Source organism: Nicotiana tabacum, chromosome 1 (genome assembly GCF_000715075.1).
Source record: "Nicotiana tabacum cultivar K326 chromosome 1, ASM71507v2, whole genome shotgun sequence".
Lineage (NCBI taxonomy): Eukaryota > Viridiplantae > Streptophyta > Magnoliopsida > Solanales > Solanaceae > Nicotiana > Nicotiana tabacum.
The window spans coordinates 141,792,886-141,864,974 of NC_134080.1; the positions used below are offsets into that span (position 1 = coordinate 141,792,886).

Below are 72,089 nucleotides of genomic sequence, written 5' to 3' on the forward strand. Positions count from 1 at the left end.
GCCATCACGGCTCCCGAGGGTGGGAATTCCGGGTCGTGACAAGTTGGTATCATAACTCTAGGTTACATAGGTCTCACAACTCGCGGACAAGCTCGGTAGAATTTGAGGGATCGGTACAGAGACGTCTATACTTATCCCCCAGAGGCTATAGAGTTAGGAAAGTTTTACACTTGTTTTTTCTTGTTGTACGAATTTGTTCCTCAAATGCTAATTGGATTTCTACTCTGTTCTATCGCAGATGGCGAGAACACACGCTTCCTCATCTACTGCTCAGCAGCCTGAGCCCCCAGCAACTGCTTCCTCTAGAGGCAGAGGGCGAGGCCGAGGCCGTGCTAGAGGTCGAGGTAGGGGCAGAGCTCAGCCCCGAGCAGCAGCACCAGTGGCAGAGCCTCAAGTTGATTTTGAGGAGGTTCCGACCCCAGCAGTTCTGGTGGGCCCAGCTTAGGTCCTAGAGGGGTTCATTGCCACCCTAGTTCTTCAGGATGCTCTGGTTCGATTGGTGGGCCTCATGGAGAGTGTCACCCGAGCGGGTTTTCTTCCCGTAGCATCAGCCACTTGTCAGGCTGGAGGAGGGGCTCAGACTCCTGCTACACGCACTCTAGAATAGGTAACTCCCCAGGTTCAGGTTCTAGTGGTTCAACCAGCTGTGGCAGTTCAGCTGGGTGTAGTAGTTCAGACCGGTGATGGAGCGGCTATGTCCGTAGATGATTTGTGGAGGCTGGATAGGTTCACCAAGCTCTTCACTTCTGCATTCAGCGGTGCATATACTGAGGATCCCCAGGATTATCTAGATAGTTGTCACGAGGTTCTTCGGAACATAGGGATCGTTGAGACCAATGGAGTTGATTTTGCTACCTTTCGTCTGTCTGGATCCGCCAAGACTTGGTGGAGGGATTATTGCTTAGCTAGACCAGCCGGTTTGCTATCTTTGACTTGGGAGCAGTTCACAGCGTTATTTTTGGAGAAGTTTCTCCCCGTGACTCAGAGAGAGGCCTTTTAGAGGCAGTTTGAGCGCCTCCAGCAGGGTTCCATGACGGTCACCTAGTATGAGACCAGGTTTATAGGTCTAGTTCGCCATACTCTTGTCATACTTCCCACCGAGAGAGAGAGGGTGAGGAGGTTTATTGATGGTCTTATTCAGCCGATTCGTCTTCAGATGGACAAGGAGGCCGGGAGTGAGATCATTTTCCAAGAGGCGGCCAATGTGGCTCGCAGAGTTGAGATGGTTCTATCACAGGGAGGTGGTCATGGGTCGGATAAGAGGCCCCGTCATTCAAGAAGATTTAGTGGTACCTCGTCTGGAGGTAGAGATTCATATGGTAGAGGTCATCCTCCTAGGCCCTTTCAGTTAGATCTCCAAGTCTCTCGTGGTACTTCAGGTGGTCATGGTTCTCAGACGCACTATTCTGATCAGCAGCCTTATAGTGCACCACCATCTCCCATCAGTGCACCACCGCTTCAGAGTTTTTGAGGTGGTCATTCAGGTCGACAGGGCCAGCAGTTTCAGAAGCTGAGGGCTTGTTACACTTGTGGTGATCCCGGTCACATTGCCAGGTTTTGCCCTCGAGCACCAGGTAGCTCTCAACATCAGGGTTCTTGTGCTATGGTACAGGCACCAGGCGTTCCACAGCCCGCCCAGCCAGTTAGAGGTGGGGGTAGAGGTGCTAGAGGTGAAGGTAGAGGTCCTAGAGGTGGAGCTCAGGCCGCCAGAGGTGGAGGCCAGCCAGCAGCAGACCGTCCTAGAGAGGTAGTTCAGGGTGGTGGGGCACAGCCCCGATGTTACGCCCTTCCAACTAGGCCTGAGGCTGAGTCTTTATATGCAATCATTACAGGTACCATTCTGGTTTGTGATAGAGATGTTTCAGTGCTATTTGATCCAGGGTATATGTATTCGTATGTGTTATCTTATTTTGCACCGTACTTGGTCATGCCTAGTAATTCATTGAGTATTCCTATTTATGTGTCTACACCGGTGGGTGATTCTACTGTGGTCGATCGAGTTCATCGTTCTTGTATTGTGGTGATTGGGGGTCTTGAGACCCTTGTTGATTTGTTGCTGTTAGACATGGTCGACTTCGATGTTATATTGGGGATGGACTAGTTATCCCCGTACCACGCCATCTTGGACTGTTACGCCAAGACTGTGACCTTACCTTACCGGATTTGCCCCGTTTAGAGTGGAGAGGGACTCCTGGTCATTCTACCCGTAGTGTTATCTCGTACGTGAAGGCTCGGCGTATGGTCGAGAAGGGGTGTTTGGCCTATCTTGCTTATGTTCGCGATTCTAGTGCTGAGGTTCCCTCTATTGATTCAGTGCCCGTGGTTCGTGAGTTTCCTAATGTTTTCCCTTCAGACCTGCCGGGTATGCCACCCGACAGAGATATTGATTTCTGCATCGATTTGGTTCCGGGCACTCAGCCCATTTCTATTCTGCCATATCGCATGGCTCCGCTAGAGTTGAAAGATTTGAAGGAGCAGTTGCAAGACATGCTTGAGAAGGGTTTTATTAGACCTAGTGTTTCGCCTTGGGGTGCGTCAGTGTTATTTGTCAAGAAAAAGGATGGTTCGATGAGAATGTGCATTGATTACCGGCAGTTGAACAAGGTCACCATCAAGAATAAGTATCCACTGTCGAGGATTGATGATTTGTTCGATCAGCTTCAAGGTGCCAAGGTATTTTCAAAGATTGACTTGAGATCTGGCTATCATCAGTTGTGGATTAGCGCATCCGATGTCCCTAAGACAGCTTTTCGCACACGGTACGGGCATTATGAGTTCTTGGTTATGTCATTCGGGTTGACAAATGCCCCAACAGCTTTTATGGATTTGATGAACCAAGTGTTCAGACCCTATTTGGACTCATTCGTGATAGTCTTAATTGATGATATTCTAATATATTCCCGTAGCCGGGAGGAGCACGAGCAGCATCTTAGAGTGGTTCTTCAGACCTTAAGGGATAGTTAGTTATATGCTAAATTCTCGAAGTGTGAGTTCTGCTTGAGTTCAGTTGCATTTCTGGGTCATATTGTGTTGGCAGAGGGTATTCAGGTTGACCCGAAAAAGATTGAAGCAGTCAAGAACTGGCCTAGACCAGCATCAACTACAGAGATTCGGAGTTTCTTGGGATTGGCAGGCTACTATCATCGGTTCGTGGAGGGGTTCTCATCTATCGCAGCCCCGATAACCAGGTTGACCTAGAAGGGTGCCCAGTTCAGATGGTCAGACGAGTGTGAGGAGAGCTTTTAAAGGCTCAAGATAGCTCTAACTACGACACCGGTGTTAGTATTGCCCATGGGTTCAGGGCCTTACACAATCTATTGTGATGCTTCCCGTATTAGGCTTGGTGTAGTGTTGATGCAGGATGGCAAGGTCATTACCTATGCTTCGAGGTAGTTGAAGATTCATGAGAAGAACTATCCGGTTCATGATTTGGAGTTGGCAGCCATTGTTCACGCATTGAAGATCTGGAGGCATTATCGGTATGGCGTGGCATGTGAGGTGTTCACTGATCACAAGAGTCTTCAGTATTTATTCAAGCAAAAGGAGTTGAATTTGAGGCAAAGGAGGTGGTTGGAGTTGTTGAAGGATTATGACATCACTATCTTATATCACCCGGGAAATGCCAATGTGGTGGCCGATGCTTTGAGTTGAAAGTCAGCCAGTATGGGCAGTCTTGTTTATATCCCAGTAGGTGAGAGGCCGCTTGCTTTGGATGTTCAGGCCTTAGCCAATCGATTTGTGAGATTGGATATTTCTGAGCCTAGTCGGGTATTAGCTTGCACGATCGCTCGTTTTTCGTTATTGGAGCGTATCCATGATCGGCAATTTGATGATCCCCATTTGTGTGTCCTTAGAGACACGGTGCAACGTAGAGGTGCCAATCAGGTTACCTTAGATGCTGATGGAGTTTTGAGATTGCAGGGTCGAGTTTGTGTGCCTAATGTGGATGGGCTTCGAGAGTTGATTTTAGAGGAGGCCCATAGTTCCCGGTACTCTATTCATCCGGGCGCCACGAAGATATATTAGGATTTGCGGCAGCATTATTGGTGGCGTAAAATGAAGAAGGATATTATGGCATATGTGGCACGGTGTTTGAATTGTCAGCAGGTTAATTACAAGCATTAGAGGCCTAATGGATTGTTTCAGAGGATTGAGCTTCCCGAGTGGAAGTGGGAGCGGATCACTATGGACTTCGTTACTGGACTTCCGCTGACTCGGAAGAAGTTCGATGCAGTTTGGGTCATTGTTGATAGGCTGACCAAGTTAGCGCATTTCAATCATGTGGCAGTCTCCTATTCATCCGAGAGGTTAGCTGAGATCTATATCCGGGAGATTGTTCGCCTTTATGGTGTGCCGGTATCTATCATTTCGGACCAAGGTACGCAGTTTACTTTGCGTTTCTAGAGAGCAGTTCAGCGAGAGTTGGGCACCCAGGTTGAGTTGAGTACAACATTTTATCCTCAGACGGACGGGCAGTACGAGCAGACTATTTAGATATTGGAGGATATGCTTCAAGCTTGTGTTATTGACTTTGGAGGTTCGTGGGATCAGTTTTTGCCTTTAGCAGAGTTTGCCTACAATAACAGTTACCAGTCGAGTATCCAGATGGCTCCTTATGAGGCTTTATATGGTAGACGGTGTCGATCTCCGGTTGGATGGTTTGAACCAGAAGAGGCTCGGTTGTTGGGTACAGATCTAGTACAGGAGGCCTTGGACAAGGTCAAGATCATTCAGGATAGACTGCGTACAGCCCAGTCCAGGCAAAAACGCTATGTAGATCGCAAGGTTCGAGATATGGCTTTTATGGTTGGTGAGCAGGTATTGCTCCGAGTGTTTCCTATAAAGGGCATGATGAGATTTGGGAAGAAGGGCAAGTTTAGCCCTAGGTTCATTGGTCCGCTTGAGATTCTTGATCGAGTGGGAGAGGTGGCTTATAGACTTGCGTTGCCGCCTAGCTTATCAGCCGTGCATCTAGTTTTTCATGTGTCCATGCTTCGGAGGTATCACGGCGATCCATCCCACGTGTTAGAGTTCAGCACTGTCCAGTTGGACAAGGACTTGTCCTATGAGGAGGAGCCGGTAGCTATTCTAGACCGGCAAGTTCGTCAGTTGAGATCCAAGAGTTTCCCTTCTGTTCGTATTCAGTGGAGAGGTCAGCCTCCTGAGGCATCGACCTGAGAATCCGAGTTCAATATGCGGAGCCGTTATCCTCATTTATTCCCCGGCTCAGGTACTTCCTTCTTCTGTCCGTTCGAGGACGAACGGTTGTTTTAAAGGTGGAGAATGTGACGACCCAAAGTGTCATCACCTGTTTTCTTACCCATTATGTGCTTCCGAGGCCTTGAAAACCTCATTTAGAGTCGCTTCGATTTGCGTACGCAGTCCGGGCGCGTAGCCGGAAAGCTTAAATATGAAATTTTGTGAAAAATGCTAAGTTTTAATGTTAAGATAAATATATTTGACTTCGGTCAATATTTTGGGTAAACGGACCCGAACCCGTGATTTGACGGTCTCGGAGGGTCCGTAGGAAAATATAGGACTCGGGCATATGCCCGGAATCGGAATCTGAGGTCCCTAGCCCGAGAAGTGAATTTTTTTAAGGAAATTGTTTTTCTGAAAATGTCTAAAGAAATTGAAATGAAATTTGATTAGAAGGAGTTGGTATCGAGCCCGTATTTTGGTTCCGGCGCCCGGTACAGGTCTTATATATGACTTGAGTCATTCCTGTGAAATTTGGTTAAAAACTGACGTTGTTTGACGCGATCCGGACCTTAATTGAGAAATGTGATGTTTAAAAGAGTTTTGAGAAATTTCATTGATCTCGAGGTTTAATTCAATGCTCATGATGTTATTTTGGTAATTTGATGACACGAATATGCCCGTAGGATGTTTTTGAGGTTGTGTGTATACTTGGGTTGGAGTTTCGAGGGCTCGGGTGAGTTCGAGTAGGTTCCGGGATGCCTTAGGCTTAGAAAGTCAGATGTTGCAGATTCAGGAAGTTGCAAGCCTCTGAACCCTTTAATGCGGTCCGCGAGAAATCGCGTGCGACCGCGGAAGGGCTAGCGCGGCTGCGGTCGCCTTTGTGTGGGGCCCGGTAGAGGCTGTGCGGCCGCAGTCGCCTTTGTGCGGTCCGCACAGGGTGCTGAACTACAGGTCTTCAGAGAGGCATGTGCGATCACAGTCCGTTTAATGCGGTCCGCGGTGGAGCTCTGCGACCGCAGTCCTTTTTATGCGGTCCGTGGTGAGGGTCTAAGAGGGGTATAAATAGACGGAATGTTTCAGTTATTTTTCACTTTTCAAAACCCCAAAAACATAAGAGGCGATTTTTCAAACAACCTTTCTTCTCCAAAGCAATTGTAAGTCTTTTTAACTAGTTTTCTTCAATCATTAACATCTTTTAATATGGTTTCAGCTTAAAATCAAAGATTTTCATGGGGGAAATTGGGTGTTTTGGGTAGAACCTAGGTTTTCCAAATATTGGGGATTTGGACCTCAATTTGAGGTTTGATTTCAAAACAAATTATACATTTGGATTCGTGGGGGAATGGGTAATCGGGTTTTGGTCCGAACCTCGGGTTTCGACCACGTGGGCCTGGGGGTGATTTTGACTTTTGGGAAAAACTTTGGGAAAACTCATTTTCATGCATTGAGGTTGATTCATTTAGCACTTATTGATGTAATTAAGTAACTTGTGACTAGATTCGAGCGGATTGGTGGTGGAATCAAGGGGTAAAGCTATAATTGAGGCTTGAGTTTTGTTCAAAGCTTCGAGGTAAGTGTTTGGTCTAACCTTAGCTTGAGGGATTATGAGTTGAGTCTTATTTGCTACGTGCTAATTGTCGAGTACGACGTATAGACATGGTGACGAGTGTCTATACCTTGGTGTCTAGCATGACCGCGAGTCTTTATATTGCGGATATTCTGATCTTGTTATACGACGTACGATCCCGTACCATACGACATACCATCCCGTACCGATATTCGTTGACTATATTGTGAGGAAAGAGAATAAAAATACGAAGGGTGATGCCGTGCACATTATTATGATATGATTGATTTGGTGAGAACGAGAGTAAAAGCATGAAGGGTGATGCCGTGCACATTTTTATTATTGATATTGTTTGTGTGAGGACGAGAGTAAAAGCACGAAGGGTGATGCCGTGCAAATTGTTGATTTCTGATTATTGTTGACATTTTGGCTTTGTTACTTCCCCCCTTTTGTTGAGGTTTTCTATTTGGAACTGTTACCTCCCCCAACATGTTTCCCCTTCCCACACTGACTGGTTATTTCCTATATTTCTTTTCCTTTGTACATGTATATATATTTGAACTGCATGAGTTATTTGGTAGTCTGGTCCTAGCCTTGTCACTACTTCGCCGAGGTTAGGCTAGGCACTTACCAGCATATGGGGTCGGTTGTGCTGATACTACACGTTGTGCTCTTTTGCACAGATCCAGGTATTGGACAGCAGCAGTAGCGCGGGAGCCAGCCTTCAACCCGCCGAGATATCGAGGTAGCCTTGCATGCGTCCGCAGGCTCGGCGTCTCCTCTATCTTATATTCCATTCTGTTATCTCATGTATTCGAGACAAACAATGTTATATTTCTTTCAAATGGTTGTATTTAGTACTCTTAGTAGTTCGTGAGTGATGTGACACCAGTTCTTGGGTAGAGGAATATGTTGATTTCCGCATTATTGATCAGCTTATTTAATTTAAATCTTCCGCTTTAATTCCATATTTCCGCTATTATATTAATATTTAACGCTCGATGTTATGATCAATAAAAAGGATTAAAAATAAAAAAGTTAGGGATTTAGGAATTGTGGCTTGCCTAGCTTCTACGAGTAGGCGCCGTCACGGCTCCCGAGGTTGGGAATTCCGGGCCGTGACAATTGATCTCCCTTCCAAGAGCATATACTAAATCTCCATCATCATTTCTTATACACAAACCAATTGAGCTCCTCCCCAGATTCACCCTCGAGGCACCATTAGTATTTACCTTCACCCAACGCACCATAGGCAACTCCCAAATGACCTTGTCATACTTCAGCCTAAGAGTATAGTTTTCCAGCATTGTTAACATATCTTGCCACTTATGATGAACATTAATAAGGCCTGGCTTCCTTACTCTTACAAGAGCTTGAAGAGAAGAGGATACCTGGTAAATAACCATGCTGATTGAGACTACTTCCCCATATTTAAAGCTGTTTCTCCTTTTCCACAGTTCCCATATAATGCAAGAAGGAAGGGCTTGCATTATGGGCTTAATTCTGGGCAGCACCTGAACTGTCCAACAACTAGTGATCGCCTGATGCAATGTCAAACCCTCCAGTCGTATCCCTGCTCTAGATAGGAAATATTTCCATACTATCTTGGCGGCCTGTGATGTGAAGAATAAATGTATCAAAGATTCTTCTTTTGGCTCAATATAACACCAACATTTTGAGGGCATACAATATCCCAATCGCCTCATGAAATCATCAAGAGGAAGTTTATTTTCCACACTTCCACATGAAGAATGCGATCTTGAAAGGTAATCCCTTTACCCATATCATTTTGTATGCAAGTCTTGGATCATTTCTCCTCCTTAAATACTCCCACACAGACTTTACACTAAAAAAAATTACCACGAGTCTCGAGCATCCAGTATGGTACATCCAAAGTGTTCTCCATAACTGGAGGCTTAATTTTCTCCAGATCATGTGCACAGCAAACTCCTCAGGCAGAATCTCCATAATTTCCTCAACATTCCATGCACCTTCCTCCAGAACTTCATACACATTATGAATTGTTTCATCAATAAAAAAATTTGGAGGAACTAGAAAATATAAAGCCCCTAGTCCTGTCCAATTATCAAACCAAAAAAGAGAAGAGCCCATCTTCAGTTGCCATGTAATTTGATGCTCAATAACATCCCTACACTCCAACATTTTCCTCCAAGTATGAGATTCCTTCCTCCAAGGCACAATTATAGCATTTAGCTTTTTGCAATACTTTTGGCACATAAAGGAACTCCATAAACTTGGCTTTGTTTTAAAATTCCACCATAACTTACAAAATAGAGCCCTTGATACGTCATGCAGTGATCTAAACCCAATACCCCCTTCATCACAAGGCATACACAAACTATTCCATGAAGCCCAATGCCTACTATTGCCTCTTATGGTACTACTCCAAAAAAATTGTGCAAATATTTTGTGAATCTTGTTAATGACATAATGTGGAGGATTCACTGCAGAAAGCAAGTGAATTGGCATACTTTGGAGAACATGAGAAATCAAGATTGCCCTGCCACCATTTGATAATAATTTCCCTTTCCATGCTTGCAATTTATCCATAACCTTAGTGATCAAATCTTGATAATAATCCATCTTCCTCCTAGCATAGAAAATAGGACACCCAAGATAAGTGAAAGGAAACTCTTTTCTTCCAATTCCAGTGATTCTTTCAACCTTTGTGACAACCTCCACATCAGCCAAATGGTGCATATAAAGGGCAGATTTGCTCTTGTTCACCAACTGACTAGAAGCTGCCTCATATACAGTCAAAACTTCCATTACTAATCTAAGGGAGGTAGCATCTGATGAAGAGAAAATGATAGTATCATCCGCGTATGCCAAATGGTTGATTTTAGGACTCCACTTAGGCATTCCATAACCACCAAAATAGAGATTCAAATGTAGAGCATTCAAACCTCTAGATAAAGCTTCAGCAGCCAAGATGAAAAGTCTAGGAGATAAGGGATCTCCTTGCTTGACCCCTCGGGATGATTTGATGAAACCATAGGGTTGTCCATTTATTAGCGCTGAATACCAGTTGTTTGACACAATCCCAAACACCAACCCTATGAATCTCTCTCCAAACTCTATCTTCCTTTGCACCTTAGTAAAAAACAACCATGAAAGCCTGTCATATGACTTGGTCATGTCTAGTTTAATAACTACATTAGGGCCTGCCTTTGTTCTCAACCTTATTTCAGTTATAATTTCTTGAGTTAATAAGACATTTTCAACTATGCTCCTCCCCTTAACAAATCCAGCATGTTCCTCCGATATGATATTGGGCAGAAAACCTACTAACCTCTCATGAATCACTCTTGAGATGATTTTGTTGGTGAAGTTGCTAAGACTTATGGGCCTCAAATCTGAAAAAGTTGTCACCTCCTTCTTCTTAGGCAGTAGGACAAGATTGTGTGAGTAACACATTTGGGCAATTCTTGTCCATTGAAGAAATCTTTGACCATATCAAAGATGTCATCTCCAATGATATCCCAGCAAGCATGATAGAAACTGCTCGTAAATCCATCAGGACCTCCTACACTCTCACCATTTAAACCAAATACTACTTGCTTGACCTCCTCTTTATTTGGCTGCTTCAACAGTTCTGCATTTTTCTCCCCATCTATTAGTGTAGGAATATGATCAAGTATACGAAAATCTGAAGGAACAGTATTTTCAGTAAATTGATCCTTGAAAGATTTCACTACCTCCTCTGCAATTTCCTCCTCTTGTTCCAACCATATACCAGTACTGTTTTGAATTCTTTTAAGCTAAAGCCTTTTCTTTAGACCATTGACATGTACATGAAAAAATTTGTGTTCCTATCTCCATCCTTGAACCATTGCATTCCAGATTTTTGCTTCCAAAACTTCTCTTCTATAGCAAAATATTTAATCATGTCTGCCTGCACCTTTTGTAACCTCTCTCTATTGTCTTGAGAAGGGACAACCTCAAATTGAGCTTCATGAACCAAAACAACCTCCTCTAAGCTTACTATCTTTTGGAATATATCCCCATATATTTCTTTGCTCCACACCGACAATGCTTTCTTCAGTTTATTCAATTTATAATTGAAAAGTATAAATAGATTGGCATAAAAATCAGCACGCCAATTTTCTTTCACCACTTCTTTATAGGACTCATGCTTGATCCAAAAGTTTAGAAATCTGAAGGCTTTCCTCACTGGTGATGCTTTAATATCACATTTTAAAAGCAATGGGCAGTGGTCTGATCCTATTTTTGGAAGATGAGTAACCTCCAATCCAGGAAAAGTTTGCTGAAATTCCGTATTAGCCAAACAACGATCAAGTCTCTTAAAAATACATTCTTCATCTACTCTCCCATTCCACCATGTGAATATACTCCCTTTGAAGCCCAAATCTGAGAGATTGCAGGTGTTTATGCAATGCCTAAAGTCATCAATCTCATTCAATGAAACTGGCAGTCCCCCAAATTTCTCCTCTTCATCCCATATTACATTGAAGTCCCCCCCAAAACAAGCCATGGAACTGACATATCTCTTGCCAAATTATACAATGAATCCCACAACTCAATCCTCTCTATAGAGTCACATTTTGCATATACCAATGTTAATATAAATTCCACACGAGATTCAGTGTGAAATAATTTTAATGTTAGCTGATGTACCATGTCATATAGAATATCAACTTCAAATACCTCATCAATGAACACCCATATTGTATTGGAGACATTTGCAATCGCCTGAGCAAATCTAATTCTTCTTCTATACCTCTCCAGTTTCCTAGCTTGTTGTTTAGTTCCATGAGTCCAGTGAACTCAAAGTGATGTTGTTTATGCATTGTAATGAGCTTCTCAAATGCCTGCATGGTTTTCACAGACCTTATATTCCATATCAGACCATCCATTACAGGTTATTTGATTTTGTGAGTGTCCTCCTTATTTGTACTCCAGTTACAGGAACAATAGATGATTCCTTTACTGGATCCTTCACAGTCTTCTTCCTCCCTTTTGTTGCAGATTTTGCTTTGTCCGTGTGCCTAGGAGATAAGTCACCTAGTCTTGCTATGTTTCTGAAGTTTTGAGCAGTGGACTCTTCATCAAAGTCCTTGCCCGCTCTTTCTATGTGTTCATCTGCTCCTTTATCTTGTATGACATATGTGTCAAGTTCTCTGGCCTGCACAGTAGAGAATATAGCTTTTTCCCCAGCTTGTTGCTGCCTAATTTGACTGTTATCCAATGGGACAGAGTTGATCATCTCCACATTGACTTGGTCCTTAACCTTCTGCTTATTTCCAGATCTAGCACTCTCTCTTGTATTCATGTTGGTCACTTAAGGTATTATAGTAGGCTTCCCAGTTCCACCCGGATCTCCCATGTTCACATTAACGTCTTTAGGATTAACTGCAGCAGTACTAGGGTCCCTTGTTGCAGCAATAGGGATTCCTGTCTCATTATTAGCATTATCTGCATCACCCCTTCCTTCTTTGTTCTCATCAGTAGTCTTTGGATCCTCCTGAACTTTGTTGATCAGCTCCTCCTCTTTGTTAATATTTGCCTCGCCATATACACTTTGCTACTCTTCTTCAATGTCAACATCTGAATCTCTTTCAGCTTGCATACCATCTGGAATGTCTCCTTCTTCTGAATCCTCTTCAATTTGATCCTCCCATAATCTACCACCAGTCCACTTGGTCTTTTCTGTTGATGTAAACAAATCATCACTTGCCTCTGATTCTGCATGTGCTTCTTTTTTCTGCTTCTTTGCTAAATTGTTATCAACCCTTGTGTCTTGAGATGAAATCTCCTAATAAGATGTATTAGTAGCTACAACATTGCCAACAAAAGCTCTTTGTACCCATTGTGAGTTAGTCTCCACATTCAATTGTTCACCACTCATTCTTCCAGTTAGAGTATTACATACCCCTTGCTTTGCTGCTTCACTCCCTTTTAAGAATGGATTAAAGTTTGGGCCTGAAGGATTTAATCCTTTCTTATTTCCAGTAGGTGATGCTTTTTTGGGACTTCTACTACCCGAACCTCGATTCTTTTCCTTAGCAGGAGAGATGTTTTCCACTTGAGTCACTTCTTGAGCAGCCTCAACAATAGCCAACTGATTTTGCTCATTCCCTTCCTCAAAAGCCTCCAAAGCTGCAAATTTGTTGGAAACTTGCACCTTCTTTTCATCTTACACATGCTGCACATTGGTATTACCTGTTGGAATAATTTCTTTACCCTTCTGAGCTGAATCATCCATCTTCTTATCACCATTATTCACACGATTATACCTAACCTCCTTCCATTATTCACCAGTTGTATTAACATTCCCAAAAACCTTCCCACTTGAAAGAATCATTAGAGGCTGATTAGTCTGCTCCTTATTGTTCCCTTTCACTGCTGCAACCTGTTTGTTATGTTCATTAACCATCAATTTCGGATGCAAACGCCATCACTCAATCTCCTCAAGGCCTTATAATTTACATTGCTTGCAATACTTAGGCATCATGTCATATTTGATGTTGACCCATTCTGTCCTTATATTACCAGTTTCCTCATTCACAATGTCCATTCTCACCTTCTTTGGAAGGTCAACTAATAAATCAACCAAGACCTTAACTCGAGCACAACTTGGATGAGTCTTATTTATTGTCGCCATATATAAGTATAATGGTTTTCTCACAACTGAAGCAAGTGAGAATGAGCACTCCTTAACAAAGTAGGTAGGCAACAAACCTGGGAATGATATCCATGCCATAACCATATGAGTTCCCTAGCTTTAAACTTAGCATCATATATGAGAGGTCGCAATTGATATTCATTACCTGCTTTGTCAGTAACATAATATGCTCCTTTAGATGAAAAATCAACAAAGTCTTGCCACAAGGTCAATCTAATAAGAACATGCCTATCTCTTAAGAATCCAATACTACACTCTCCCTTAATCCCACATTGCGCAGGAACAATACGTTGGATTTCATTAAGATCTGACCATCCATAAGAAAATTTTCCAACCACTACATATTGAAGTCCCTCAATAACATTCATTCGTTCAACTTCTGTCTCAGTAAACACTACTATAGGTTGCCCATTGAGAATTGCTGCTCGTCTCAATGAAATAGGATCAACATAAACTTTACGTTCTTGCATGGCAACATTTATTGTGCATGGTTTCAGCATTTTGGAGTAATCTAATGGTTGGGTGTTTGTGTTTGGGGCAGTAGAGGGTGTTGCGCTGGAGGGGGGAGGCTGACCAGCCATTGAAACAGGCTGGCCACCGACCGGCATGCTCATAACGAGGTTTCTCTCTCTAGTTTAGGGTTTTTGCATGAGAGAGAAGAAAGCGTCGCATAGTTGGGTTAATTCTTAATTATGCGGGTTGTCTCTCTGGGGTTCAGTCACACCAAAATAAAAAAATTAAAATCCACATTTCCCCCAAAAGTTGAAACTGGGGCGGCATTTATAATGGTTCGGCGACGGTTTGCCTGAAAGGTTCCAAAGTTGTAATTCAATCCAAACTATTTTTACCCCAAATCCTGTTCAAGTCCTTTCGATCAATCGGTAAAGATGTCTAAAATTGGAAGATATAGTTACTTGGATCTGATACAACAAAATAAGAGAAATAAAATGATAGAGTCTTATTGGTGAAAACCCACACGGGTACCGTGAGGCGACAGTAAGCAGAGAAACTAGAAATGAGAGAGTCTTGTTAGTGAAAACTCGTAAAGAGCACTATAAGGCGGTGGAGAGAAGAGAAATGAGAGCGGTCAACTAGTGAAAATCCGCAAAGGGCGCCACTGATTGAAAAGAAGATCCTTACAGCCATCAGCATCGATAGTATCCTGGCAAGATTTCTTGATTTCGAGGCAAAGGTTGTGATACATTTGTGAGAGTTGGACGGTTTGCATAGATCAGGCATCCAGTCCAAAAAGCATGTCATGTTCATTGAAGTCTGCATGTACTCCATATAAGTCCTTCTATTCTTTCCCCGAAAGGGATACCTTTTGTTTAAATTCATTATCCATTCTATTGTTTGTTTTTCTTTGAATCCCTTCCGGTCTAACTCTATCCCAAAACTAAGACAAAGAAAGGATGGTAAGACTGATTTACACGGTTCTCATTTGATATAAGTTGATGTGCAAAAAGGCACCCAGCCTTGTCAAGGGCATCAAGTCGACCTCGATTGGCCATGGTGGCCGATACTTCGAAATCAAAACTTTGGAAGGAAAAAATCAAATTAAAGTGCCTACAAGGGCAAATGAAGTTAAAAAGGTTAAGTCCCACGTGGCTAACTATCTCGGAAAAAATTTGAGAAAAAGCCAAGGCACCGAAATGTTCTGAAATTGAAGTTGGAAGAAAGAATCCAGAAATGAAAGCCCTATGAAGGCGAAACAAAGTTGGAAAAGGTTAAGTCCCACGCGGCTAGCCGTTGCAGCAAAGTTTGAGGAGCCAAGAGTTCCCCAATGCTCCGAAGTTAAAAAAAAGAGAGAGAAAAAAGAAAAATGAAAAAAAGAAGAAAAGAAAAAGAAGTCAGAAAGGAAAGGCCTACAGAGGCAAAAATAAAGTCGAAAAGGCTGAGTCCCACCGACCAACCGTCATGGCAATATCTGGAAAAGCCAAAATTTCTCCAGGGTCAGACATGCAATGGGTATTCAGGAAACAACTAGTTGCAGATGAAAGTCGGGCCGAGATCAAGTGATTGAAACAATCAAGGCCACAAAACCAACCACCGTTTCAAACTAATAATTGTTCTTTGTTTAAAAACATGAAAAAGGTGCAATCCGAAGCAACCTTTCAAGAAGCAGGTGCAACAAAAGAGAAACTGCGCAAGGGCTAGAAACAGCTTTGCAGCAATAATCAATCCAAAAGGGAAGTCTCCTCTGAATTCTTTCCTGCATTTTACTCATTTTTCTAAAAAAAATGAAATGAAAAAGAAGAAGAAAAATTCAAAATCATGGTAGCCTAGGGTCTCCAATCTTTAGCTACGTTTTTCCAATACATGGTCTCATTCCCTAGTCACTGCCAGCATATCCTGGTAGTCTTTTCCAGTATAGGGTTCCACTCCCTAGTTGATCCCCTGCATAACCCGAGGACCTTTTCCGGCGTAACCCGATGACTTTCCTGGCATAACCCGTGGACCTCCCCGGCATCACCCAAGGACCTTTTTTCTTTTCCAGCATAACCTGATGATTCTCCCAGCATAACCCGTGGACCTCCCCGGCATAACACGAGGACCTTTTTCTTTTCTGGCATAACCCGATAACCTTCCCCGGCATAACCCGTGGACCTCCCCGGCATATCCCGAGGACTTTTTCTTTTCCGGCATAACCCTTTGAATTTCCCGGCATAACCCGTGGGCTTCCCCAACATAACCCGATGACCTTTTTCTATTTTGGCATAACCCGATGACTTTCCCGGCATAACCCGTGGACCTCCCCGACATAACCCAAGGACCTTTTTCTTTTTCGGTATAACCTGATGACCTCCTCGGCACAACCCGAGGACCTTTTTCTTTTCCAGCATAACCCGATGACTTCCCCGGCATAACCCGAGGACCTTTTTCTTTTCCGACATAACCCGATGACTTTTCCGGCATAACCCGTGGACATCCCCGGCTTAACCCAAGGACCTTTTCCGTTTCTGGCATAACCCGTTGACTTTTCCGGCATAATCCGAGGACCTTTCTGGCATAACCCGGTCATTTTTCCAGCATAACCTGCTAATCTTCCCAACTTGGGGCCTCCGATCCCCATTTGATTGCATTTTAAATATAGGGTCTCCACTCACTAATCCTTTTCTCAGGGATACACAATCCCTATTTCAATTTCTTTCAATAAAGAAATAGTTTAGATTTTTGTTACAATAACTCACAAAATTTTCCTAGTGAAAATTGGGGCAGAAAATTTCGTTCGTTTGTTTGCTTTGGTGCCTGAACAGGTTTTCACCGTGAGGCACAATGTTTGAGATGACCAAAAGAAGAAGTCTCAACCCAAATAAAAGAAAAGAAGAACAAGAAAAGAAATTGAACTCTAAGTATAGAAGCGGAGAAAAGATGCGGACTGCCCAAGATATGATTGAAGTCACAAGCTTTGCATGTGCCGCCTTGACCCGAAGAGCTGAAGAAAAATGAACCATCGTTCACAGCTAACAAGCATCAAGATTCAGATCAAAATGTGTAGGAAGAACCGGCCAAGACTCAAGATCAAGCTTTAGAAGATTTATAGATAAGAATCTTGTAACTCGTCGCTGATAGGTTTAGTTAGTCTTTTTCATTTTGATTTTAGGTGTAATAAGGAGCTCAGCAAGCGGAAACAGCCGCAACAACAGTGAAATCACAATTTTTCGGTAGTTCCAGCTACAAAAATTTCTAGAACTATACTGACCTGATTCCTGTATAGCCAAGGATATGTAGGCAACTTCCGAAGCAAGGTTCGGTCAGACATTTTCAAAAATGCTTCCTATGGAGTTTCAAACGGGCAGAAAATTGCTCGTAATTGTTCACTTTATCTTTGCCCAAAAACTCTTCTTGTTTCCGAGCAAAGAAGGGCAGCTGTGAGTACCTAATTTTTGCCCTACATGAAAATAACTCCTAAAAATGGACCAAAATAATTTTAATCGATTTTTAGTAGTTTTTCTTTATTTAGTTGCATTTTATGCATTTTTAATATTTTAAAATCATAGAAAAATCATAAAAAATTGTCACGTTTTAATTTCATGCTATCTTAGGTTCAATTCGCATTTAGGAATTAATCATATTAAGCAAAAATCACAAAAATATCATTTTTACATTCGCGTAACTCAATTCTTTAATTATGAATAAATCAAGTGATTAAAAGCGGTAAAAGAAATGTACATAGGTCTTAAAAATGAGTAGTTAAATGATTTAAGTCGAGTATAAATCACTAAGCGACTGTGCTAGAACCACGGAACCCGAGAATGCCTAACACCTTCTCGCGGGTTAACAGAATTTCTTACTTAGAATTTCTGATCGCAGACTTTAAAAAAATAAAACAATCAAAATTTTCTCGATTTGGGATTTTAAAATAAATCGGTGACTTGGGACACCAAATAAACTATTCCAAGTGGCGACTCTGATAAATTAATTAGTCTTATTTCGATTAATGTCACTTTAATTGGAAAAACTTCCATATACCCCTCGAGTGGTAAAATAGGAGGTGTGACAGGGCTAAAAATAATAGTGATTATTTTCTTGCTGCTTTTACTACATAACATAAGTTATCTTTCACCCTTTCTTGTCCAAGATCTTCAATTTCAAGTCGAAATGCCTAGCTCAGTAAATGGAGTTGAAAATGACAATCTTGAAAACCACGGAGAGAATGGTGTGGCTGCTCCAGGTGTTGGTGTGCCACCACGAAACCTTGAGAATGCACCAAGACCAATTCCAGTGGACGTGGGTTCACGCGACTTTCTACAGGTCGATATAAGCTCACATACCAACAAGAGCGTGCACCAAGGAGATCAACAAGACGCTCAGAAAACCCCAACTAGGGAAAAACAAAAGATTAGCCTTCATGTTATTTTTGAAATGTTGCAGGCACAACAGCTGGCTATTACTCAACTGCAAAGTTACTAGAAAACTCCTAGCACGGTAGCACCGAGGACAACTTCCCCGGCCGAACACGTATCAGAGAGATCAAGCAATAACGAGTCGGTGTCCGATCCCGTCATCGTAAAGATGCTCGAGGACCTCACCAAAAGGATCGAATCGGGCAAGAAAATGATCGAAGCCAATGATAAGAAGGTTGAGATTTACAACTCCAGGGTCGACCAAATTCCAGGAGCGCCCCCGATCTTGAAAGGTGTAGACTCAAAGAAGTTCGTACAGGAGCCGTTCCCATAGGAAGCCGGCCCAAAATGCATTCAAGAAAGGTATGTTCCTTTTGAGTTCTTGAAGAAATTTCTTGAAAATGCAAAACCCTCCTTTTGAGTTCTTGAAGAAATTTCTTGAAAATTTAAGTATTTTATGGAGGATTGAGTTAGTTTTAGGGTGGAATTAATGGAATGAAACACTAAATTAGTAGGGATTACTCACCTTGAAGATGGGGGGAGTTGGAGATCTTGAGAGAGTGAAGAAGAACCCCAAGATTTGTCCAAATGGAGTGGGGAAAAATGAACCCCGTATATAACTTAATATTTTAGCGCCACAGGTGGCATTGGGGCGCTACCTGTGGCGCTGGTTCCAGAATCTCAAAAGTTCCCAGTGCCAGGGCTAGCGCCCTACACTACCCTGGACACTGGCAATGGGAAAGACACGAAAACAGGCATAACCTTCTCATAAGATGCCGAATACGACGATTCTTTTTTCTATGGCTCCGAAATTTCATACGAATCTAATGCTTCAATAAAAACTGTATTTGGAGCTGATTTGCTTAATGTGACACCACTTATGCTTGAAGGAACGATGTGTTAACCCCGAATACTGCTCTCGCACTTTAAAATCTTAAATCATTAGGATTTTTTTTGACGGGGCCTTACAATGTAGTCCTCTGATTCTTCTCTTGACGGACGTCGGTTCAAGGGCTCGAGAGCTTGATCTTGAACTTGATAAATTTTGGATTTATAGTACATTACGAGCGATTTGGTGATCGTCACGAACTAGGAGCTGAGATATCAAGAACAGAAGATATGAAGCCGCCCGTCTAGATTTAACTTGATTTTGCCTTTGGAATTCGAGCACGGAGAAGATTGCAGATGTAGAGGGAGACCTTGTTGCAGTTCTTCATATCTTCTCTAGCCTTCCTTCTGCTTGCTTGATTTACTTCTCGCCTTGTGATTTTTTACTTCCCTCAAAGATATGTGCCCCTTTATATAAGTGTGATGTAGAGTAGCTTCCAAGAAAGGTTCATGGATCATTGGGCTTGGGTCCTATAGGTCGACCCATTTGATAGAAATGCCAACTAATGGGCTAGTACAATAGTATTTTAGGATTTTATTTAAATAATTTTACTTAGATTAAAATAATAAACCCAGTTATACTAGCCATTAATATTAGTCTAAATTCTATGGATTTAATTTTTTTTTTGTTTTCTGCAAATGCCTCTTATATTAAGACTTGTCGAGATATAGGCTTGCTGAGATGAATGAGGAGACTTGAAGTACTAGTGAAGATGATATCTTTTTTTAGCACTTGATAATGGCTCAATTTTTAGTCAATTGCATATGTGATGTACTATACCCAAGCTTCGAACTCCGAATTAAAAATTGAATTTCAAAACATTGATTGTAATGCATGACAGTGTGTTTTGCTCTAGAGATAACACTAGCAAACTTTCAATAATGGAAGGTGGAAACTAGAAACTTCACCTTTTTTTTACCAAATATGAACCAAGGCATTCCTTTTTATGACTTTGTAGCTCATCGGTGCGCTTCCTTATTCAATCTCAAAAAGATTTGCTTAATTTGGTCATGGTTCACAGTGAGATTGCATTCACTTGATGACCTCTACTGTTCAACTTAATACTAAATATATGGATTCAGATGCAACAGTTAATTTACCATAAAAAGATAGGAACGGAAATTTTCTACCACTAGCGATCAACGCATCCTTAAGTTCACCCGGGAACACATTGCTCTTTTCTTTTTTGAGAGGCAGAAAACTTTAACCGACCAAGACTTCTTACATAGTTTTCAAGCTTACCAGTTCCTTCTTTTGGCTTTCGCAATTACTTCCTTATGCTTGGAAAAGTTTTATCGCAACAGTCTACATAAGGGGCAATGCCTAACATAATTTTTGCAAGCAACATCAGCATAACTTTCAGCCAATAAGGCTAGTACATTAACCAGCAGCTGCTAGCAACTAGCAATTTGCTCTTCCTATGCTTTATTTGGCATAGCACTAGGTGGTGGTGGAGTTAAGTCGAATGTCTCCAGTTAGTTCGATAGCTTGGCACACTTACAGAAAATAATTCATATCTCATTGAAAGAGTGTCTAAAACAAAAGTTCCTTAGTTCTTCGGAAATTATAAATAAAGAACAACAACATATCCAATAATGGGAGCAAAATACCTTCTGTACCATCTCAAGTAAGATTTTAAATTTTCGTTTTAGAGTCTACTGCGGGACCAATCTAGAATACAAAAAGCAATTAAAAAAAGGAAGAAGATAACAAGAAGTTGCAATGGCAACTTGTTGCAATAACGGCTGAAACAAGAATCAAGTTGCAACAAAGGCTGAAACCAAAACCAAAGCTTGCACGTTGGCAACTTGCAATGAATCAAGCATTTTGATTGGCTGAAAGTTTGGCAAGTTTTCCTATTTAAGTTCTCCTATAAATAGGAGTTCAAATCCTTCCATTTATGTACACCAAAACGAGAGAGAAGCAACTGGAGTTAGAGATTAATCCACGGATTGTAATCTGTAAGATAAATAGTGAGTGTGAGTAATATTATAGTGAGATGTTTAAATAAAGAGTGTTATTTCTTTCGAAGTTGTAATAGTCTCATGACACTACTAAGTTGTAATATTATAATGAAAATATTCACTAATTTGGTCGTTTTTTCGAAATATTTTAATTTTTAATTTTTTTTACGAAACCGAGCAACTTTGATCGGTTTTCTTTGGCGCAAAAATGCGGGAAACTATTTTTGAGTCTCGCAAAATTTATTTTTCAAAAAACCAACCAACTTTGGTCGGTTTTTGCAATTAAAATAAATAAAAATTAATATTAAAAAAACCGACCAACTTTGGTCGGTAATTTTATTTTTTAATAAAACCGACCAACTTTGGTCGGTTATTTTCGTGCGAAAATACAATTAAAGAGTATAAAAAAAAGATAATCTTAAAACAAAATGCACCAATGGTCTAGTGGTAGAATAGTGTCATGTCACAGTACACACCCCGGTTCGATTCCCCGACGGTGAATCTTTTGATTATATAATTAAAAAACTGACCAACTTTGGTCGGTTTTTTTTTTTGGCAATATTTTTTTTGAATTTAATTTACTGACCAACTTTGGTCGGTATATTAAAACGACCATCAAAATACCATCCAAGCGTATTTGACCGTGTTTTGGTCGGTATTTGGCCATAACCCACCAAAGTTGGTCGGTTTTTTGGTCGGTATTTACCGGATTTCTAGTAGTGATTGCTCTACCCCGGGTATTGTATTTTACCCCGTTAAAAGCTTTGGTGTCTTTGTTACTCTCTTGTGTTATTGTTATATATCGTGGATATTATTTCTGGACGAGATATTATTTTATTCCAACATCTACCATGTTAGATTATGCATATTATGTGCCCTCACAAAAAAGAATTATATCTCGGTGTTGGAACGTCTAAATCGCAAGCCACTTAATTCTAATGATGCTAGAAGGACTACAACTTTCACAGTCAAACACCTTCTGGATCGAATGAAATTATTATTTTTATTTGATCAATGCATCTGGCCTACTGATTGTGTACTCTTTGGTTCAAAAATCATATCTCGAGATATATGAGTGTCCAAACCATGAACCGTTTGTGTCATGAAAAGAAGACGCGGAGAGTGATAACATATACAAAGCTCGAAGGTCCATCCTCTTTGATCCAATTATAGTGAATTTTGAATTAAGTTCTAAAATCAGGAGGATTGTTCGGGCAGCAATTTTTTTTTTTTTTTTTTTTTTTTTTGCAGGTTTGGCGAGAGAAAACTTGATTCATCCTCATCCTTGTGGCTTGGGTGACAGAAGTACATGAAGAACTTCTATTTGTAATCTTTGGCAAGAAAGCCCATGGAGCATCTCTCATCGTCAAGCCTGGGCAGGGGACAACCCCTTCTTGCAACTTGGTGAAGAAGTTCATGGAGCGTCTTATCCTTCAAGTTTTGGTGTGGACCAACCCCCTCTTGAAACTTAGTGTAGAAGTTTATGGATATTTCTATCCTTCAAGCTTTGGCGTGGAGTAACTCTTTCTTGCAACTTGATAAAGAAGTACATGGAGCGTTTTATCTTTTATGTTTTGATGGAACAATTTGGGGAGCATTCCATTCTTCAAGATTTGGTAGAGAAGTGTATATCGTAATGTTCACCATCCGTATTTGAAGCGTCGTGTCACTAACACCATGTGTTGCACTTTTATTTTTCTTATCTTGCAGGTTTAAGAAGGAGCACAAATGGTCTCGATATCATATCAAGAAGATGTAAGTGATGTCTTCATGATTGGCGATGAACCACTTGGTGCACCACCTTTCTAGTAATTTTGGCACAGACAAATTAGAACATTCCTTTTTATGGCGTGTGTAGAGAAAGTACATGTGAATATCATCCTTGTGGCATGGCGAGATTGACACATAGAGTAGCTCTCTCCAATCTTGGCTTGCAAGTATGTGGGCATCCCTCTTTTGCATCTTGATGAGAGGGATACTTGGAGTAACTCTTTTCCATCACAGGCAATAAACTACACATAACCCATCTTTCAAGCTTGTGGTGGGGGGAATTGTATGGAGTGCATCAACCTCCAAAGTTCGGCATGGAACAACCTTTTTTTGCACCTTCCAAAAGAAATGCATAGAGCATCCCTTCCTTTTGGCTACGAGACATGACTTGATCGAGAAGATGATTCCCCCCTCCCCCCCCTCCCCCGGCATGGTAAAGGGCATGACTCACCAAGACTCATATACTATGAAGAAGTTGATGTAAGTAGATCGTGATGGCAAATCATTCCATCCTCAAAGTTTGCACAAGCTCATCTTTGTTTTTTTTTCTTTCTCAAGTGCATGAATGGCTGCCTCCGAGAAGTCTTTATCCCTAAGTTTAGACATCCGAACCGATGGGATGTTTCGGCGCCCTATGCTGTTTACGTCACGGTGATGACGTCAAGATAAATCGGGATAAAGATCGAGGACTCAATTCGTTTCTTGTCATTATACTCCAAAAAACGAGGGGACTATCGGTATACGGTTAAAATCAGGCTCATTCGATTTCACTAATTGGCGGGACCAGAGGGATAGCTCGAGGTTCGGTCTCGTAGTATATCAGACTGAGATATGAGGATAAGACATCAAGTCCGGGATTCGAGGTACCTGTCGAGGTTGAGGCCGGTGATGATCGACACCAAACAGGATAGACGTCGAGCAATATCGAAGATAGAATAATAACGGAAATGTGAGATATACGTGAATGGCCGAGAATCTCGACGTAAATCTCGAAACAAATCAAGGACGGTTATTTAGCTAATCATGGGATTTCCTTCTGTAATTAGAATTGTACTGTGAATAGGATTCCTCTACTATATAAAGAGGGTCTTAACCATTTGTAATGATCTTATATTCACGCATATCAAAGCAATACAATAATCTTTTCTCTTATACTCTCTTGTTCATAAGTTGGTTTCATAATTTTACTCTCACTCACTCAGTTCGATGGCGACCTAGCTTGAGGGCTGAATTGCATTTCAATACTGGTTTGCTTTACTTTGCTGTTCATTTCTATTATTAATCACCATATTTATTAATTGGTGCTAGGTGAAATTACATATCCTTAAAATCACTTATAAGTTTAATTGTTATCCGATTTTAAGGGTATACATTAATTACGACCATTTGTCTGCATCTAAGATGTGCATTTGATGACTTCAAGTTCCTATATCATTTAGCTTATGTGGAATGTATCTTTATGCATAAGGCTAGTTTTAGAACTTAAGAAGCCAATTCTTTTTCTTGGAAAAAAAATATATTTCAAACTAGCCTATACCAAATAAAAATCACTATACTCCCTATCTCATCTTATAACATATTGCGGTTAGTAGTACTTTTTGTATGACATGTCTATTGGTAAATTTTCTATTCGAACACCAAGGACTTAATTTCCAAATTCATAAAATTAGATAGGTTAACCCTTGTATTTCGAATCACATCACTAGTTTTTGAATAGAGGGAGTATTTCTTAGGGAGTGGTTTGAATTGAACTGAGCAGTGATCTGGTCTTAGCGTTTCTCTCAGTCCTGCTATTTTATCTTTTGTTATTACGTAATAGGGAAAAACTCCTTGTTCTACTTCAGTGAATATTTCAAAAGGCACACGCTCTTCCTGAACCAGAGGATATGCCTTGAATAAAAGAAGAAAAATATCAGTCAATTTGGATGTTTGTAGAAAGATATTTTCCCTGGGATGGAAACATAAGTGTAGGCTAATAGTTCATTGAGTCAATTCTTATCTCTCCAAGCTTCTTATTTTTGTTCGAAAAGATCTCCTCTCAAAAGCTATTAAAAAGATATAAACAAGAGCGCCAAGTTCTCTGCATAGCAATGGCTTCCATTCCTACCCCATCACATTCTATTCAAACCACTAATACATCAAGAACCAACTTCCCTTGTCTACCAATAAATAAACCAATTCACAAGAAGTTACATATTTGCTTGAATAAATCTTCTCTTAGAGTAGAGTCTTGTAGCACTCCAAATTATAATGACGTTGTGGTGGATGAAGAAATGGATAAGATTAGACGGCTACAAAACGGATCCGACGTTCGTGGGGTTGCTTTGCAAGGTGAAAAAGGTCGAAGTGTGGATCTTACTCCGCCTGCTGTTGAGGCAATAGCAGAAAGTTTTGGTGAATGGGTGATTAGTGGATTGGAGAAGGAGAAAGATGTTAGGGTTTCTCTTGGAAAAGACCCTCGAATTTCGGGTAATATGTTGAGTGTGGCTGTATTTGCAGGGCTTTCTAGGGCAGGTTGCGTGGTGTTTGACATGGGACTTGCAACAACACCAGCTTGTTTCATGAGCACTATTCTTCCTCCATTTGAATATGATGCCTCAATAATGGTATAATATCTCTGCAATTCTGATGGATTGTATTACTGTTTCTCCGTCTTAGGGATTTTTTATTAATTTAATAGATATACACTAAGGGTACAAAAAATTTACCTTAATTGATTGATACCAAAATGAAGATTGCTACAACACCCTTGTTGGTTGATTTGTTGAATTGTTATTTTTATCAATTTCAGCCTTTGACTGAAAACTTCAGCTTTGTTATATTAAACTTAAACTTAGATTAGATTCTTCCAAAATTGAAAAAATAAAAGCTAAAGTATTGTGTTATGCATGCAGATGACTGCATCTCACTTACCCTACACTCGAAACGGTCTTAAATTCTTCACGAAAAAGGGAGGTTTAACGTCACCAGAAGTGGAGGAAATATGCGATAAAGCAGCTCGAAAATACGCAAACAGGTTTGCTAAAGTATCAACGACACTGCCAATAACGCCGACAATGGTGGATTTTATGAGCGCTTACGCGGAGCATCTCCGAGATATTATAAAGGACAGAGTGAACCACCCTTTCCATTATGCCACTCCTCTCACAGGATTTCAGGTTCTTCTCTTCTTCTTTCTCAACTCTTTCAAACTTCCTCTTCATTATAGGCTGTTTTTGTCGTTGTCAACATTTGTTGGAGTACTTTAGTTTGTTTTGTTTTCTTGCCTGCATGAGAGTAAGCCATGCATGCATAGCCACAGCAACCTTATCTAAGTACAGGGCCATATTGACCATAAAAGCTAAGGATTCGTTTTCATTAATTAAAAGCTGGACATGTATTTGGGCCTAGATCCCTTTTTGGGTTTTCTGCGGACCGTCACTCTAAGGCCCGTTTCAACATCAAATACTATTGAGACAAAAATGTGTAAATGGCATGGGGTAGCCACTATTTAAGGTGGTATTTATGTTTTATCCAGCACTTCTAATGTTGAGGAAAAATAGCCACTACTCTATTAAAATTAATATGAAAAGACATTTTTACCCTTTCTTCCATTGCTTTTCTTCTCAAACCCTCTTTTCTCACTCTGCATCGAATACATGGGCTCTGGTTTCTTGATTAAGAACTAAACAAGCTGGGCGTGGCTTTTGCAGAGGAAGTTAGTTCATTTAATCTATAATTTTTAGCTGGAAAATACAAGAAAAGGCAAAGGAAAGCACAAACAAGTGTTTCTCTTTTCTCTGTTTGAGATATTCACAAGCAAAAATTAGTGCAAATGGGGTCTTTGTTGAAAGAGGTTTTGAAGACACTTTGTGGAGTGAATTAATGGTCTTAGGCTGTTTTTTGGAAGCGGAAGATCAGTTGCCAGAATACCAATAGAGTTTTCATATTTAAATGAATCAAATTCTCTTTTGTTTTTTATGTGAGTCCTGAACTTAGAGTTGGAAGTTCTAAAATTAAGGATATTTGGTCCTTAACTTAGAGTTGCAAACATAGAAATTAAGGACATACAATCCTTAACTTAGAGTTACAAGTTCAAAGGTTAAGGACACTTGGTCCTGAAATTAGACTAACAAGCTCAAAAGTTAAGGACTATAGGTCCTGAACTTACAGTTACAAGTTCAAAAGTTAAGGACAATAGGTCCTAAAGTTTGAGTTCCAAGTTCAAAAGTTAAGGATAATAGGTCCTTAACTTTGAATTTCAAGTTCAAAAGTTAAGCACACTTGGTCCTTAACTTTGAGTTACAAGTTAAAAAGTTAAGGACACTTGGTCCTGAACTTCAAGTTTCAAGTTCAAAAATTAAGGACACTTGGTCCTTAACTTTGAGTTCCAAGTTCAAAAGCTAAGGACATTTGGTCCTGAACTTTGAATTCCAAGTTCAAAAGTTAAGGACACTTAGTCCTGAACTTAGACTTACAAGTTCAAAAGTTAAGGACACTTGGTCCTGAACTTAGACTAACAAGTTCAAAAGTTAAGGATTACAGTTACAAGATCAAAAGTTAAGGACAATAGGTTCTTAACTTTGACTTACAAGTTCAAAAGTTAAGGACGTTTGGTCCTGAAGTTTGAGTTCCAAGTTCAAAAGTGAAGGACATGTAGTTGTGAAAGCCTGAAGTTAAGTTCAAAAGTTAAGGACATATAGTCCTGAACTTAGAGTTCCAAGTTCAAAAGTTAAGGACATGTAGTCCTGAAGTCCTGAACTTAGAGTTCTAAGTTCAAAAGTTAAGGACATATAGTCCTGAAGTCCTAAAGTTAAGTTCAAAAGTTAAGGACATGAGTAGAAAGGTATTTTCGTCAGGGCAGTTAAAGTTTATTAAAGCAGTGGCTAAAGACTAAAAACATTTTAAACAGTGGCTTAAAAGTAACATGTGTTATTAGTGGCTAACCGTGCACTTCTCCCACAAAAATCAGGTGGCCACCCGCTGCAAACTTATAACATCCGGTAGCCATAAGATTTCAAATACATTTAGTAGCCTAAAAGACACTAGAATGGTTAGTATATGCAAATCCTAAAACACACTAACTCCAAAAATACTGTAACTACACCTCATCCCATCCACATTTCCTCTTCCACCATATATCAAACATCCGCACAAAAAGACTCCACCACTATCCCGCTGCACTGCACCGCAATCCAGGGTGGATCTATATAGAAGGATCGAGGTGCCATGCCACCCGGACACTCGTAATATATATAACACAAGTATGCCACCCATAGTAATAAAACAGGGCAAGGGGCCAATGGTTGTAAGTTTGGTTTTCCTCTTTATATGGGAGTTCGAATCCTAACTGATACACTGTTTAATGCTTTTTCCGCATGCTGCCTTTAGTATTCAAACCAACGACCGAATTGACAATGTGTGCACCGTAGCATGTTGGTTGGTGGCTTGATTTACTTATAGTGGTTGGGAGTTCGAACCACATATGTGATATTTTTTTGGCAAATATCTAGCGGAACCTTTATTGTTAAAAAATTATAGTTAAATAGAATTGAACCCCAGACCCTTCCTAATTAACTTAAGACTCAACTAACAAATATGCTATATGTCACCATCGTTGCCACCCATACCCCTATTAGAATGTATACAAAATAAACTTTTACAAAAAAAAAAAATCATAGCACAGATATTAAACCTCCCTTCAGCAAGTATAAGAAAATAAATCAATTAAATTCAAAGAATAAAATCTAAAAGAGAAAAGGAAAAAAAGAGAAAAGGAAAAAAAGAGTAAGAGTGTTTGTCAGAGAAAGATCATACACTTTACATACACATGAAATAATGATTATGCATTTTATATACATATTATAAGTTCTACATGCGCTGCATATAAGTATTGTAAAGTTCCGTAGCCTCTCGAAGATAAGTACACATGTCTCTGTACCGATCCGTAAGACTCTACTAAATTTTCTTATGACTGGTAGCACGTATGAACCTAGAGCTCCGATACTAACTTGTCACTACCCAAAATCTCCCCCGAGGAATCATGATGGCACCTAATCCTTATGACTAGGTAAGCCTAACACTTAGTGAATTAATAATTGATTTTAACCATCCAACTATTAAACATGAACAAGAATTTTTTAAACAAAGCCAACAATCCAAAGTAGATATATAACATCCCAAAAACCGGTAGTACAAGTCATACGCTCTACTGAGTTCACTAAAAAATCTCTAAATACAACTGTATAAATAAACAATACGAAGTAAAGTTCAGAAGGTGATTCCAAGGCCTGCGAACGCGACGATAGGTATGCCTTGAATTCTCCACAACAATACTCAATCAACTACCAAATGACCAATACGCTCTAAGGTACCTGGATCTGCGAAAAATATGCAGCAAGCGTAGAATGAGTACACCACAACGATACCTAATAAGTATCTAGACTAACATCGGTAGAGTAGTGATGGGGAACAGTCAAGACACTTACTAGACATAATAACTTGTACAAGTATGAATATAAAACTAAGAGGGAACAATATCAATATAAAGCTAAACATAGTTAGAATAAAAATACTGTTTACTGTGAAAATGGTAACAACAATTAAATTTATAAATGAGATTCTAAAATTACGTGATCTATTTTTATGCTAGTTGTTAGAGCAGATGATGCTAGGAATATGAAGTTTAATGATGAAATTCAAGCTAAAACTAGGTAGTAATCAAACCGAGGGGCCTGCTGCCTGGGTATAGGACTGGTCGATGGAGGACCTTGGGGTCGATACCTGGGCTCGATCTTGAGCTATCAGGGGTGGTCAAGAATGGGATAACAGTTAAGATATGATTAAACAAGGCTCTTTATGGCCAATATCAGGCAATAGATGAAGAACAAGTAAGAAAGCTATAAATGCTAAAGTGGCCTCGAGCGAGAGAGAACGAACAAATTAGAAAGAAGAGAGAGAAAGAGATATTATTGATCTTGTGGAGAAATAGTTGGAGAAACATCAGCCCTTTACAAAGTGGCATGGATTCCCCTTATATAGGAGATGGGATATAATATAGTACAGAGTGCATTAAATGCAAAGACTCGGAGATGGGACGGCTAGGCACGGTGCTAGTGTTTGCTGATTCTAGCTGCTCGCCTCGGGGATCCCCTGTCCTTGGAACCTTCGTTAGTCGCAGACGAATTCCCCATCCTCGGAATCTTTGTTGGGCCGCGGACGAACTTCGAAGGAAGGAGCTTGATCGTAATCCTACAGCCTCGAGGTGCTGATATGACTCCCCGAATGTACCTTAGCTGCGAGAAATAGACCCATCTGATTTCACCGCATACAGATAGTCTCCGTGTTTCCTAGAGTGAAGCAATAGGAAGCGATATTGATTGTCGTCTCAAGGTTATCATTGCCGTGACGTCAACCGTTTAAGAGCATTAAATGCCATGCCCTAGAGAACCGTTCAAAGCCGCCGTCAGATGCGGTAATCGAGAAAACCCACGAACTGCCATCGGCTCGTCTTTTCTGCTTCCCCAGCAATTCCTATAAATGCACCGGTTGCTTGATACTTCCCATTTTCACACCACTTATAAGCCCACGAGTCAGAATTTTGTATTTGGCACTCTTTCATCTTTTCATAGAAAGATTTGTACCATTGACATGGCTAGGACTTCCAGGACGGTTCCCCGATGGAACGACATTGCATCGTCGTCCCGATCACCTAAGGAAGAAACCAGATCGATTCTCACTTTGGAACAATGTACCCCACCTGATCTTGGCACGTCAAGGGATTTTAATGCCGATACTACGTCATCTATGCCGGGTTGGTAGAAGCATGTGTATCGATACGTTAGCGTTGTGATCGATATTAGCAAAGTGAGGGAGGACTGCCAATGGAGCAAGGCAATGGAGAACGATAATATTGCTGACTTTAAGGCTAGCTTCCTTTATGTATACACTTCTGCGACTGATACTAGGTGACACTTGGTGAGATCTACCCTTCTGGAGGATAGTGTTGATGCTTAGACATTTCACCGAAGGAGTTGAAGGTGAGGTTTTTACCCTTATTCATCTGATCGGAATGTACATCCCTCGATTGTATCGAGACTTAATCAAGCTCCGCCATCGGTCTAAAAAATCTTTTTTCACGAGCGTCGATGAGAGAAAAGACCAAGGATGGATGAGCAGGATTATCCGAGTTAGGACCTCGAATTTTATCCCGGCCTAGAGGATGCCCTTTTCGGAGAGGTGGAACGCCCGACGTAAGCGATTTTCCCTTTAGCCGCTTTTTGAATACTCTTTCGTTTGACATAATAATCTCTTTGTGCTTTCTACAGCCGCTGCTTGGCATCCAGAGGTGGTCCCAGATTTGTCGGGATGGATCGGGTGATTGAGCGAGAAATTCTCATACCGCTTCCGGTCTTGGACCGTCCTAGCTAAGAAGCATTGGGTGGACAAGAATCATGGTGAGGTTCCTTTATTGCATATGCTTAGTATTTTGTGTTTCCTTCTGAGCCCTTAGCGAAAGCTTATCGCGGTTATTGTGCTGGCGCAGGTCTTGGCGAGAATATGCATATGAGGCCGCCTCCTGATAGAGAAGCAGGAGCCTTGGATCCTGGCACGAGAAAGAAGAGGAAAAGTAGGGCAGCCATTATCTGTTCTACGGCAAAGAAAACCAAGTCACTCGAGCGCCAAGCCACTATCGGGACTGCTGCTCTAACCTCAGGGTCGAATCCTAATACCGAAGGAGAGGACGATGATGGAAGTCCGTTAAGGAGGAGAACAAGGCCAAGTGCGAGAGACTTGCAGGTGCCCTGGTCTGAGGCTGCTAAATCTGAAACAGTAGGCTCTGGTCGGGCTCATGGGCCGGGGCTTCTTGAAGAGGACATTGATGTAGCTTCGATTCACGCAGTCAGATTTGATGCGGCCTCTACTAGGGGGACTGTTGGTGTCAATCCTGAGGGAACAGAGCTCGGGTCCTTCTAGGAACGTGGGTTGCCACTTGGAGAAATCAGCGAACTGAACGACTTCATTTCGAACTTTCCGGTTTCATCAGGGGAACTGCGGGATGCCCACGGGATGATTGGCGCCACAGCTGGGACTCCTCCCAAGGGGGGAGACTTTATTGCCAACATTTTCGATGGCGTTATCGACAGATCTTATCTCAATATTCCTGGCATCGTTAAAGCGGCGGAGAAGTCCATGCAGCAGGTGATAGTTATTCCTTGCGCATTTCTTCCGTACTAAGGCGTCATTCATCATCTTTCTAACTTTTTTGTTGTGCCGTAGTGTAAGGAGATGTAAGACCATGCCATTCTCCAGCTTCGTGAGGAGCTTTCTTATCATGAAAAGGAGCGTAAGAAAGTTATTTCAAAGCTGCAGGATTCGGAGGCTCGCTCTGCCTGGGGAGATAAAGAGCTAGGAGAGCTTCGGGCCGCTTTGGAGACGGTGCTCTGGGAGAAGGCCAATCATGCTGTTCAGGTATTTTGCCTTACTCGTACCCGACTTTTTACCCAGTATTCACACACGTTCCGTATTCGTATATTCATTAACTTGCTCTTCTCCTATAGGTCAAGCAGAGTGGCTCACGGATTAATCAGTTGAATACGGAGATCTCCGGGGTGAGAGAGCGAAACAAAATAGTGGCCGGGGAATTGGTGACATATCGGGATCTTCTCACGGATACTCGTAGGGAGATTGCCGCTTTGACCGCGGCTAAGTCCGAGGACGAACGACATGCCGCTACTTATCGGGAGGATGCGACCACATCGCATATAATGGCTCGAGACATATCCATGGCAGTTGAGCAAAAACTAATCCGAGCTATCGAGCATGCCAGAGCGGAGGAGAAGAGAGAGACCCTGGAGGAACTCGGGGCTAGAGGCATCGACCTGTCGGATGATCTTAAAGAGGCCCGTGCAGTGGAGGAAAGATTGGAGCTTTTGATTTCCCTCGATAAGGGCGAAGACAATAGTGACGAGGAGTAGTCTCCGAGTCCCCCTTTTGCTTTGTATGCTGCCCCCTGGGAAATGGACAGTGTAAATGTGTTTTTTTTTTGTCAATGTATAAAAGGAGATTTCATTCTGTCAGTCCTTTTCCTTTCCCTTTTGCTTTTGTGTCCCAGCATCGACCCTTTGGGGCCTTCTATCTGGACAAACCGGGGCCTTGAAACTGTCCATGTCCCGTGGTTGAGTCGATAGCTCCTCTCGAACCGATGTTTATGACGCCGGGGGTCTCCCGAGGTCCCGCAGTTTTCTGAGACATGTGGGAGACGGAGTGACTCTGCCAGTACACTCCCCTAGGAGAGGGTGATGTTAACGTGGCCAGAATTAATTGGCCCTCTTGGGTAGGCGGGTAGTTGTCGTTTTGCCTCTATATATTTTCTCATCTGTCTCTTAAGCGGCGATTTTGCAGTTCTTGATAAGCCTATCTCCTCTGCAGAGCCTGGCGCTTTGTGCTAGTCCTTCTACTTCCCTATTTTAGAGAATTTTTGCTTGGATCCTCATCTTCTCCCCCCTATTCTGCCATAGTCATGGCCGCTGCTTTGACGCCTTATTATCGGTCGGAGAGGAGTCTCTCTTGTGCTACACATTCGGACGGCACCATCGGCTCGCCTATGATGTCGGGAGAGTGAGGCTCGGTGTACCCTGCCTCGAGGAGGGCTATCATACCGGGGAAACCTCCCAATGTTCTTGGCCATCCAGAGCATGTGTCGAGGATTATTTTATCGGCGAGGGAGGTAAACCTCGAGATGATCATAAAAAAATGTGGATGGGGGGAAGGCGCGATTTTGCAAGTACCTTCCCCCGAGGAGAGTGTCATGACATATTTTGAGGGATTCTTGAGTGTGTATATTCATGTTCTTGTGCCGGGTTCCCCGGATCGGGTTGTGCTTGATTTCTGTAGAAGATATCAAGTAACGTTGGCGCAGGTTCATCCTTTTCTTTGGAGAATAGTCTAGTCGATGAGATATTTTGTTGACAAGGTCGGGATAGAATTTACCCTCAGCTACCTCGTGAGGTTGTACCAGCCATTACTCTATCGGGGCCTAATTGCTCTTCAGCGTAGATCCACCCGAGCTCCTGTAATCGGAAGCGAGGAGGATGAGGACCGTGGATGGACGAATCGGTTCGTTCGAATCTGAACAACCAATGTTATCCTTGGAGAATTTTTGCCATTTCCTGAGAAATGGAACTTCACGCGTAAGTGCTTCATTTAAACTTGTAAAGCTAAACATAGTTAGAATAAAAATACTGTTTAGCATGAAAATGGTAACAACAATTAAATTTGTAAATGAGATTCTAAAAATACGTGATTTATTTTTATGCTAGTTGTTAGAGTAGATGATGCTAGGAATATGAAGTTTAATGATAAAATGCAAGCTAAAATGAGGCAGTAATCAAACCGAGAGGCCTGCTGCCCTGGTATAGGACTGGTCGATGGAGGACCTCGAGGTCGATACTTGGGCTCGATCTCGAGCTATCGGGGGTGGTCGGGAATGGGATAACAATTAAGATATGATTAAACAAGGACTTTTTATGGCCAATATCAGGCAATAGATGAAGAACAAGTAAGAAAGCTATAAATGCTAAAGTGGCCTTAAGCCAGAGAGAACGAACAAGTTAGAAAGAAGAGAGAGAGAGAGATATTATTGATCTTGTGGAGAAATAGTTGGAGCAACATCAGCCCTTTACAAAGTGGCATGGACTCCCCTTGTATAAGAGAGGGGATACAATATAGTACAGAGTGCATTAAATGCAATGACACGGGGATGAGACGGCTAGGCTTGGTGCTAGTGTTTGCTGATTCTAGCTGCTCGCCTCGGGGATCCATCGTCCTTAGAACCTTCGTTGGGTTGCAGACGAATTCCCCATCCCCGGAATCTTTGCTGGGCCATGGACGAACCTCGAAGGAAGGATCTTGATCATAATCTTGTAGCCTCGAGGTGCTGATATGACTCCCCGAATGCACCTTAGCGGCGAGAAATAGACCCCTCTAATTTCACCGTATACAAATACAATACTTGCAATGGGAACTAGAAGCAACAATTAGCAACAAGGAGCAAATAGGTAATAACGTCGTACACTAAGCAGATTGCAGTTTATGTCTAGTGAAACCAAGTAAGGAAGAACAAGTAACAATCCAATAATAAACTGCTCTCACACAAGTCACAAATTACAAATCCTAATAACTTGGCATTTTGTTATCACGACCCAGCCTGATGGTCCACGACAGGCACCCAGTACTTTGCTCAACCGAGTACCAATGTAACATATCTTTCTTATCACACTTTCATTGGCAAATGGGCCAAACGGGATGTCATGGGCTAACTAGAATAAACATAAGGGAATACTCAATATAGGACAACCCAACTTGATTTAAAACTTATACATGTGACATACGAGCCTATAAGACCAACATGATCATTTGTAAATTAAGCATAGGCCGACAAAGCCATACTAGTATCTATATACATGACATCTATCTACAAGCCTCTAAGAGTACATAAGTATCGTAAAGGTCGGGATTGAGCCCCGTCATACCAATCAATACATGTCCTAATTATACTAACCAAATAAGCAACTTCGGAGCAAATGGATTGCACCAACATCTTCCGCTGAATTGATAGCCTACTTGGAGGACTCTCGAGCTATCTATCGGGATCTGCGGGCATAAAACATAGCATCCCCAGGCAAAAGGGACGTCAGTACAAATAATGTGCCAAGTATGTAAGGAATGAAAATCAGTAAATAATAGACATGAGAGAAACATGGAGTAAAAGACTCGACATGTATGTCTAAACAACTCTTCAAATCATTTAATATCATAATGTCATGCATATGTGTATAAATTCCATGCCATGCATAGGTATATGCATTCATAACATCATCAAGCCTCTGAGGGCATCCCATCATATCATCTTGGCCGCTGTGGGCAAAAAAAAAAATAATGTATACCAGCTGATAAGGTGGTGGTGCGTATATAATGCCGTAACCTTTTCCCATATCCCGTATCCCATATACATGTAATATACATATATACACGTATATAACTCCATCTGGTGATGGGTCAATAATGCAATGCATGAGAAGTACGTCAATAAAATCTTTCGAAATGTCATAAGAACATTGTGTCTTTGAATAATATCATGAAATAAACTTTTTCAACTTACGTATTTTCTGAGACACATGAACAGACGATAGAATAATATGATACATGGGGAATCAAGAATATAAGTATATCTAGCATTTCTATGAATATAGTCATTTATGGAAGTCGTACATTTGCTCGTTTCGTTTGCATCGTATGGATCATGCCAAAAAGAAAGAAGGGATAGCCTTAACATACCTTAGTTGATTCTCTTGACTATCCCTCTAACACACGTTAATTGCGACGAAACACGTAACGACGAGATCGAAATAGGGAACAATCCGTATGAAATGCTCAAAGCAATAACGTTGCTATTGCAAAATCATCTTTGTTAAAACTCTTTCTCAAGAGATTTAGAATCAATGTTATGTAATGGAAAGCTTGCTGAATATCTTCTTAAGCGTTAAGGAATAACGTTACATAGAAATGGAAAGCTTGGTTGAACTCTCTTAGAAAGAACGTTACTATGTTCTTTTCTTAAGAGATTTGAAGATAATGTTGAATTTGGAAAGTTATCCTTAATTATTAAGTAGGCCCCACATGTATAGCTTTGTGTCACCTAAGTTCTTCAAGTGTGACACCTTTCATTCCTAATATAGGAGTCACAAATCTTGGAATGAGGGCTACCAGTTTTTGGCTTGGTCTTTATCCAAAGACTTTAGTTAATCAACCAATAATTAATAATTAACTTGTTAATTTCCCCATTAACCAATAATAAACCAATTATCCACATAATTAAGAATCATCTTAGATTATTTAAAATACTACTCACTTTTAACACATCTTATACACCTTATTATCATGGTCATGTGGTACCTTCTATGGCACTAGTCCATAAATATTGAGTATTATAGCTCAGACCGTATTTTATCCCAAAACGTCAAACTTTGACGAAACTCATTTTCTTTGATTCGTTTACCCTCTAACCTTCACGAATTTACTTATCAATTATTTGAAATAACATAATACTTATAACCTCAAAAACAATCTCATTCCCGAGCTTATATCAATTTACTCATGGCGTACTTTTATGTACGAAAATATGGGATGTAACATCATTCCCCCTCTTTGGAACATTAATCCTCGAATGTTGACTGGTGCACTTATCATTTTCATAGTCTAAGTCTTCCGAATACTTTATTACTCTCCTTGCCATCTAGGCAACTATTCTCTGAATAAATCCAAAGGCCAGGGCATTCCCCTATTTAGGCCTCTTTCTCGCACCACGACTTATGGTCGGAAGCCTTCCAGTCTCGTAACTGTTGCTACCTTCTATCATGCAGCCTGTATGACTCTGACCTTGTAAGTGAGCTTATGCATCTCTTCTTTCATTTTTCCTCCGATTTTTAGCCATTACTGAAGTTCTTCGTTCGGTATTTTGTTGAACTTACGAATATTGCTATATCTTATTTCATAGACCCGGTTATCCATCCATATGACTTTACTGCATCTAAGTAGGTCATACTATACCATAACTCTTACCTCGATTTCTCGTTACTGAGGTCTACTACCAAATTCCAGGTTACTTTCATTGCTTATCCAATATGTATAAATCTATGTCCTTTAATGCTTCCACATTACTGTTCATCTTAAGAATGACGACCTAATCTCATCTCATACTTTATAACTTTATCCATCCATTGTTAATTCACCTCAATATTGATCTATAATCTACCCCTGCTAACTTAACCTTTTCTATAACACTGCTGCTAGGGTTCATGTCTCATCGGGGAACATCTGAAAAGATTAGACTGATCCTCCTGGGGCAATACCATACTTTCATAACCGTATCTCATAACATCCTAGTGCAATTCACCTTACGTGGGTATTTTAATCCCGTCCAGTTCATGATATCCCTTTCTTTTCTTCGTCAGATCGTTACTCAATTGAAGGCCCAAACGTCATCCTTTATCTATCACAATTACACCCTCATTCTATTACCAGGGCAACATTCCATCTCTTCTAAATGCTATTAGTCTTAGACTTCTTGAGTTCATTCAGGATATAGTGAGCTTTGTGAAGCCAACTTCTCTTCTTGTTTTCATGGGCTTAATCCTGAGGACTTATTCATTTTCATTACCTTCTCACTCACCCTTTCTTATCCTTACTCATGTCTTCTAGAACCTTGTCGCTTCACCATATAATAACTTGCGACCTACATATCTATTTATATTACTTGCAAACTTTCAACTTGCTTGCATCATATATTTCCTTATGACATTTTGGAACATCAAGCGAGATATCATATCATCTCTAACTCTTCTTTACTCTCTTAGTCAGGCTTTTTGATACCTATACCATAGGCTAGAAGATATGCTATTGACGATACCGCTATTATTCCTAGATACTGAATCCCCACGCTTCTAGCTTTTTATCCAAAGTATGGACTATTCACAATCTTCTACCTTTGAGTATCTTGTACGTTGTTCACATTTACTTTACTTACCTTAAAATCTCGCATCGTATCTTCTATCTCTTTCATGACCTCCCTTCCACCTAGGTGTAATTCACGTCCATAACTTGAAGCTTTATTATAATACTTGCACCTCTGGTGCATACACAATCTAGTGGGAGCTTCGCACTGACTTCTAATAAGGCTGGTACTTTTCTAACCAGCTTTATCATAGGGTCGTTATAGAATATGGTTGTTGTACTATCCCTCTTGTACCTATAATATTAAGAGTAATTCTGCAATATTCTCAATCACGAATTCTATAATTTTCTGGGTCCAATAATCAGACTCCTGATTTACTTCATTGATGTAACTCTTTAGTCTCCTCTTCCTTCTGATCAGCCTTTATGTAGGCTTAAGTTATCTTCCGATCTGCAGCTCATGGTGTTACTTTAGCCCTTTATGGACGCTATGGAATATTTAGGATACAATCTTCTAACAATTCAATCCTTTGTCTATGACTTGGACTCAATCCTTTCTTTTAACTTATATCGGAGTCTTTTACAACTGTATGATTGTCAACATATATGCTGCATGGGTAATACTCCGAAATCTTAAGTGCATTCATAACGTAACTAACTCTGGATCATTTATCGAATAATTCCTTTTGTTCCTTCTCAACTTTCCTTAAATGAAAGCAATTGCTTTTCCTGGTCGTTCTGCCACTTGTTGCATGAATACTTGGCTTATCTTAGTGCCTACACATGCCGGAAAGTTTATTTTTTTCTTTTGTGCAACTCATATGATTTCGACCATTACTTTTGGGTTCACATTCTACTCATTAGCAACGATAGGTGTCAGACCACTTTCTTATGGAGTGCATACAATGTTGTAGTGAGACTGCTATTAGAAGACCATTTTATCTTCTAGTTACTATGTTTAGGTTGAAGCTTTCTTTCTTATTTCCTTAACTAGTCTTTCATTGTAGTACTTAGGGAGGACCTTCTGGCTCTTGTAAAGTTACAAGCTTGTTATATTGCTTAATCGACAGAATTTTTGATGTTCGTACTTACCTATAGTTATCCTTTGTTACTTACCTCCACACTCATGTGCTCGTACGGTTGCTTCTGAACTGAAGTTTTACCTGTCTTCCCAGTGGGACTCTCTTTTATTTCCATAACACTCATACGGTATCTTTAACTACCCCAACTCCTATATGAGTATTTCTCAAGGTCATGATGTCATATCTATGAGACTGAATTTCCCATGTTGGGGTTCATTATGTTTATCTTGCACGATCTATTGATTTGTCTGTATCCTCTTGTCTAGTCATATTAGTCCCTTCCTGAATCAACTACTACTACTCGTTGGCCCATTCTCATATCAATATTCCGCGTAGTTTTTCTTGGGTCATTTTCTTTGTCTTAACTTACTTCTCACACTAGCTCCGTATCTATCAATAACAATCTCGGGCAGGGACCCTTACTTCCTCTTCTTGACATCGTGTTTGCATAATGTTCTGGAATTGCAACATACCTGTAGGATTTGGATAAGTGCAATCTTATCCCTTTCTCAGTCTTATCGCATTCTTCCTTTATTATTCCATAGTTACTACAACCACATAATTCTGACTTAATGCCACATCACTCCATATTCCCCCCTTTAGGGAAGTACTATTTAGTGCTATGATGATCTACATATAGATGTTTTATCTCTTTGGCATCTTTTCACATCATTGATAACTTTTACTCGCCTTACAGTAATCCTTCTGCACTAAGGATAACAAAATTCCTTACTCACGAGGGTGACACTTAGTGTAACTGGCACACTTAGTCCTTTATGATTAACTTTGCTCACATCACTTGCTTTAGGAAAGCGTCTTCCTGAATGACCTTTAAGGGTTATTCTTATGTCGTCCATTCTATTATTGCCGGAACGCAATATGAAATTCTCATGGTGCCGACTATTATCAAATCACTCAGTCCCCAATTCATGTTTAGTTTACCTTGTTCACTAGCCCATACTAATTTCTTATTACTTTGGGGTCTAACTTTTTCTTCTGGTAATCACGTTAGAGTCGCGAACTTATTTCTTGAAATGAGGATATGACTTTATGGCCTATACTATTTTGTTGTCTCAAGGCCTGTTACCTTTCGTCTTTTCCTTCACTTGACTATAGACTCTGTAATACTGTCATCATTTTCATTTTCTTCTTTTTCTACCGTTGTCATTTATGTAATCACATCTTACTTATAATGCTTCACTAGCTCTTTTCTTATTTTCCACTAACATCTATGTCTATCACTTTATTCGAAAACTCGAACAAGACATTCTTTTTCTTTTAGCCCCCCTTGCTCCATCCATTGGATTTTTGAATTGCCTAACATTCTTTCTCTATTAGGGACGAGAGCCATACTAAGATAATATTTATCCCTTCAAGGCTTCCAGTTCCTATATTTGTAATATTCATATCTGGCTATACTATTGTAGAGTTCATCATCTGGGTGTCTCACAAGGAGATCTGTTAGCACATTTGCAATATACTTCGGAAATGTCAACTAACAAAAATAATCCATCCACCGTTTTGGGTCACCCTAACCCCAGCCGGATCCTGATATCCGTCCTTCTCTTATACTACTTCTGTTAGCTTCCATATGGCATAAATGAGATGGGTGTGGCTAATTATACATACCTTTATTACAATTGAAGTTAACTCAAAATGTTTATATTTCTCTGCTTGAATTGTAGATAATGTTCATCTCTACTAATTAGGTACCTCGTACACCTCCTCACCTTGCTTCTTTTACTTGTTGAAACTTATACTTCCTGATTCTTTCATTGCTTTTTACCCTAAGAGTGGATAGGCATTCTTGCCTTAAGGATCCTTATCAAGAAGCTTACACATCTTATATACATATGATCTGCTGAATACCTCATATTTATCCATCATAAGCATGATTGCAAAAATTGAGTTCCTCTGATTCAACTCTTTCACAACCACATGCAATCTTTTACCAACCGTCTTTCTAGATGTAGGCATCGTCGTATTATGAATAAGATAGAGTTTAGGAAATTGAGTTCTTACAACTGAGCTCTATCACACGATCTAGAGTAAGAAGAAAGAGTGACAACCCTAAATGCCTTGTAGCCTCCTACCTATAGGTGTGGTGCACAACACACCCATAAACAAGACTCTACTACAGACGGCTTGTAGACTCCCTAGGATAGAACTGCTCTGATACCACTTTTGTCACGACCTAACCCGATGGGCCGCGATGGGTATCCGGTACCTTGCTCAACCAAGTACCAACGTAACATATCTTTCTTATTACACTTTCATTGGCAAATGGGCCGTCATGGGCTAACCAAAATAAACATAAGGGAATACTCAATATAGGACGACCCAACCTGATTGAAAAACTTATACATGTGACATACAGGCCTATAAGACCAACATGATCATTTGTAAACTAAACATAGGCCGACAAGGCCATACAAGTATCCATATACATGACATCTGTCTACAAGCCTCTAAGAGTACATAAGTATCATAAAGGTCAGGACTGAGCCCCGCCATACCAATCAATACATGTCCTAATTATACTGACCAAATAAGCAACTCCAGAGCAAATGGAGCGCACCGACATCTTCTGCTGAGCTGATAGCCTACTTGGAGGACTCTCGAGCTGTCTATCGGGACCTGTGGGCATGAAACATAGCATCCCTAGGCAAAAGGGACGTCGGTACAAATAATGTACCGAGTATGTAAGGAATGAAAATCTGTAAATAATAGACATGAGATAAATATGGAGTAAAAGACTCGACATGTATGTCTAAATAGCTCTGTGAATCATTTAATATCATAATGTCATGCATATACGTATAAATGTCATGACATGCATAGGTATATGCGTTCATAACATCATCAAGCCTCTAAGGGCATCCCATCATATCATCTCGGCCACTGTGGGCAAAATCATCAACGTATACCAGCTGATCAGGTGGTGGTGCGTATATAACGCCGTAAACTTTTCCTATATCCCATATACATATAATATACATATATACGCGTATATAACGTCATCTGGTCATGGGTCAATGTACATGTATATGTGAATGCAATGCATGAGAAGTACATCCATAAAATCTTTCGGAATGTCATAAGACCATTGTTTCTTTGAATAATATTATGAAGTAAACTTTTTCAACTTACGTATTTTCTGAGACCCATGAACAGAATATAGAATAATATGACACATGAGGAATCAAGAATATAAGTATCTTTAGCATTTCTATGAATAGAGTCATTTATGAAAGTTGTACATTTGGTCGTTTTGTTTGCATCATATGGATCATGCCAAAAGGAAAGAAGGGATAGCCTTAACATACCTGAGTCGATTCTCTTGACAATCCCTCTAACACAGGTTAATTGCGACGAAACACGTAACAACGAGATCGAAATATGGAACAATCAGTATGAAATGCTCAAAACAATAACGTTGCTATTGCAAAATCATCTTTGTTGAAACTCATTCTCAAGAGGTTTAGAATCAATGTTATGTAAAGGAATACGTTACATGAAAATGGAAAGCTTGGTTGAACTCTCTTAGAAAGAACGTTACTATGTTCTTTTCTTAAGAGATTTGAAGATAATATTAAATTTGAAAAGTTATCCTTAATTATTAGGTGGGCCCCACATGTCTAGCTTAGTGTCACCTAAGTTCTTCAAGTGTGACACCTTTCATTCCTAATATAGGAGTGACAAATCTTGGAATGAGGGCTGCCACGTTTTTGGCTTGGTTTTTATCCAAAGTCTTTAGTTAACCAACCATTAATTAATAATTAACTTGTTAATTTTCCCATTAACCAATAATTAACCATTTATTCACATAATTAAGAATCATCTCAAATTATTTAAAATACTACTCACTTTTAACTCACCTTATACACCTTACTATCATGGTCATGTGGTAAATTTTATAGCACAAGTCCATAAATATCGGGTATTATAGCTCGGACTGTATTTTATCCCAAAATGTCAAATTTCGATGAAACTTATTTTCTTTGATTCGTTAACCCTCTAACCTTCACGAATTTGCTTATCACTTATTTGAATAATGTAATACTTACCACTCAAAAATAATCTCATTCCCGGGCTTATATCAATTTACTCATGGCTTACTTTCATGTACGAAAACATGGGGTGTAACACTTGTGCCCACATTAAAAATCACAACCGCATGGACAACTCACGTGCTGCACAGATGACTCATATGCCAATACCATTAATACCTCATATCTGAATGGAGAACTCAAGTGCTAACAATTACAATACCCCATACCCGCATAAACAACTCACGTGCCAATAGTAACAATAGCTCATATCCGCACGGACAACTCACGTACCAATAGTACAACTCACGCACAGAAGACAAGTATATAAGAATATATGTAAATGATCAATGGATATCAAGGTTCATATTCCCGGACTGATATAAGTGACCGATTAAGGTGTATTCTTGTGCAAATGTACTATCACAACTCGAGTCAACAAGTAAGATCAGAGACAACGTATGACACATTGGAAACAACACAGCAAAACCCGTGATATGCATGACTCATACAAGAAAGGCACACCACCACACAAATATCATCAATAACAATTGCCCTAGGCATTCACAAATCATCCCCAACATAGCCCCCATTCTCTCGCCGCGCGCGCAACGCCTTGTCGTGCCACACGCGCATAACAATTATCCTATCTTGTCTCGCCACATGCACAAACCCCAACATATATATCCCTCCTTGTAATGTCACATGTGCAAATATGAATAATAATAATAGCACAGAAAACTCACGTGTGAAAACCTCGACAATCCTCTCAACAATACTATATGTGCCAAAAGAATAACAACATAACATAACAACCCACACCACATGTTCCCATATACCACAATATTTCCACAACAACAATTTCAATACCACAACACACATAACAATTATCCTATCTTGTCTCGCCACATGCACAAACCCCAACATATATATCCCTCCTTGTAATGTCACATGTGCAAATATGAATAATAATAATAGCACAGAAAACTCACGTGTGAAAACCTCGACAATCCTCTCAACAATACTATATGTGCCAAAAGAATAACAACATAACATAACAACCCACACCACATGTGCCCATATACCACAATATTTCCACAACAACAATTTCAATACCACAACACACATAGCCCATGGTTCAACAACTTCGAGTACAACAAGAATACCGATAAACAAGGTACGTTAAGCAAATCAACATAAGAATGACAACAATACAATGAAATGGAAGAATAAGCTCAATGATGAAATACATACAAGTAATAATGACTTCAATTAAGTATAATCAACAGCGAAAGAGAAAACATGTAATGATAACTTTGATTAAGGATAATCAACTATGGAAGAGATAACATGTAATAATAACTTCAGTTAAGGATAATCAACTACGGAAGAGTTAACATGTAACAATAAAAGAGCAACAATTACAATTAAAGCATGTATGAGTATATTTGGAAACAAAAGATAGGACATGAACCAACATGTTCAAATAAGGCATATAAGAGTGAATTTAACAATGGAGGGCATAACACGATAGAGCACCTTCGATTTAGTGTGCATAAGGATCCTAAGAGTTAAAATCGGATAAATTTCCACATATAAAGCCGTGTACACACTCGTCACATTGAGTACACGTCTTTCACGTACTTTAAATAGTGCAAACAAAACAATCCCTATGGGGTAGTTTCCCGCTCAAAAATTTAGGCACGATACTTACCTCAAAAGCCCTCAATCAATACTCTAAAATAGCTTTTCCTTTACAATTCACCTCTGCTCGGCTCAAATCTAACCAAAATCGACTTATTAACATCAAATATTGCAAGAGAAATCAATTCCAATAAATAAAACTATGATCTTTGCATAATTTCTCAAAAGTCAACCCAGACTTGCCCGGTCAACACCCATGTCCAAGGGTAGATTTCCACTACCCATAACCCCACGAGTCTGTATATGTGTTTTGTTTAAAAATTCGAGTCCAAATCGACTCTCAAAAGTCAAATTCTCATTTTTCAAATCTTCGAATAAAATTCTCAAAATTTCACTTTGACGTTCACAAATTTGATGCTAAATCTCATATATAATCATGTCAAATAGTTAGAAATTTATCAAAATCACTTACCCAATGATTATAGATGAAAATCCCTCTTCAATGTTGCCTCCTACCAAGCCTAGGGTTCAAAGATATGAAAATGAGACTAAAATCCCGTCCCTTAGCTCTTATGTCTAGTCGCAGGTGTAGCAAATGCGACATAGGGTTTGTAAATGCGAGCCCCGCAAATGCGAGGAAATGATCGCAAAAGCGAATATCCTCACACCCCTGGTGTTGTTGCCAATGCGACAAATAGTTCGCAAATGCAAACTTTGGTTATTTGAAAAAAGCGACCACTTGGTCGCAAAAGCGATCCCTCCCCCAGCCCAGACCATTATTGCAAATGTGATAGGGAGTTCACAAATGTGAACCCTTCAGGCCACAGAGTACATCGCAAAAGTGAAGAAGAACTCGCAAATGCGATATTTCTCGCAAATGTGATATCAGAACACCAGCAAAATCTGAACCTTTCCGAAATGCGTCCAAAACTCACCCGAGCCCTCAAGACTCCAAACCTAACATCAGTACCAGTCTAAGAACATAACATGAACTCGCTCGTACGATTAAATCATCAAAATAACATTCGAAACCATGAATCGGACTTCCAAAAACATACATGAAATCAACATGAAACTCAAGAACTTCTGAAAACACAACCGCACGTCTGATTCCTACAAGTCAACTCGGAATAATGTCAAACATTGCAGACAAGTTTGAAATGAAAAAACGAACCTATTCCAAGCCCCGAAAGGGAAATTCAAACATGAAAGCTATGAATTAATCAACATACGACCAAACTTATCAAAATTCTAAACCTTTAAATTGTCAACTTTCGGTAAAATAACACATATCAACCTACAGACCTCCGAAAATTTTGGACATACGCCCACGTCCAAAATCACGACACGAACCTATCAGAGCCATCAAATATCATTGCGAGGTCTTTTTCACAAAATTCAAACCTCGGCCATCATTTCCAACTTAAGCTTCTAAAATAAGAATCACTCATCAAAATAGATCCCGAATCATCCGAAAATCGAATCCGACCATGAACGCAAGTCATAATACACAATATAATGCCACTCAAGACATCGAACCATTGAACGTAATATTAAAGCTCAAAATGACCAGTCGAATCATTAAAAAATGAAGAAAAAGACACAAAGAAATTAAGTACCTAAAATTAACTACTTAAACATGGGTGAGGGTTTGTTTAAATTAGTTAATTTCTTTGTTTCTATTTTTTTAAAATCATTTTCGATTTTCTTTTTTAAAATAAAAAGTATATTTCTTCATTAAAATTTAGACAATATTATTAACAACAATAGAATAAAATTTAAAATAATAAATTTTTTTAAGAGTAATAAAATATATATCTTCTATTATATTTCAAAAAGAAAATAGCAGGTAAAAATATTAAAAAAGTATAATAAAAATTTATATTAATAAGGAAATTATCCTAAATATTGGATAATATAATAAAGAAAAATATAGAACAAAAATGTTATTCGATAACTATATAAGTCCCTTTAATTTACTAGGGATTTTATTCATTAAAATTCAAACAATATTATTGAAAATATATAATAGAATAAATTTAAAGTTAAAAATTATTTCAATAATAATAAAATATATATCTTCTATTATATTACAAAAAGAAACCAAGCAGACAAAAATATTAAACAAAGTATATGCTAATAAAAATTTCTATTAACAATGTAATAATACTAAATATTGGATAATATATTAAAGAAAAATACAAAACAAAAAAGTTATTCAATGACTATATAAATCCCTTTAATTTAATAGAGATTTTATTATTGGGTATTATCATATTGACAAATAAGATGACATTTGAAATTTATTAAAGCAATATGATCTAATATGTTCAAACAAGCCCGATCATAATTTAATTAATATTTTTTAATATTGATCGTACATCGCGCGAGTACGACTACTAATTTATACAAAATGGTAAATGATCTTCTATGATCATTAATCATAGAAATAGAAATGAAGCGTTAATCCTTACCAACTTTATCTGGTTGCTCCTCGCAACAAACATGTATAAACCGTTTCACGAAGTATGTGTCTCTCCAAATTTTCGATAGTTAGCTCTGGGCCGTCCGGTAAAAAGTAACGCGTGTAGTAGGTTATTTTGGCTAAAAATTTATTTTTTGTGAAGTGACGAATGGTGGAAAAATGCAGGTTATTGTTAACGCGGGAAATGGATCAGGAGGGTTCTTTACATGGGATGTGTTAGACAAGCTGGGTGCAGATACATTTGGCTCTCTCCACCTAAATCCAGATGGAATGTTCCCTAATCACATTCCTAACCCGGAGGACAAGACAGCCATGGCTTTAACCAGAGCCGCGGTGCTAGAAAACAAGGCTGATCTGGGCATTGTTTTCGACACAGACGTGGACCGGAGCGGCGTTGTGGACAGTGAAGGAAATCCCATTAATGGTGACCGGCTCATTGCACTTATGTCAGCAATTGTTCTCAAGGAACACCCTAGTACAACCATTGTAACTGATGCTCGCACGAGTATGGCCTTAACTAAATTTATTACGAAAAAAGGAGGTCAACATTGCTTGTATAGAGTTGGTTATAGGAATGTGATTGACAAGGGTGTCAATCTTAACAAGGATGGCATTGAAACACATCTCATGATGGAAACCAGTGGCCATGGTGCTTTGAAAGAAAATCACTTTCTTGATGATGGTAAGTTTATTTTTGCATGCATGGTTAATTCCATTTTATGCCTTAATTCTTTTAAATCAAAACATTGCAGGTGCATACATGGTAGTCAAAATTATAATTGAAATGGTAAGAATGAAGCTTGAGGGATCAGAAGGCGGCATTGGAAGTCTTATAGAAGATCTTGAAGAACCATTGGAGTCGGCAGAAGTCAGAATGATTGTTCTTTCTGAGCCTAGAAATGCTAAAGCAAAAGCAGTTGAAGCCATCGAAGCATTCAGAACCCATATTGAGGTACATCATATCTCTTTATTAGTTGGAGTAACAAATTAAAGAGAGGCAAAATGAATATTATAGAAATGTGTGTTCGTTCACCTGTAGCAAGGAAGCTTACCAGGATGGGAACTTGACGCCTGTGGAGACTGCTGGGTAAGTGATGGTTGTCTTGTGGACACTAATGATGATCCTGCTGCAATTGATGCTTTTATGTACAGGTATATTTATACAAGATTGTAATTTTAAGAAGATTAACACTATATATACTTTTCCCATTTTTTCATTTGAAAATGTTGATTACAATTCAGGGCCAAAGTTTCAGATGAACAAAATGGGGAACATGGATGGGTTCACCTTCGACAAAGTATCCACAATCCAAATATTGCTGTTAATCTACAATCCACGATTCCTGGTGGATGTCAATTCATGGCAAAAGTTCTAAGAGATCGGTATGCTCTTTTGCCCTCTTGTATAAAGAGTTTAACTAACGTGCACAAATAGTGTATTACTTCCTCAATTTCCTCTTCTTTTTTGTTTTTGTGTCTACGACTAAAAAGAAAAAGTGTGTCAAATAATATGAGACAAAATGAACAGTTTTTTACATAATTAACTTACAACAATATATCTATTCATAATAAACACGATATGATAATCATGAAATTACGATAACTGACCTGCTATAATCACTTAAATTCGCTCCCTCGTGTAAATAATTTACACTATAAATTAAATTCTTTCTTCTCTCAATTGAAAAAAAGTTAATTTGTTTCATATATACATCTTGTTTTCAATTTCGCTGCCTTTTTCTTCTTTTGTTTCCTTTTGGCATTGGTTGCTGATTTAAAACTTTGGCTGATTATGCATTTCTTATCTGATCTTTTAGGTTTCTCTTGCCAAGCGGGATGGATAAAATACTCGATATCAGTCAAATCGATAAGTATGCTAGAAATGGAAATCTAAGCTAAGATGCTTAAAGTATGCTTAGATTAAGATTTGAGTTATATCAGTAATGTACAATACAAGATTTTAGCTACGTCGTATTCCGTGGACAAAAAATGAAAAGAAAACGACAGAAGAAGAAGTAAAAGGGCGTGACAGTGTATTCTTCCGCAATGGACTAAGGCTATTCAATTAATTTACCGCTTATACTTCTTCCATGCATAAACTTTTAAGTTTGGTTGGCAATACATTCAAAGAGTTTCTTGCTAGAAGCATAACGTTCTCTTTTCTGAGATTTAATAACAAAATTTGGGAATTCTAAGTAGAGGCGAATGCAGGATTTTGAGAACATGAGTGCACCATTAAATTTATATTTAGTTTGATGATATAAAATTTTGCTGTCACACCAACTTATGAACAAAAAATAGTTAATTTTATTATATCATGAGTTTAGCTTTGAAAATGGTCCATAATAGCATCGTTAAAGAAAGTGGATCCGTTGACTCCAAGAAAGAAGGAAAAGAAAAGGAAGACTTAAGGAGAACCAAAATAAAAGGATGCCTTGCTGTAACTAAAAGGAAAAGAAAGAATTAACAATAAGAAGTTACAACAGAAATTTTGGTGGGACTCGATCCCATGACCTTAAGTAAGCAAGGAATAAGGGGCTAAATCTAGTGACCCACTTTGCCTCTTTTGACCATGAGTGCCATTAGAAAATAAAACTCATTTTCCACAAATTATGTAGATAATATTTGATATCGTTGGAGGCCACGGTCACGTGAACTACGATTTACACTATGGATTCGCTCCTAATTCTAAGGTCTTGGAAGAATATTACATGGACCAAAAAAAGTGGGAATATGAATGTTATGTTATCGTAATTTGAAATTTTCAGCTTGATTACAACACACGTCATTATTCCTCATTCTTTCCTTATTCTAAATTGGGAAGCCAATTGAAAATAAAAATTAAATGGAAAAAGAGAAAAGAAAAGAATAGAACACCTTCTCCTACTATCAGGTGTTCACACACGTACAAATAAAAAAGAACTCTGTTTGTTTTATTGTATGATACTTTTATCTTTTTAATCTGTTCTGAAAAGATTGATAACATTTTTGTATATTTGAAGATTGTTTAAGCATAAAAATATAAATTTTCTCTTCATGACAAACTTGTATTGCTATAAAAATTTCATGACATATAAGATCATAAATTATAAGGGTATTTTAAATTTGATATGTGAAAATATCTGTCTTTCTTTCTTAAATGCCATGTCCATCAAATTTGAGGGGGGGGGAGCTGGAGCTCGGGCCTGGCTGCACGTTGCGAGGCATGTGGCAAGGGGAGGCATGCGACACGAGGTGTATGGGGACCATCTGCTCGTGCCTAGCTTGGCCAAGCCAACTCTAAGAAGAGGTTAAGACCTTGCTAGTCACTCTCCAGGGCGCAATTATGTGACTTTTCACTTCTTTTTAACTTCGTTATGTATTTTGAACTCTCGATTATGCTCACGATAACATCCTTCACTTTTATCGCGCACGTCCCTATTAAAACAATGAAAATTCATAGAAGATCAACTCATTAGTACTCAAAAATCAAAAACAAAAATAAAACCAAGCTAAAATACTCTACGAATTGGGTAGCCTCCCAACGAGTATCTTAGTTCACATCACCGCATGACGATTACAACACAACCATGGGTTGCCTCCTAGGAAGTGCCCGATTTAACATTGCGGCACGACACATATTCCTCCTTGTCAAGGGTCCTTCAGTTTAAGTAAATGGTTGAGATCACTTGTTCTTCCTCAACTATGCCTTGATAGTACTTCAATCTCTGCACATTGACTCTAAACCTATTAGTTCCATCCTTGGATTCAACCTCTACAGCTCCCGAAGGAAATGCCTCTACTACACAAAATGCTCCCTACCAAATCGATTTCAAGTTGCTCAGAAACAGTCTCAATCTCTAATTATACAACATTACCATGTCTCTAGGCCTAAAATTACACTGGAGAATGTTCTTATCATGTATCATCTTCATTCGCTCTTTGTACTGCCTCGTGCTTTCAAATTGATAACAAAATTCATCAAGTTTATGCAACTCTGTAACCCTACTCGTTCCATCGGCTTCAATAATCTAATTGTCACAATGCCCACAAATCTCTATGCTTCAACTCCATAGGCAAGTGGCATGCCTTTCCAAATACCAATTTATACATCGGCATGCCAATTGGGGTCTTGAAATCAATGTGGTAAGCCAAGAGTGCGTCATCTAACTTCCTTGCCCAATCCGTTCTTGTAGCATTTACTATCTTTGCAACGCACTCTTTATCTCTCTATTAGATATCTCCACTTTCCACTTGTTTGCTGGTGATACAGAGTGGCCTATTTATGGCAAACTCTATACTTTTCTAACAGCTTTGTGAAGGCTCGATTGCAGAAGTGAGTGCAGTTGTCACTAATTATTTTCATTGGAGTGCCAAACCGGGTAAAAATATTCCTTCTCAAAAAGCCAATGACCTCCCTCTTTTGCATCATTTGTAGGGAGTGCCACAATTTTCACCCATTTTAAGGCATAGTCCACTCCCACAAGGATATATTTGTTATCATATGAGCTGAAAAACAACCCTATAAAATCTATTTCCCATATATCAAACACATCCACTTTCTAAATTAAATTCATAGGCATCTCAAGTCAACGGAAAATATTTCTCATCCTTTGGCATTCATCACAGCGTTTAACCCAAAAGTGTGCATGCTTGAACAATGTTGGCCAGTAAAAGCCCACCTCCAACACCTTCACACCACCTTATGGGGACACGTGATATGCCTGAAAAATAGAAGATTGCTCTATCACGTGGATAGATTTCCGGATTATGTTATCCACATATATTCTAAACTAATATAGTTCATCCTATAAATACATTCGAAAATCATGAAAGAACTATTTTTTTGCACAAAAAATAAGTCATAAGGAACAATACCACTTGCCAAGTTTGCAATATCAGCATATCCTGGCGGCTCCTCTAGACTTGCTGCTAAAAGTTGTTCGTCCGGGAAAGTTTCCACTATCTCCTCTACTTCAACCTTCTTTTCAACTCCTTCAAGTTTGGAGAGGTGATCGGAACTTGGTTCTGTGTTCCCTTGCGATCACAAATTTCCAAGTCAAATTCTTGCAGTAATAGCACCTATCGAATCAAGTGTGGTTTGGACTCCTTCTTTTCAATCAAGTACTTGAGAGCAACATGATCAGTATAAACAATTATGTTTGAGCCTATAAACATCTTTGAATAATATCATGAAATAAACTTTTTCAACTTACGTATTTTCTGAGACACATGAACAGACGATAGAATAATATGATACATGGGGAATCAAGAATATAAGTATATCTAGCATTTCTATGAATATAGTCATTTATGGAAGTCGTACATTTGCTCGTTTCGTTTGCATCGTATGGATCATGCCAAAAAGAAAGAAGGGATAGCCTTAACATACCTTAGTTGATTCTCTTGACTATCCCTCTAACACACGTTAATTGCGACGAAACACGTAACGACGAGATCGAAATAGGGAACAATCCGTATGAAATGCTCAAAGCAATAACGTTGCTATTGCAAAATCATCTTTGTTAAAACTCTTTCTCAAGAGATTTAGAATCAATGTTATGTAATGGAAAGCTTGCTGAATATCTTCTTAAGCGTTAAGGAATAACGTTACATAGAAATGGAAAGCTTGGTTGAACTCTCTTAGAAAGAACGTTACTATGTTCTTTTCTTAAGAGATTTGAAGATAATGTTGAATTTGGAAAGTTATCCTTAATTATTAAGTAGGCCCCACATGTATAGCTTTGTGTCACCTAAGTTCTTCAAGTGTGACACCTTTCATTCCTAATATAGGAGTCACAAATCTTGGAATGAGGGCTACCAGTTTTTGGCTTGGTCTTTATCCAAAGACTTTAGTTAATCAACCAATAATTAATAATTAACTTGTTAATTTCCCCATTAACCAATAATAAACCAATTATCCACATAATTAAGAATCATCTTAGATTATTTAAAATACTACTCACTTTTAACACATCTTATACACCTTATTATCATGGTCATGTGGTACCTTCTATGGCACTAGTCCATAAATATTGAGTATTATAGCTCAGACTGTATTTTATCCCAAAACGTCAAACTTTGACGAAACTCATTTTCTTTGATTCGTTTACCCTCTAACCTTCACGAATTTACTTATCAATTATTTGAAATAACATAATACTTATAACCTCAAAAACAATCTCATTCCCGAGCTTATATCAATTTACTCATGGCGTACTTTTATGTACGAAAATATGGGATGTAACATCATTCCCCCTCTTTGGAACATTAATCCTCGAATGTTGACTGGTGCACTTATCATTTTCATAGTCTAAGTCTTCCGAATACTTTATTACTCTCCTTGCCATCTAGGCAACTATTCTCTGAATAAATCCAAAGGCCAGGGCATTCCCCTATTTAGGCCTCTTTCTCGCACCACGACTTATGGTCGGAAGCCTTCCAGTCTCGTAACTGTTGCTACCTTCTATCATACAGCCTGTATGACTCTGACCTTGTAAGTGAGCTTATGCATCTCTTCTTTCATTTTTCCTCCGATTTTTAGCCATTACTGAAGTTCTTCGTTCGGTATTTTGTTGAACTTACGAATATTGCTATATCTTATTTCATAGACCCGGTTATCCATCCATATGACTTTACTGCATCTAAGTAGGTCATACTATACCATAACTCTTACCTCGATTTCTCGTTACTGAGGTCTACTACCAAATTCCAGGTTACTTTCATTGCTTATCCAATATGTATAAATCTATGTCCTTTAATGCTTCCACATTACTGTTCATCTTAAGAATGACGACCTAATCTCATCTCATACTTTATAACTTTATCCATCCATTGTTAATTCACCTCAATATTGATCTATAATCTACCCCTGCTAACTTAACCTTTTCTATAACACTGCTGCTAGGGTTCATGTCTCATCGGGGAACATCTGAAAAGATTAGACTGATCCTCCTGGGGCAATACCATACTTTCATAACCGTATCTCATAACATCCTAGTGCAATTCACCTTACGTGGGTATTTTAATCCCGTCCAGTTCATGATATCCCTTTCTTTTCTTCGTCAGATCGTTACTCAATTGAAGGCCCAAACGTCATCCTTTATCTATCACAATTACACCCTCATTCTATTACCAGGGCAACATTCCATCTCTTCTAAATGCTATTAGTCTTAGACTTCTTGAGTTCATTCAGGATATAGTGAGCTTTGTGAAGCCAACTTCTCTTCTTGTTTTCATGGGCTTAATCCTGAGGACTTATTCATTTTCATTACCTTCTCACTCACCCTTTCTTATCCTTACTCATGTCTTCTAGAACCTTGTCGCTTCACCATATAATAACTTGCGACCTACATATCTATTTATATTACTTGCAAACTTTCAACTTGCTTGCATCATATATTTCCTTATGACATTTTGGAACATCAAGCGAGATATCATATCATCTCTAACTCTTCTTTACTCTCTTAGTCAGGCTTTTTGATACCTATACCATAGGCTAGAAGATATGCTATTGACGATACCGCTATTATTCCTAGATACTGAATCCCCACGCTTCTAGCTTTTTATCCAAAGTATGGACTATTCACAATCTTCTACCTTTGAGTATCTTGTACGTTGTTCACATTTACTTTACTTACCTTAAAATCTCGCATCGTATCTTCTATCTCTTTCATGACCTCCCTTCCACCTAGGTGTAATTCACGTCCATAACTTGAAGCTTTATTATAATACTTGCACCTCTGGTGCATACACAATCTAGTGGGAGCTTCGCACTGACTTCTAATAAGGCTGGTACTTTTCTAACCAGCTTTATCATAGGGTCGTTATAGAATATGGTTGTTGTACTATCCCTCTTGTACCTATAATATTAAGAGTAATTCTGCAATATTCTCAATCACGAATTCTATAATTTTCTGGGTCCAATAATCAGACTCCTGATTTACTTCATTGATGTAACTCTTTAGTCTCCTCTTCCTTCTGATCAGCCTTTATGTAGGCTTAAGTTATCTTCCGATCTGCAGCTCATGGTGTTACTTTAGCCCTTTATGGACGCTATGGAATATTTAGGATACAATCTTCTAACAATTCAATCCTTTGTCTATGACTTGGACTCAATCCTTTCTTTTAACTTATATCGGAGTCTTTTACAACTGTATGATTGTCAACATATATGCTGCATGGGTAATACTCCGAAATCTTAAGTGCATTCATAACGTAACTAACTCTGGATCATTTATCGAATAATTCCTTTTGTTCCTTCTCAACTTTCCTTAAATGAAAGCAATTGCTTTTCCTGGTCGTTCTGCCACTTGTTGCATGAATACTTGGCTTATCTTAGTGCCTACACATGCCGGAAAGTTTATTTTTTTCTTTTGTGCAACTCATATGATTTCGACCATTACTTTTGGGTTCACATCCTACTCATTAGCAACGATAGGTGTCAGACCACTTTCTTATGGAGTGCATACAATGTTGTAGTGAGACTGCTATTAGAAGACCATTTTATCTTCTAGTTACTATGTTTAGGTTGAAGCTTTCTTTCTTATTTCCTTAACTAGTCTTTCATTGTAGTACTTAGGGAGGACCTTCTGGCTCTTGTAAAGTTACAAGCTTGTTATATTGCTTAATCGACAGAATTTTTGATGTTCGTACTTACCTATAGTTATCCTTTGTTACTTACCTCCACACTCATGTGCTCGTACGGTTGCTTCTGAACTGAAGTTTTACCTGTCTTCCCAGTGGGACTCTCTTTTATTTCCATAACACTCATACGGTATCTTTAACTACCCCAACTCCTATATGAGTATTTCTCAAGGTCATGATGTCATATCTATGAGACTGAATTTCCCATGTTGGGGTTCATTATGTTTATCTTGCACGATCTATTGATTTGTTTGTATCCTCTTGTCTAGTCATATTAGTCCCTTCCTGAATCAACTACTACTACTCGTTGGCCCATTCTCATATCAATATTCCGCGTAGTTTTTCTTGGGTCATTTTCTTTGTCTTAACTTACTTCTCACACTAGCTCCGTATCTATCAATAACAATCTCGGGCAGGGACCCTTACTTCCTCTTCTTGACATCGTGTTTGCATAATGTTCTGGAATTGCAACATACCTGTAGGATTTGGATAAGTGCAATCTTATCCCTTTCTCAGTCTTATCGCATTCTTCCTTTATTATTCCATAGTTACTACAACCACATAATTCAAACTTAATGCCACATCACTCCATATTCCCCCCTTTAGGGAAGTACTATTTAGTGCTATGATGATCTACATATAGATGTTTTATCTCTTTGGCATCTTTTCACATCATTGATAACTTTTACTCGCCTTACAGTAATCCTTCTGCACTAAGGATAACAAAATTCCTTACTCACGAGGGTGACACTTAGTGTAACTGGCACACTTAGTCCTTTATGATTAACTTTGCTCACATCACTTGCTTTAGGAAAGCGTCTTCCTGAATGACCTTTAAGGGTTATTCTTATGTCGTCCATTCTATTATTGCCGGAACGCAATATGAAATTCTCATGGTGCCGACTATTATCAAATCACTCAGTCCCCAATTCATGTTTAGTTTACCTTGTTCACTAGCCCATACTAATTTCTTATTACTTTGGGGTCTAACTTTTTCTTCTGGTAATCACGTTAGAGTCGCGAACTTATTTCTTGAAATGAGGATATGACTTTATGGCCTATACTATTTTGTTGTCTCAAGGCCTGTTACCTTTCGTCTTTTCCTTCACTTGACTATAGACTCTGTAATACTGTCATCATTTTCATTTTCTTCTTTTTCTACCGTTGTCATTTATGTAATCACATCTTACTTATAATGCTTCACTAGCTCTTTTCTTATTTTCCACTAACATCTATGTCTATCACTTTATTCGAAAACTCGAACAAGACATTCTTTTTCTTTTAGCCCCCCTTGCTCCATCCATTGGATTTTCGAATTGCCTAACATTCTTTCTCTATTAGGGACGAGAGCCATACTAAGATAATATTTATCCCTTCAAGGCTTCCAGTTCCTATATTTGTAATATTCATATCTGGCTATACTATTGTAGAGTTCATCATCTGGGTGTCTCACAAGGAGATCTGTTAGCACATTCGCAATATACTTCGGAAATGTCAACTAACAAAAATAATCCATCCACCGTTTTGGGTCACCCTAACCCCAGCCGGATCCTGATATCCGTCCTTCTCTTATACTACTTCTGTTAGCTTCCATATGGCATAAATGAGATGGGTGTGGCTAATTATACATACCTTTATTACAATTGAAGTTAACTCAAAATGTTTATATTTCTCTGCTTGAATTGTGGATAATGTTCATCTCTACTAATTAGGTACCTCGTACACCTCCTCACCTTACTTCTTTTACTTGTTGAAACTTATACTTCCTGATTCTTTCATTGCTTTTTACCCTAAGAGTGGATAGGCATTCTTGCCTTAAGGATCCTTATCAAGAAGCTTACACATCTTATATACATATGATCTGCTGAATACCTCATATTTATCCATCATAAGCATGATTGCAAAAATTGAGTTCCTCTGATTCAACTCTTTCACAACCACATGCAATCTTTTACCAACCGTCTTTCTAGATGTAGGCATCGTCGTATTATGAATAAGATAGAGTTTAGGAAATTGAGTTCTTACAACTGAGCTCTATCACATGATCTAGAGTAAGAAGAAAGAGTGACAACCCTAAATGCCTTGTAGCCTCCTACCTATAGGTGTGGTGCACAACACACCCATAAACAAGACTCTACTACAGACGGCTTGTAGACTCCCTAGGATAGAACTGCTCTGATACCACTTTTGTCACGACCTAACCCGATGGGCCGCGATGGGTATCCGGTACCTTGCTCAACCAAGTACCAACGTAACATATCTTTCTTATTACACTTTCATTGGCAAATGGGCCGTCATGGGCTAACCAAAATAAACATAAGGGAATACTCAATATAGGACGACCCAACCTGATTGAAAAACTTATACATGTGACATACAGGCCTATAAGACCAACATGATCATTTGTAAACTAAACATATGCCGACAAGGCCATACAAGTATCCATATACATGACATCTGTCTACAAGCCTCTAAGAGTACATAAGTATCATAAAGGTCAGGACTGAGCCCCGCCATACCAATCAATACATGTCCTAATTATACTGACCAAATAAGCAACTCCAGAGCAAATGGAGCGCACCGACATCTTCTGCTGAGCTGATAGCCTACTTGGAGGACTCTCGAGCTGTCTATCGGGACCTGTGGGCATGAAACATAGCATCCCTAGGCAAAAGGGACGTCGGTACAAATAATGTACCGAGTATGTAAGGAATGAAAATCTGTAAATAATAGACATGAGATAAATATGGAGTAAAAGACTCGACATGTATGTCTAAATAGCTCTGTGAATCATTTAATATCATAATGTCATGCATATACGTATAAATGTCATGACATGCATAGGTATATGCGTTCATAACATCATCAAGCCTCTAAGGGCATCCCATCATATCATCTCGGCCACTGTGGGCAAAATCATCAACGTATACCAGCTGATCAGGTGGTGGTGCGTATATAACGCCGTAAACTTTTCCTATATCCCATATACATATAATATACATATATACGCGTATATAACGTCATCTGGTCATGGGTCAATGTACATGTATATGTGAATGCAATGCATGAGAAGTACATCCATAAAATCTTTCGGAATGTCATAAGACCATTGTTTCTTTGAATAATATTATGAAGTAAACTTTTTCAACTTACGTATTTTCTGAGACCCATGAACAGAATATAGAATAATATGACACATGAGGAATCAAGAATATAAGTATCTTTAGCATTTCTATGAATAGAGTCATTTATGAAAGTTGTACATTTGGTCGTTTTGTTTGCATCATATGGATCATGCCAAAAGGAAAGAAGGGATAGCCTTAACATACCTGAGTCAATTCTCTTGACAATCCCTCTAACACAGGTTAATTGCGATGAAACACGTAACAACGAGATCGAAATATGGAACAATCAGTATGAAATGCTCAAAACAATAACGTTGCTATTGCAAAATCATCTTTGTTGAAACTCATTCTCAAGAGGTTTAGAATCAATGTTATGTAAAGGAATACGTTACATGAAAATGGAAAGCTTGGTTGAACTCTCTTAGAAAGAACGTTACTATGTTCTTTTCTTAAGAGATTTGAAGATAATATTAAATTTGAAAAGTTATCCTTAATTATTAGGTGGGCCCCACATGTCTAGCTTAGTGTCACCTAAGTTCTTCAAGCGTGACACCTTTCATTCCTAATATAGGAGTGACAAATCTTGGAATGAGGGCTGCCACGTTTTTGGCTTGGTTTTTATCCAAAGACTTTAGTTAACCAACCATTAATTAATAATTAACTTGTTAATTTCCCCATTAACCAATAATTAACCATTTATTCACATAATTAAGAATCATCTCAAATTATTTAAAATACTACTCACTTTTAACTCACCTTATACACCTTACTATCATGGTCATGTGGTAAATTTTATAGCACAAGTCCATAAATATCGGGTATTATAGCTCGGACTGTATTTTATCCCAAAATGTCAAATTTCGATGAAACTTATTTTCTTTGATTCGTTAACCCTCTAACCTTCACGAATTTGCTTATCACTTATTTGAATAATGTAATACTTACCACTCAAAAATAATCTCATTCCCGGGCTTATATCAATTTACTCATGGCGTACTTTCATGTATGAAAACATGGGGTGTAACACTTGTGCCCACATTAAAAATCACAACCGCATGGACAACTCACGTGCTGCACAGATGACTCACATGCCAATACCATTAATACCTCATATCTGAATGGAGAACTCAAGTGCTAACAATTACAATACCCCATACCCGCATAAACAACTCACGTGCCAATAGTAACAATAGCTCATATCCGCACGGACAACTCACGTGCCAATAGTACAACTCACGCACAGAAGACAAGTATATAAGAATATATGTAAATGATCAATGGATATCAAGGTTCATATTCTCGGACTGATATAAGTGACCGATTAAGGTGTATTCTTGTGCAAATGTACTATCACAACTCGAGTCAACAAGTAAGATCAGAGACAACGTATGGCACATTGGAAACAACACAGCAAAACCTGTGATATGCATGACTCATACAAGAAAGGCACACCACCACACAAATATCATCAATAACAATTGCCCTAGGCATTCACAAATCATCCCCAACATAGCCCCCATTCTCTCACCGCGCGCGCAACGCCTTGTCGTGCCACACGCGCATAACAATTATCCTATCTTGTCTCGCCACATGCACAAACCCCAACATATATATCCCTCCTTGTAATGTCACATGCGCAAATATGAATAATAATAATAGCACAGAAAACTCACGTGTGAAAACCTCGACAATCCTCTCAACAATACTATATGTGCCAAAAGAATAACAACATAACATAACAACCCACACCACATGTGCCCATATACCACAATATTTCCACAACAACAATTTCAATACCACAACACACATAGCCCATGGTTCAACAACTTCGAGTACAACAAGAATACCGATAAACAAGGTACGTTAAGCAAATCAACATAAGAATGACAACAATACAATGAAATGGAAGAATAAGCTCAATGATGAAATACATACAAGTAATAATGACTTCAATTAAGTATAATCAACAGCGAAAGAGAAAACATGTAATGATAACTTTGATTAAGGATAATCAACTACGGAAGAGATAACATGTAATAATAACTTCAGTTAAGGCTAATCAACTACGGAAGAGTTAACATGTAACAATAAAAGAGCAACAATTACAATTAAAGCATGTATGAGTATATTTGGAAACAAAAGATAGGACATGAACCAACAAGTTCAAATAAGGCATATAAGAGTGAATTTAACAATGGAGGGCATAACACGATAGAGCACCTTCGATTTAGTGTGCATAAGGATCCTAAGAGTTAAAATCGGATAAATTTCCACATATAAAGCCGTGTACACACTCGTCACATTGAGTACACGTGTTTCACGTACTTTAAATAGTGCAAACAAAACAATCCCTATGGGGTAGTTTCCCGCTCAAAAATTTAGGCACGATACTTACCTCAAAAGCCCTCAATCAATACTCTAAAATAGCTTTTCCTTTACAATTCACCTCTGCTCGGCTCAAATCTAACCAAAATCGACTTATTAACATCAAATAATGCAAGAGAAATCAATTCCAATAAATAAAACTATGATCTTTGCATAATTTCTCAAAAGTCAACCCAGACTTGCCCGGTCAACACCCATGTCCAAGGGTAGATTTCCACTACCCATAACCCCACGAGTCTGTATATGTGTTTTGTTTAAAAATTCGAGTCCAAATCGACTCTCAAAAGTGAAATTCTCATTTTTCAAATCTTCGAATAAATTTCTCAAAATTTCACTTTGACGTTCACAAATTTGATGTTAAATCTCATATATAATCATGTAAAATAGTTAGAAATTTATCAAAATCACTTACCCAATGATTATAGATGAAAATCCCTCTTCAAAGTTGCCTCCTACCAAGCCTAGGGTTCAAAGATATGAAAATGAGACTAAAATCCCGTCCCTTAGCTCTTATGTCTAGTCGCAGGTGTAGCAAATGCGACATAGGGTTCGTAAATGCGAGCCCCGCAAATGCGAGGAAATGATCGCAAAAGCGAATATCCTCACACCCCTGGTGTTGTTGCCAATGCGACAAATAGTTCGCAAATGCAAACTTTGGTTATTTGGAAAAAGCGACCACTTGGTCGCAAAAGCGATCCCTCCCCCAGCCCAGACCATTATTGCAAATGTGATAGGGAGTTCACAAATGTGAACCCTTCAGGCCACAAAGTACATCGCAAAAGTGAAGAAGAACTCGCAAATGCGATATATTTCTCGCAAATGTGATATCAGAACACCAGCAAAATCTGAACCTTTCCGAAATGCGTCCAAAACTCACCCGAGCCCTCAAGACTCCAAACCTAACATTAGTACCAGTCTAAGAACATAACATGAACTCGCTCGTACGATTAAATCATCAAAATAACATTCGAAACCATGAATCGGACTTCCAAAAACATACATGAAATCAACATGAAACTCAAGAACTTCTGAAAACACAACCGCACGTCTGATTCCTACAAGTCAACTCGGAATAATGTCAAACATTGCAGACAAGTTTGAAATGAATAAACGAACCTATTCCAAGCCCCGAAAGGGAAATTCAAACATGAAAGCTATGAATTAATCAACATACGACCAAACTTATCAAAATTCTAAACCTTTAAATTGTCAACTTTCGGTAAAATAACACATATCAACCTACAGACCTCCGAAAATTTTGGACATACGCCCACGTCCAAAATCACGACACGAACCTATCAGAGCCATCAAATATCATTGCGAGGTCTTTTTCACAAAATTCAAACCTCGGCCATCATTTCCAACTTAAGCTTCTAAAATAAGAATCACTCATCAAAATAGATCCCGAATCATCCGAAAATCGAATCCGACCATGAACGCAAGTCATAATACACAATATAATGCCACTCAAGACATCGAACCATTGAACGTAATATTAAAGCTCAAAATGACCAGTCGAATCATTAAAAAATGAAGAAAAAGACACAAAGAAATTAAGTACCTAAAATTAACTACTTAAACATGGGTGAGGGTTTGTTTAAATTAGTTAATTTCTTTGTTTCTATTTTTTTAAAATCATTTTCGATTTTCTTTTTTAAAATAAAAAGTATATTTCTTCATTAAAATTTAGACAATATTATTAACAACAATAGAATAAAATTTAAAATAATAAATTTTTTTAAGAGTAATAAAATATATATCTTCTATTATATTTCAAAAAGAAAATAGCAGGTAAAAATATTAAAAAAGTATAATAAAAATTTATATTAATAAGGAAATTATCCTAAATATTGGATAATATAATAAAGAAAAATACAGAACAAAAATGTTATTCGATAACTATATAAGTCCCTTTAATTTACTAGGGATTTTATTCATTAAAATTCAAACAATATTATTGAAAATATATAATAGAATAAATTTAAAGTTAAAAATTATTTCAATAATAATAAAATATATATCTTCTATTATATTACAAAAAGAAACCAAGCAGACAAAAATATTAAACAAAGTATATGCTAATAAAAATTTCTATTAACAATGTAATAATACTAAATATTGGATAATATATTAAAGAAAAATACAAAACAAAAAAGTTATTCAATGACTATATAAATCCCTTTAATTTAATAGAGATTTTATTATTGGGTATTATCATATTGACAAATAAGATGACATTTGAAATTTATTAAAGCAATATGATCTAATATGTTCAAACAAGCCCGATCATAATTTAATTAATATTTTTTAATATTGATCGTACATCGCGCGAGTACGACTACTAATTTATACAAAATGGTAAATGATCTTCTATGATCATTAATCATAGAAATAGAAATGAAGCGTTAATCCTTACCAACTTTATCTGGTTGCTCCTCGCAACAAACATGTATAAACCGTTTCACGAAGTATGTGTCTCTCCAAATTTTCGATAGTTAGCTCTGGGCCGTCCGGTAAAAAGTAACGCGTGTAGTAGGTTATTTTGGCTAAAAATTTATTTTTTGTGAAGTGACGAATGGTGGAAAAATGCAGGTTATTGTTAACGCGGGAAATGGATCAGGAGGGTTCTTTACATGGGATGTGTTAGACAAGCTGGGTGCAGATACATTTGGCTCTCTCCACCTAAATCCAGATGGAATGTTACCTAATCACATTCCTAACCCGGAGGACAAGACAGCCATGGCTTTAACCAGAGCCGCGGTGCTAGAAAACAAGGCTGATCTGGGCATTGTTTTCGACACAGACGTGGACCGGAGCGGCGTTGTGGACAGTGAAGGAAATCCCATTAATGGTGACCGGCTCATTGCACTTATGTCAGCAATTGTTCTCAAGGAACACCCTAGTACAACCATTGTAACTGATGCTCGCACGAGTATGGCCTTAACTAAATTTATTACGAATAAAGGAGGTCAACATTGCTTGTATAGAGTTGGTTATAGGAATGTGATTGACAAGGGTGTCAATCTTAACAAGGATGGCATTGAAACACATCTCATGATGGAAACCAGTGGCCATGGTGCTTTGAAAGAAAATCACTTTCTTGATGATGGTAAGTTTATTTTTGCATGCATGGTTAATTCCATTTTATGCCTTAATTCTTTTAAATCAAAACATTGCAGGTGCATACATGGTAGTCAAAATTATAATTGAAATGGTAAGAATGAAGCTTGAGGGATCAGAAGGCGGCATTGGAAGTCTTATAGAAGATCTTGAAGAACCATTGGAGTCGGCAGAAGTCAGAATGGTTGTTCTTTCTGAGCCTAGAAATGCTAAAGCAAAAGCAGTTGAAGCCATCGAAGCATTCAGAACCCATATTGAGGTACATCATATCTCTTTATTAGTTGGAGTAACAAATTAAAGAGAGGCAAAATGAATATTATAGAAATGTGTGTTCGTTCACCTGTAGCAAGGAAGCTTACTGTTAGACCTCCAACAATTGAGCTCGACCGGACAACAAGAGTGTTGTCATGAGGCAGCAAGAGTGTTGCAAAGCTTGGTGCATGAGCAGCACCAATGTCAAAAATGGGAAACGGGCAAGTGATGGCCAAGGCTTTGACCGAGGCGAGGCAGCTTGGCATGGACTTGACAATGAGTGGCGGGCTAAGGATGGCACTTAATCATGGCAAAGGCATCAAGGCATGAGGCAGTGATGCCAAGGCAAGGCAAAAACGGATGGGCAAAGGCAAGCAAATGTGCAACGGAAAGGCAGTGCGCGGGCAGACTTGTCATGCCATTGAGTTGCGGCAAACGGGCCAAGTTCGTGGGCGATGGCAAGGCTAATTGCGGCACAATGCAGCTGGATGCAATGGCATTGGCGCCTGGTCCAGGCCATGGCACGAAATTGGGCAGCAAGTCTTGGATTGACAAAGTCAAAGGCGGTTATCGGCACATGCTGTGCACATGGGCAGCAGTTGAGCATTGTCCAAAAAGCTGGCAGGAGTTAGCACGTTTTTGAGGGCCATGATCTCATTATCTTTAGCATGATTTACATGATCCTAGTAGTTGGGGGTGTCACCTACACTAAGCTAAAGTAGTGGGCTGACTAAGCAAGTGCCTAAGCCTAAATATAGGCAACTATTGTGTAAATGGGGCTGGTTCATATGTTATAAATGGACAGCACCCTTCCCTTTTTGAACGGGGAGAGAGAGAAAAACGTGTGAGAGCACACAATTGAGTTAGGAAGGAGTCCTAAACCTGTTTTCAAGAGTGAAAACAACCTAAGGCTAAGAGTAGTCTTGTGAGGGTCAAGAGTGATCTTCATTTTGTACACGGATGTACTACGGAGTTTGAGTTTTCTTTGTATTCTCGAGTTAAATACAAAGTTGGGAAAGAGTTTCCTGTATATTGTGCCTTTTGTTCACTTTAATTTTCTGTCCCTTCATTCAATTTTCCGTTGCCTAAAATCAGTATCTACTTACTCCGTTGAAAGCTGCCTAAATAAATCTAAGTCCAAAGTTGCAGAATTTTGGCCGAGTGTTGGAACAGGCTGAAGTCAAGTCGAGACTTGGCTGCCGCGCAGGCTGTTTTTTGTGGAGCATAAAACACCCCTGTGACAACTGGTATCAGAGCGGAGCAGGTTCATGACGGAGACACGACGGGCTGTGGCAGATTTCGTGGTCTTGTTCGAGAACATGGCTGGTGGTAACAATGAACTGCGAGAAAGGCTAACGAAACTGGAAGCATTGGTGGGAAATGTTCCTGATGGTGAAGAATTTCAGACCCTTATGACAAGGCTTGCCTACCTTGAGCCAGAATTGGTAAGGCTAAGTCAAGAGAATGCGGATCTGAGGACGGAAACAGTGGTGCTACGACGTGCTGTGGGCGAGGATGCTCCTCAACGTGGTGCTGAACGTCTCAAGGTGAGAATTCCTGAACCTAAGGCATTTAGTGGTGCAAGGAGTGCACGTGAGTTGGAGAATTTTCTTTGGGATATGGAGCAGTACTTTCATGCTATTCGTGTGCAAGACGAGATGGAGAAAGTAACCTTGACTAGCATGTATTTGAGTGAAGATGCTAAGTTATGGTGGCGCACTCGTGTGGCTGAAGATGAAAGTTTGGGTAGACCAAAGATTGAGTCGTGGGAGCGGCTTAAAAAGGAATTGAAGGATCAGTTCCTTCCTAGTAATACATCTTGGATTGCTAGGGACAAACTGAAAAAGTTGAAACACACCGGATCAGTTAGAGCATATGTGAAAGAGTTCACATCTTTGATGCTGAGCATCAGCAACATGTCGGAAGAAGACAAGTTGCACAACTTCATGAGCGGGCTGCAACAGTGGGCACAACTCGAGTTGCGAAGGCAGAATATTCAAAACCTCGCAAGTGCTGTGGCTGCGACTGATGCATTGGGCGATTTTCACTTGAGTGATGAGACTTCTACTTCCAAGTCCAAAGACGGAAAGAAGGACAAGGCAAAGGAGTGGAAGAAATGTGAAAATGGCAATGCAAATGAAGACAAGGGGAAGGGAAAGCAGGAAGCTGGAACTTCAAGGAGCAAGGAGAAGGGCAGCAAATTCAGTGGTTGTTTCCTTTGTGATGGACCACATCGAGCGAGAGACTGTCCGAACAAGGCAGTGTTAAATGCCATGACTGCCGCGGAGAAGAGAGCTGCATTGGAGGTGCTAGACAGTGACAAACAAGCTGTTGGTGTCAATGCAATTGTAGCTGAAGAGAAACGAGGTCAAGGTGCGTTGATTGTCAACCCCTTAGGACTCTTACATTGAGTTGACCTCGACGAGGACGTCGAGTTTCAAAGAGTGTGGGTGGTTTGTTAGACCTCCAACAATTGATCTCGACCGGACAACAAGAGTGTTGTCATGAGGCAGCAAGAGTGTTGCAAAGCTTGGTGCATGAGCAGCACCAATGTCAAAAATGGGAAACGGGCAAGTGATGGCCAAGGCTTTGACGGAGGCGAGGCAGCTTGGCATGGACTTGACAATGAGTTGCGGGCTAAGGATGTCACTTAATCACGGCAAAGGCATCAAGGCATGAGGCAGTGATGCCAAGGAAAGGCAAAAACGGATGGGCAAAGGCAAGCAAATGTGCAACGGAAAGGCATTGCGCGGGCAGACTTGTCATGCCATTGAGTTGCGGCAAACGGGCCAAGTTCGTGGGCGATGGCAAGGCTAATTGCGGCACAATGCAGCTGGATGCAATGGCATTGGCGCCTGGTCCAGGCCATGGCACGAAATTGGGCAGCAAGTCTTGGATTGACAAAGTCAAAGGCGGTTATCGGCACATGCTGTGCACATGGGCAGCAGTTGAGCATTGTCCAAAAAGCTGGCAGGAGTTAGCACGTTTTTGAGGGCCATGATCTCATTATCTTTAGCATGATTTACATGATCCTAGTAGTTGGGGGTGTCACCTACACTAAGCTAAAGTAGTGGGCTGACTAAGCAAGTGCCTAAGCCTAAATATAGGCAACTATTGTGTAAATGGGGCTGGTTCATATGTTATAAATGGACAACACCCTTCCCTTTTTGAACGGGGAGAGAGAGAAAAACGTGTGAGAGCACACAATTGAGTTAGGAAGGAGTCCTAAACCTGTTTTCAAGAGTGAAAACAACCTAAGGCTAAGAGTAGTCTTGTGAGGGTCAAGAGTGATCTTCATTTTATACACGGATGTACTACGGAGTTTGAGTTTTCTTTGTATTCTCGAGTTAAATACAAAGTTGGGAAAGAGTTTCCTGTATATTGTGCCTTTTGTTCACTTTAATTTTCTGTCCCTTCATTCAATTTTCCGTTGCCTAAAATCAGTATCTACTTACTACGTTGAAAGCTGCCTAAATAAATCTAAGTCCAAAGTTGCAGAATTTTGGCCGAGTGTTGGAACAGGCTGAAGTCAAGTCGAGACTTGGCTGCCGCGCATGCTGTTTTTTGTGGAGCATAAAACACCCCTGTGACACTTACCAGGATGGGAACTTGTTGCCTGTGGAGACTGCTGGGTAAGTGATGGTTGTCTTGTGGACACTAATGATGATCCTGCTGCAATTGATGCTTTTATGTACAGGTATATTTATACAAGATTGTAATTTTAAGAAGATTAACACTATATATACTTTTCCCATTTTTTCATTTGAAAATGTTGATTACAATTCAGGGCCAAAGTTTCAGATGAACAAAATGGGGAACATGGATGGGTTCACCTTCGACAAAGTATCCACAATCCAAATATTGCTGTTAATCTACAATCCACGATTCCTGGTGGATGTCAATTCATGGCAAAAGTTCTAAGAGATCGGTATGCTCTTTTGCCCTCTTGTATAAAGAGTTTAACTAACGTGCACAAATAGTGTATTACTTCCTCAATTTCCTCTTCTTTTTTGTTTTTGTGTCTACGACTAAAAAGAAAAAGTGTGTCAAATAATATGAGACAAAATGAACAGTTTTTTACATAATTAACTTACAACAATATATCTATTCATAATAAACACGATATGATAATCAGAAATTACGATAATTGACCGGCTATAATCACTTAAATTCGCTCCCTCGTGTAAATAATTTACACTATAAATTAAATTCTTTCTTCTCTCAATTGAAAAAAAGTTAATTTGTTTCATATATACATCTTGTTTTCAATTTCGCTGCCTTTTTCTTCTTTTGTTTCCTTTTGGCATTGGTTGCTGATTTAAAACTTTGGCTGATTATGCATTTCTTATCTGATCTTTTAGGTTTCTCTTGCCAAGCGGGATGGATAAAATACTCGATATCAGTCAAATCGATAAGTATGCTAGAAATGGAAATCTAAGCTAAGATGCTTAAAGTATGCTTAGATTAAGATTTGAGTTATATCAGTAATGTACAATACAAGATTTTAGCTACGTCGTATTCCGTGGACAAAAAATGAAAAGAAAACGACAGAAGAAGAAGTAAAAGGGCGTGACAGTGTATTCTTCCGCAATGGACTAAGGCTATTCAATTAATTTACCGCTTATACTTCTTCCATGCATAAACTTTTAAGTTTGGTTGGCAATACATTCAAAGAGTTTCTTGCTAGAAGCATAACGTTCTCTTTTCTGAGATTTAATAACAAAATTTGGGAATTCTAAGTAGAAGCGAATGCAAGATTTTGAGAACATGAGTGCACCATTAAATTTATATTTAGTTTGATGATATAAAATTTTGCTGTCACACCAACTTATGAACAAAAAATAGTTAATTTTATTATATCATGAGTTTAGCTTTGAAAATGGTCCATAATAGCATCGTTAAAGAAAGTGGATCCGTTGACTCCAAGAAAAAAGGAAAAGAAAAGGAAGACTTAAGGAGAACCAAAATAAAAGGATGCCTTGCTGTAAATAAAAGGAAAAGAAAGAATTAACAATAAGAAGTTACAACAGAAATTTTGATGGGACTCGATCCCATGACCTTAAGTAAGCAAGGAATAAGGGGCTAAATCTAGTGACCCACTTTGCCTCTTTTGACCATGAGTGCCATTAGAAAATAAAACTCCTTTTCCACAAATTATGTAGATAATATTTGATATCGTTGGAGGCCACGGTCACGTGAACTATGATTTACACTATGGATTCGCTCCTAATTCTAAGGTCTTGGAAGAATATTACATGGACCAAAAAAAGTGGGAATATGAATGTTATGTTATCGTAATTTGAAATTTTCAGCTTGATTACAACACACGTCATTATTCCTCATTCTTTTCTTATTCTAAATTGGGAAGCCAATTGAAAATAAAAATTAAATGGAAAAAGAGAAAAGAAAAGAATAGAACACCTTCTCCTACCATCAGGTGTTCACACACGTACAAATAAAAAAGAACTCTGTTTGTTTTATTGTATGATACTTTTATCTTTTTAATCTGTTCTGAAAAGATTGATAACATTTTTGTATATTTGAAGATTGTTTAAGCATAAAAATCTAAATTTTCTCTTCATGACAAACTTGTATAGCTATAAAAATTTCATGACATATAAGATCATAAATTATAAGGGTATTTTAAATTTGATATGTGAAAATATCTGTCTTTCTTTCTTAAATGCCATGTCCATCAAATTTGAGGGAGGGGGGGGGGCTGGAGCTCGGGCCTGGCTGCACGTTGCGAGGCATGTGGCAAGGGGAGGCATGCGACACGAGGTGTATGGGGACCATCTGCTCGTGCCTAGCTTGGCCAAGCCAACTCTAAGAAGAGGTTAAGACCTTACTAGTCACTCTCCAGGGCGCAATTATGTGACTTTTCACTTCTTTTTAACTTCGTTATGTATTTTGAACTCTCGATTATGCTCACGATCACATCCTTCACTTTTATCGCGCACGTCCCTATTAAAACAATGAAAATTCATAGAAGATCAACTCATTAGTACTCAAAAATCAAAAACAAAAATAAAACCAAGCTAAACTACTCTACGAATTGGGTTGCCTCCCAACAAGCATCTTAGTTCACATCACCGCATGACGATTACAACACAACCATGGGTTGCCTCCTAGGAAGTGCCCGATTTAACATTGCGGCACGACACATATTCCTCCTTGTCAAGGGTCCTTCAGTTTAAGTAAATGGTTGAGATCACTTGTTCTTCCTCAACTATGCCTTGATAGTACTTCAATCTCTGCACATTGACTCTAAACCTATTAGTTCCATCCTTGGATACCTCTACAGCTCCCGAAGGAAATGCCTCTACTACACAAAATGCTCCCTACCAAATCGATTTCAAGTTGCTCAGAAACAGTCTCAATCTCGAATTATACAACATTACCATGTCTCTAGGCCTAAAATTACACTGGAGAATGTTCTTATCATGTATCATCTTCATTCGCTCTTTGTACTGCCTCGTGTTTTCAAATTGATAACAAAATTCATCAAGTTTATGCAACTCTGTAACCCTACTCGTTCCATTGGCTTCAATAATCTAATTGTCACAATGCCCACAAATCTCTATGCTTCAACTCCATAGGCAAGTGGCATGCCTTTCCAAATACCAATTTATACATCGGCATGCCAATTGGGGTCTTGAAATCAATGTGGTAAGCCAAGAGTGCGTCATCTAACTTCCTTGCCCAATCCGTTCTTGTAGCATTTACTATCTTTGCAACACACTCTTTATCTCTCTATTAGATATCTCTACTTTCCACTTGTTTGCTGGTGATACAGAGTGGCCTCCTTATGGCAAACTCTATACTTTTCTAATAGCTTTGTGAAGGCTCGATTGCAGAAGTGAGTGCAGTTGTCACTAATTATTTTCATTGGAGTGCCAAACCGGGTAAAAATATTCCTTCTCA

General features: G+C 39.1%; 2 protein-coding genes across 2 annotated transcripts; both read left to right on the top strand.

Moving 5' to 3' along the window:
- The first annotated feature begins 24,752 nt into the window (after window positions 1-24,752).
- LOC107761550 (uncharacterized) lies at window positions 24,753-49,749 on the top strand. Its single transcript, XM_075253864.1, has 7 exons — window positions 24,753-25,512; window positions 25,801-26,064; window positions 47,824-48,340; window positions 48,411-48,610; window positions 48,698-48,810; window positions 48,901-49,041; window positions 49,476-49,749. Exons 1-7 carry the CDS (start codon window positions 24,997-24,999, stop codon window positions 49,555-49,557), a joined length of 1,833 nt encoding a protein of 610 aa, XP_075109965.1. The 5' UTR covers window positions 24,753-24,996; the 3' UTR covers window positions 49,558-49,749.
- Window positions 49,750-64,109: 14,360 nt separating this feature from the next.
- Window positions 64,110-69,789, top strand: LOC142181197 (uncharacterized). Its single transcript, XM_075253866.1, has 5 exons — window positions 64,110-64,902; window positions 64,973-65,179; window positions 68,757-68,862; window positions 68,953-69,093; window positions 69,527-69,789. Exons 1-5 carry the CDS (start codon window positions 64,380-64,382, stop codon window positions 69,606-69,608), a joined length of 1,059 nt encoding a protein of 352 aa, XP_075109967.1. The 5' UTR covers window positions 64,110-64,379; the 3' UTR covers window positions 69,609-69,789.
- Window positions 69,790-72,089: the final 2,300 nt, after the last annotated feature.

Coding starts and splice junctions, on each gene's coding strand:
- LOC107761550 (XM_075253864.1), top strand. CDS start 24,997: ATGGCTTCCATTCCTACCCCATCACATTCTATTCAAACCACTAATACA. Junction 48,341..48,410: donor AAATCACTTTCTTGATGATG/GTAAGTTTATTT, acceptor AAAACATTGCAG/GTGCATACATGGTAGTCAAA. Junction 49,042..49,475: donor GCAAAAGTTCTAAGAGATCG/GTATGCTCTTTT, acceptor CTGATCTTTTAG/GTTTCTCTTGCCAAGCGGGA.
- LOC142181197 (XM_075253866.1), top strand. CDS start 64,380: ATGCAGGTTATTGTTAACGCGGGAAATGGATCAGGAGGGTTCTTTACA. Junction 65,180..68,756: donor AACCCATATTGAGGTACATC/ATATCTCTTTAT, acceptor CACCCCTGTGAC/ACTTACCAGGATGGGAACTT. Junction 69,094..69,526: donor GCAAAAGTTCTAAGAGATCG/GTATGCTCTTTT, acceptor CTGATCTTTTAG/GTTTCTCTTGCCAAGCGGGA.